The 72089-nt window shown below is 41.3% G+C and overlaps 2 protein-coding genes across 2 annotated transcripts in view; both read right to left on the bottom strand.

Annotated features, from left to right (window-relative positions):
* ARHGAP21 (Rho GTPase activating protein 21) overlaps positions 1-10034 on the bottom strand; it is a 137192-nt gene extending 127158 nt beyond the window's left edge. Inside the window, 2 exon segments of the mRNA XM_059404163.1 lie at positions 8081-8540; positions 9912-10034. Of these exon segments, the coding sequence (XP_059260146.1) occupies positions 8081-8158 (78 nt within the window). The 5' untranslated portion in view covers positions 8159-8540; positions 9912-10034.
* Positions 10035-58665: 48631 nt separating this feature from the next.
* LOC132020413 (uncharacterized) lies at positions 58666-71322 on the bottom strand. The gene is made up of 3 exons (XM_059404560.1): positions 71189-71322; positions 70821-70924; positions 58666-59141 (listed from the first exon to the last, which is right to left on the bottom strand). The coding sequence occupies exons 1-3, from the start codon at positions 71320-71322 to the stop codon at positions 58666-58668; spliced, it is 714 nt and encodes a 237-aa protein (XP_059260543.1).
* Positions 71323-72089: the final 767 nt, after the last annotated feature.

Raw genomic sequence — 72089 nt, 5'->3', positions numbered from 1 at the left:
AAAGGTGGGTGAGCATTCAGAAATACCACATTTGGGTTCTCAATCTATTCTCTTATTCACAAATCTACACCATGGGATCCCTTGCATATTAATAGATAACCAGAAAAAAGAGGACTTACAAAAACAATTTCCATCACATTCAGTTTCTTAAACCAAAGTACAGCGTATCCATTTGTCTCAGATTATTTTTGTTTAAAGATTTTATTATTTGACAGAGAGAGACACAGCAAGAGAGGGAACATAGGCAGGGGGAGTGGGAGAGGGAGAAGGAGGCTTTCCACTGAACAGGGAGCTCTATGCGGGGCTCAGTCCCAGGACCCTGGGATCATGACCTGAGGTAAAGACAGACACTTAACGACTGAGCCACCCAGGCGCTCAGTCACAGATTATCTTAGAAAAGGCCAGCTTCCAGATTTTATTGTGAAATAAACTATTTGCACAACACTCTCTCTCTCTCTTTTTTTTTTTTTTTTTTTTAAGAATATGAAGCTTCAGCTAAAAAACTATTCTGGTGGAAGCAATCCCAAATGAAGATTTCACACGAAGATGTCTTCCTACTCCAAACCAACAGAACATATAGAAGGCTCCTAAGATTTAACATATTTAATTATTTATGGTCAATTAAAATTAGATAAATTATAGGACAATCTTTAAATCCAATAACCTTTGGGTTTACTAATCTAATCACATCAACCAGAAAGAAAAACAAGGGCCTCCCATATGGTCTTTCTGTAACAGAAAGTAGCTGCATTCAGGAGGTGCATCTGTGCGTCTCTACTCACAGTCGCGCTGCTCATGCTGAAATCACCATATTGTTAACTATCGTAAGATGACAGGCCCCTTCACAGGGCAAAGAACAAAAGAAATGAAATATCACTTTTGTACTAGAATTATTTAGCCTGGTAGAAACTAAAGAAAGGAAGAAAGGATCAGAGATTTTGGAACCAAGGAATAAGGACTTCGCAAAATGTTTATCTTGGAAGAAATGAATGCTAAGGAACACTGACAACGTATGGAGAAATCTTCTGCAGCTGGGGGTCCTCATTTGTTGATGGCCTCTGTCTCGTGATAGGGTCCCACTCAATTCATTCAAACCCGGACTTCTGCCAAAATGTCCCTTCATGCTTGCTACTGCTACTGCACTATTCTAATTTCTGGCAGGTTCTACCTTTAATCCCAACCTGCAACATAAAGCTTTTGCCATGCAATGGTATTCTGACATACAGACTCAGATATACAAAGGAACACATGTTTAAAGTTAAATAATAGTGCTCTACTATGTGGTGGTACAATGAGCCTAGAATGGATCCTAGGCCTGCCCTGAATAAAAACACATACTTTGAAAAAAAATATTCCAGTATTGTTTTGAGTAGCATGTATCCTTTTCATAAAGTACTTAAGTATTATTTTAAGCAGTGCAGGTTTTCCAGAAACCAGATTTCCACAAGACTAGTGACATATTGTCTATCTTAAAAAATCTACAAATGGTTTCTTTTTATCAGTTTTGGAATTAAGCAAAAAAGAGAAAAATACAACAATAGTATAATCCCCAAATTCTCATCATCTAGAATTAACAACTGCTAACATTTTATCATAATCAATGCCATGATCATTTTAAACTTGTAACAAAATGCTTATGGTATTAAAAAATACTTAATAAAGAACATTAATATACAAACCATTCATTTCAAGAAAAAAATTTTTTACCAACACAGGAATGTTATCTTTTTATAGTTTCCCCACCAGCCTGATTCCCCATCCAGTGGTGTGTTAATTACCACTATCTCACCTCTTACTGCAAATTATTTCATATATGAGTGCTGCACACTGTCTGCGTTACTGTTACTTGGTAACCAGTTTCCCAAAGGGAGGAAAGATGCAAAGAAAAAAGGCATCAAAGATGTGAACAGCACTCCTCATGGAAATGGAGGTCTAGAAGACAAAATATTCATACCCTACACACTTCTGTACAATCTAAGTTAAGTATTGTATGTATACATACATACACAATGATGTATGTAGATGTTTACATATACAAACTCAATAACATTTTGGAATTTTTCTCAGTTTTGATTCACTCATTCATTCACTCACTGGAAAAAATATTTGTTGCCAATAATGGGCTAGGCATTCTTCTAGGCACAGAAAATACCACTGAACAAAACGAACTGCACTTAACACTTATATTTTAGATATATGATCTGCCTGAACAAATAAGCAAGATCAGATAGATAAGCATGTCACATGGAGAATACGTGACAGGGGAGAAAACCATAGCAAGGAAAGAGGGCAGGTTGTGCCCTGGGAGTAGGGGAGACACGTTCAATAAACTCAATGGTCAGCAAAGGCCTCACTCAGGTGACCTTGAGGCAAAACCTAGAGGAGACGAGTAAGTGAGGCCGGTGGACCCCTGAGGGAGGAGAGTGCTCCAGGTGAAGGGGACAGCTAGTGGCAGGAAGGTTCTGGGGAATGCCATGCCCAGTGTGTGCACAAGAGTCCAGAATGGCCCATACAGAGCAAGGGCAGTGAGAGCCGCAGGAGGGGAGATCAGGGAGGTGGTGGGAGCGCGAATAGTCCAGGGCTTTGCAGGCCAGTAAGAACTTTGGCTTTGAAGCCCGGGGGAAATGAGAAGCCATCAGAGGAATGTGAGCAAAGGAGTGACGTGCTCTGATTTACAGAAGGTCCGCTCTGGTCACTGTGTAGAGAACAGGCTCCAGGCTGGCAAGCACTTGAAAGACTGTCAACCAGACAGTCGGCCAGATTTGCATGGTATGCGGGAGAGAGAGCAAAGATCACTCCACCTGGAAGGTGGAAGGGAGTGCTAGTGCTTGGGAGGAGGAGGAAACAGCGAAAATGGGCAGCAGTAGTTGGAGAGAATCAGGAGTTCGGTTTTCCATATGCCTCATCACTATTCCAGTGCAGACTGGACAGGTGGATATAGGAATCTGAATTCAAGGGATATGAAGACCACACAGGTGGAGACAACACAGGCACACACACACAGACACGTACACACACACATACACGCACAAGCACACGCACAAATATATAGGTGTAAATATGAGTTATCAGTATACACTTGATGTTTAAAGTCATGAAACAGCACAGAGAGAAAAGAGGGTCAAACTCTGACATATACGAAGATTTAGCAGGTCAGAAAGTTGAGGAAATCCAGGGACTGGGAAGTGAGAAGGAGCGATCAAGGAGGCAGGGAGATAACCAAGACGGTACAGGGTACTGAATCTAAGTGAACGGGGAATAAAAATTAAAGCCCTTCCTACATATTCATTCATTAACTCAACACTATTTACTGAGCACCTACTATGAGACAGACACAGGAGAAGCAAGCACGGTGCCTGTTCTTCTGAGGGCTGCAGGCCAGGGGGGGAATACAGATTACTAAACACACTTGCAAGCACTATTCCTGATAAGGTACAGGGTGTCTGGGGATAGCACTGTGGGGGGCAATTAATCCAGTCTTGGAGGGTCAGGAAAGGCCTTCCTGAGGAAGTGATGTTGGAGACTAGAATGGTGAGGAAAATCAGGCATGGAGGGGAGGGGCGTGGAGGAGGGGCAGCTGGAAGGAAGAATGGGAGAAAACAGCATCTGCAAGGTGCAGAAGTGGAGAGGCCCGTGGAAGGGACAACCGGGCAGTACAGGACGTGCAGGAGAAGGGCGGGCCTGATTACTGACTGTCTCTGCAGACTTCTTGGAATTTTGAACTTTATTCCAAAGGCAACCGGAAGCCAGAAAGGTGTTTTTACACAGGAGAACATAACAATCAGCCTTTGATTTCAGGAGGAGCACTGTGACTACGGCAGGGGCAGAGCACGGGCAGGTGACAAGGCTCAAGGCTGGGCACCTGGGAAAGTTGTTAGGAAGCCGGGCCAGCGGCTCAGCGCTGAACTCGGCTGGTGGCGGCGGGATGTGGAATGCGGCGGGATGTGGAATGCGGACTCCACAGGACTTTGGATAGGAGGAATGAGGAGAGAGAAGGGTCAAGGATGATAACCTGGTTTCTGACTGGGACAGATAAGGGGACAGCGGTGCTACTCACTCAAAGAAGCAAGAGGGGAAGGCTGCTGGTCAGAGTAGAATTTGTTCAAGTTTGAACTGCCTGCGGGGGATCAAAAAACAAAAAAATAAAACAAACAAACAAACAAACAAAAACACAACAAAAAAAAAACCACCGCGTAAAACAGGCAAAAGGCTACACAGGTCTGGAGATCAACTATAAAACCTGGGATTGAGCTGTGAATTTGGAGCCCCAGCACGCAGAGGAAAGCCATGGGAGTGAGAAAGAGAAGAGCCCAGAGGAATGGCAAAAAGCCTGGCTCTAGGTAAAGCCAACAGGAAAAGGGCAGAGAAGAAGAAGAACCCCAGGGAGACAGAGAAGGAAAGAGAGAGAGCAGGAGAGCGCCTGAGAAGGAACAAAAGCCAAGTGCACAGTATTTCAGAAAGAGGAGCAAAAGTATGAATTCTCATAGTTCATACACTGAAAAATACCTTGCTGTGTTATTTACCCTATTCCAAAATCAACCAACGATTATCTTTCATCAGCTATAATACATTTAACCCCAGGATAATCTTGGTCTAGATGAAGCAGCAAGACATAAAATGAAATAATCAATAAATAATACTGATTGGCATCAGTAAATATGTTTGTTTGAACAACAGACAATGAAAAGTGCTAAAAATTCTGTTACTGGGCAATACTATGGTCTACAGATAAAGAGTAAAATAAATATCAGAAATAGGAAAAATAGGGGTGCCTGGGTGGCTCAGTCGGTTAAGCATCTGCCTTGGCTCGGGTCATGATCCCAGGGTCCTGGGATCAGCCCTGTGTAGGGCTCCTTGCTCAGCGGGGGGTCTGTTTCTCCTGCCCCCTCTGCTGTTCCCCCTGCTCGTGCGCTCTCTCTGTCAAATATATTTTTAAAATCTTAAAACAAACAAACAAAGAAATAGGAAAAATAATGTGGTCTAAAAAGCTGAGGACTAAGTTTTTACCTCTGATAAAAAAAAAAAAAAAAGAGGCAAGTTGAATCCCGGAAGGATGAGCACTATAAGATATGAAAGGGGTGATCACATCAACAAGGATCCAGGGTCTAAATTAAGCGATTCTGTGAGATGTCGGAACACTTCACAGACCAGACTGCACACAGACACACACCAAAACACACTCACTGGCTCAGAGTGAGTGAAAGATTATTTGCAGACATGCAAAGTCTATAACTCTGCATGAAATAGAATTGTGCCATCCTTACTGCATAATCCCAAGATATATTCTACTGAGCTGTCACAATTCATTATTTGAAGAGGACTGTTTGTTAGTTGTTTGGTTTTTAACCTTTCAACATATCCTTGGGGAGGGATGCTTATATTTATTCATATTTATTCACGTACCAACACAATTAGATTCTAATACATAAGATGAACACGAAGTTTCTGAATGTTCTTCAACAGAGCAGTAGCCCTTATTTAGAAAAGGTGGAATTAACTAACTAGGTTAAGTCATGAATCAGAGATTCCTATTAATTTACTATACCAATTTCTTCAGTCATGCACAGTTAAGTCTTTTGGCTGATTAGCAACATGAATATTAAGACATACATGCTCGGGGCACCTGGGTGGCTCAGTGGGTTAAAGCCTCTGCCTTCAGTTCAAGTCATGATCTCAGGTTCCTAGGATCCAGCCCCGCATCTGGCTCTCTGCTCAGCAGGGAGCCTGCTTCCTCCTCTCTCTCTGCCTGCCTCTCTGCCTACTTGTGATGTGTCTGTCAAATAAATAAAATCTTAAAAAAAAAGACATACATGCTCATATCTTCGTTACAAAAAACACATGTAAATTTACTATTCAAAAACATATTAAGGATCACAGCTATTGGTTTCTAAAAGTTTTTAAAGAATGACAGTATACGACTCTAGAATGTAATACTTCTAATAAAATTAAGCACAGAAATCAAGTGCCGTGTTCGAAGACTTAAATATGTATCGACCCAAAGTATTCCAATAGTGACTCTACGTTTATTACTAAAAAATATTCACAAGACTTAAAGTGATCAGAAGTATCAATGAGAGTTAAATACACAACAATGAAACAGGCAACTCCTTAAGCTGAGATTTTAAAATGCTGTCTGAAAGCATTTAAGCTCCTTTATTCCTATTCCCACAAGCAAAAAATACCTACCTATTCTTTAAAAAGTCAAACAATATGATAGGTTAATATCAAGCTCAAGTTCTGTGTATAATCTTTAAATAAGCAAAATACAGGCAATATAATGTTTTCTCGGTTCCCAAACTACAAATAACACATCTATACCAGCAGTAACAGCCAAACGAGAACAAATTTCACAGCCCTTAAAAAAAATACATAACTGTCAGTGTTAACATAAGCCAAGTTTGCAACTGGAAACACTGCTTTCTAGCTAAGGACAAGATGTATCTATTATAAATTCTTGGTTAGAGGACACCTCTTAAATGACCCCCGCCCCAAAAAATCAAATAACATTAGTTTTTGCAAATATAATGCAAATAACATGCTAATTGAAGTATTCACGAGACAATGACAAATGAGGCTTTGGGACCACAGCACATATTATTATGTAACTACCATACACATTAAGCAATCACCAAGTTGCAGGTAGGCCTTCCAAAAGGAGTTATTATGGTTTACCATGATCAGAGGATTGTGGTGTTATACTTAATCACGTTTTTACCTGCAAGCAGGTGTTTACAGGTGTCAAAAAGCAAAACACAGATTCTAACTGTAAACGCATAGTACTAAGGAGTTGTACAGTAATGGCACATTGTACCCACCTCCCTGTATTTTCTGCATAAAACTTCCTAATCCAGTACGAAGTGAGCTACATGAAGCAAGTTTCTCTGCATGCTTTAAAAACAAAATTTCACTTGACTCATTTTTATTAAAACGCCAAAACTCACACACTCAATAACTAGACCTTGTTTCGATGGGCATGAAGTGAAAATTTAACACAAGGTACAAAAACAATAGTGAGAGTAAAGCCTCTTTGGGGGAAGTTACTATAATCTATTCAATCCTTCAATAAAAATATACACGGCTCAATACAGACTTTAAAATTTAAAGAGTAACAATATTCAGTACATTTAGCAAGCAAATTACACAGAAACCACCAATAACCAATTAAATACCATGTAGTCATTATAGAATGAAATATAAAATAAAGAAAAAATATATATATAGAAATAGAGAGAGATGAAAGAATTTAAGAGGTAACAGGGCATATGGGTGTCATAAATCAATGGATTTTCTGATTTCTGTCCTGCCTGCGGAAAAAACTTCAGGAAGCCTGGCATATCATCTTCAGAGCCTTCCCAAAGATGATGGTCCAAAGGCAAAGCCAGGCACCTGACACCCCAAGGGCAGCTCACAGAACTTCTAAGCAGTGAAAGGAAGGGCATAAATAAAAGAACAGGAATGTCAGGAGATTTTTCAGGGACTTGGAATTACAACTCTACAGACTCTATAAATCTGTTTTTCAAGGCTGTGCTTCAACTGTCCACGGGAAAAGACCTGTTTTTCTACCCAGAGCAGAGATCCGCACCAACAGCAAGCCAGAATACCGACCAGAGCCAAAGTGAGACTGAAGTCCCGTTACAACGAGCATACCAGGAGCCCTCTCCCCACCTCGGAGAGCCAGTCTTGGCTACATACCCACAAAACGCACAAAGGCATCTCCTAACCGGCCCAACTGGGGAACCACTGGTGGATGGGAACTGAAGGAAAACAGAGACACTTGCAGGATTCCCAGTCACCTGAAATGGGAGAATTCCCTACTCGGAGGTGGTGGGGCAAGATGGGGCATTTCGAAGTGAAGAAACCCTTCTTGCAGAAGAAATCACTGGAAGTTCCTGGAAGCAAAAATGTGCAAGACTACACCGCCCTAGGGTTAAGCTGGGACACTCCCACAAATCAGCCCAAAGGCCCCAAAGCCTCTCCTGAGGCCCGTGGCGGCTGACCCCCGCTGTCCCCCCACTCTCTTCCCGCAGGACACCTTGTAGACAGTGTAGACAGTGGCCCAAGGTGCTGCCCCTGCGCTTACCTCACAGGTGGGGGACCCGCAGGCTTTGAGCTTGTCACCATCTCCCTCCGGTAGACCAGTCCGACGTGTGGCCATCATTTCATTTCAAATTACATAGAAGGGACCAACCCTTTGGAGTCCACATTGGGGGGCGGAATGCCACCACACACCAAAAAGGGAAGAAATCCACACCAGGCTCCGAGGAGGTGCAGGGCTGGTGAAACAGGTAATGTGCCTGGGAATGGAATGTGTTTATGAAGCCCCTTCAGAACGCCCTGATGATTTCTTCGGACTTCAACTGACTTCACCGTCTTCGTCCATTTCTCGAGACTCCAAAAACAAAGACGACGGGTCCTCTTGGCAGCTAACGAGGCCAACTGCAGAAAGCGGTCCCCCTCCTCCTCCTAGCGCTCCTCGGAGACCAAGAGGAATCTGAGCGGGTCGCGAAGGCTCGAGCGTCAGCTCCCCAAAGAGATCTCTCCTAGAACAGGGAATAGTTAAAGGGCATGAACTTTCTCCAGACGCTGACCTTAGCCTTGCCACAAGTCTACACCAAGTTCGCGGTTCCAACACGCGGATAGATTATTCGATCCCTGCGGATAAACCTCCCGCAGGAAAAAGGAAATAATCCTCCCAGATAAAACATTAAGAAAAAAGGGGAAAACTATAAATCAGGGGGAGAGAATGAGAAACATCAGAACTGCACGGTGGCTGCGACAAACACGCCTGGTTGGTGTGCAGCCTTCAGGGAAAAAAAAAAAAAATCCGTCTTCAAGTGTATTTTAATTAATGTATTTTCTGGGCAGAAGAGACAGTGTCCAGGCTCTTGGGCATCACCCAGATCCGTACACTTAACGGAAGTTTTCTCCCCACGAGATTAAAATGGAGAGGTTTTACTTTTCAAAAACCCTGCTCGCTCCCCGACACCCCGGCCCCCAAATAAAAACAAAAAGCCAGTCCCGGAGGCGGGCAGCCCAGCTCGCCGGCGTTCGCTGGCCGGCCGGGTGAGTCTGGGCGCCCGCACCCCTGCCCCTGCGCCCCGAGGCTGCCCCCGAGGAGGCGGCTGTTTTGCTTGGCCGGCGGCAGGGCTGGGCGGGGAGGCGTGCGCGGCCGCGGGTGGGACCCGGGCGCAGCTCCCTCTCCGGGGCATTATTCTGGAGCGACAGAAATGAAGCCGCAGCCCAGGCAACTTTTATTTACTTGCTGCTCCCCAAACTACCAGTCGACACACCATCTTTCCCTTTCCCTGGGGCCACCTAGGAAAGAGAGAGAGGGAAAAAAAAAAAAAAAAACAACGGGAAAAAAAAAAAAAAACCCACCACCCACCTACCACTATTTCCTCCGCCCCTTCCAGAGGCGGGTCGGTGATCTCGATCTCCCGGGAAGGGCGGCCCAAATATGCACTTTTGAAAAAGGTGTCGGGAGACCCGGGGTGGGGGACAAAAAACGAGGGGCTTACCCTTCCCAGCCCGCCGGGCCCAGCTTCCGAGGCGCGGCGGCGAGCAGGAGCGGGGACGCGGGCCGGGACGCGCTAGGCCGCAGGCTCGGTTAATATTCATGAGCGGACGGGAGGCGCCCCTCCTCCACGGCCGGCCGGCCGGACCCCGGCGCCCGCCGCCGGCCTTTGTGCCCTTCCCTCCTTCCTCCGGCCCTCCCTCGCTCCGCACACGCGGGCGCGGCCCCTCCGCCCCCGCCGGGCGCCCGCCGCAGGCTCCCTCCGACCCCGAGCCAGCGCCGGGCGGGGTGGCCCGAGGTGGCGGGAAGGGAGGGAGCCCGCGGCGAGCCGGGCTCTCCACCCGCCCGCGGGCGCTGCGCCCTCTCGGCTAAGGCGGAAAGTAAAACAGACACGCACCGGAGAAAGCGGGGCGAGTGGATCCGCTCGGGGCTGCCCGGCCCCAGGCAGCGCGCCTCGCACGCCCGGCGCGAGCCGCACCGAGCGGCAGGACGATCCGGCGCTGCCCGCCGCCGCGCTCCGAGGCCGCCGCCCCCGGCCGGCCGCTCCCAGGCACCGCCGCGACCTGCCCCGGCCGGCCCCGGGCTCTCGGCCGCCGCGGGAGGGCGTGGGGCGGGGCGGCGGCCGCCGGACTCTCCCCTCGCCTCGCCGGGCCGGGCCGGGGCCGCGCTCGGGCGCCCGCGATCGCCAAGTGACAGAAGTGCCTCGCTCCGCTGCCGCGCCGAGCTGTTTCCCGGGGGCGGATTTCTCGCTTCTTCCTCCCTGGATCCACCTCCTCCCACTCCACCTCCTTCCCCTCCCCTCCCCAGGGGAGGCTCTGAGGCTGAATATTTTCTGTCTTGAATAATACGGTCCCGGGAACCGACGCTGGAGAAGGGGGATTAGCCGGGGCAGGGGGTCCTCGCCAACCCCCTCCCAAGGCGTCTCCGACCTACGAGCCCTCGCTGCCCCCCCCCCCAAATCCGGCACACACGAAACCTCCCCTGCCTTCCCCAGTCTGCGGAGCGCAGAGCGGGAGCGGCCAGGAACCGGGGTTCCACCGGGGAGGAAGACTAGGTGCCTGGTGTCAGGGCCGGAGAGGGGGACGGCGCTATGGCAGGATTCGCGACTTGGAGGGGTCCCCAGTCCCAGGCTGCGGGGAACATTATCTTGGCGAGTTTTCGCCCCTTTCTTTTGGCTGCGGGAGAGGAAAGAAGCTGCGATGCGACGTGCGACTTCAAGATAATAAGGGAGTGTCCCTTCACGCCCCACAGCCAAATAGCTTCTCGTGTTGGGGGAAGGGGGTCGCCGCGAGGCGTTCATTCAATTATTTTTCCTTTTGAAAATGTGCAGACGGTTGGATGAAGTCGGCGCGACTAGCGCAACCGAGGGAAGGTGGTTGCGCCGCTCCACTCTACAGGTCCCAGCGGCTCGGGGACCGGAGCACCGCCGCAGCAGCCCCTCCCCACCCATTCCGAGGCCTGCCTCAGCCCCCGGGCCGCTCGCTCCGCCCCGCCGCGCCTCACAACATCTCCCGCTGCAAATGGCCCAATCCGGAGACGCGACGGGAGAACGCGAGCCAATCAGAGGCTGCTGACTCACGCTTCCCTCCACCCTTTGCCCCTCCCCTAATAGGAAAAGCCACCGCCCCTCTGTCTCCCCTCCCCAACCACCCCCACTTGTCTCCCCCCCGCCCAACCCGCGGGGAGGTGGCTCACCCGCTCGCATCCTCGCCGGGTTGCCTGCAGTGGGGTAGCCCGCTGCGGCGGCGGCGTTTGTCACCTTGTCACCCTCATCCTCACCCCCTCCCAGACACACCCCTACTCTCTTTCCCAGTCCTCCTGCTGGTGCTGTTGAGGGTCATTTGTATCCTCACTCCGGCGGGGGACTGCCAGCTATTGTGTCTGATCAGCTGCCACCACCGTCCTGAGGGAAAAAAAAGGAACAAAACCAAGAAGCTACGGGGTCTGCTTACCTTTTCCTTCTTTCTTACGACATCATCCCCCGAAAATTTTAAGACACCTCCCCATCCCCTGTTCCCCGCCCGCTGCCTGGGGTCCTGTTTCTCCACGAGGAAAAAAAACCACCAACCAACCAAACACTTTAAAAACACACTCCCTGGAGCCTGAATACCTGTGCCTTAGTTTTCAACATTCCCCAGAGTGGAAGGTGCCCAGAATTTAGAACATACAACTAAATCCTCAGCTTCAATTAGAGGAAAGACTTAGCCTGGATCATCTTTATATGGCCATGAAATTTGCATGTTCGTGACAGCCCCTGACAAAACTAGTCAGCCAATAACAAAGAACAACAACAACAAAAAAGAATAAAATAGAGGGAATGCCTGCCAGTCACTTGGTAATTTACTGAATAGCCCACTGGGCTATAGCAGTATCCTGTTCTAGATACTGTTGAGTAAATTAAAAAGAAGTGAATAGAAATGCAGGGTTCAAATAGCGTACCTCTAGTGGGCTTATAGAATGTGTCCAGAAAGAAAAAACAATTTCCAGCACAAAACAGCTCCTTACAAATGCAAATGGGCATGCATGGCTAAACGGAGGACTTCTAGGGTTAAGCTTTTTGCCATGGAAATTTCTATAAATGTTGATTTTGAAAAAGATTTTCAGTTTGCTAAAGGGGAGTCAATGGTGGCCATGGAAGGAGGCGCGAAAGGAGGTAAAATACATTTCAGAAATTGTGGGGAAATGACATAACCCAGAAAGACATTTCTATAAAGGATAAAAGGAAGCATCCTGACTGTAGGCTAGCTTCATCACCTACCTTGTGACTTAAGGTAAATTATTACCTACGTGTTTAAGTATTAGAGCTATCAAGTAATAGTACTGACTGTCATCTATATAGCACCGCCTCTGTGCTAGGTATTCCAAGAGCTTTACACACAACTTAGTGAGATAACTGCCAGGATTAAGTCCAGAGTCAGCCCCAGAGTCCATGCTTTTCTCCGCAACATTGTACTACCTCAAACACGGTTTTTGAACAATAATAACAACATTAACTAACCTTTAGTTAGCTTGTTATGTGCTAATTATTGTGCTTTGTGGGTAACTAATTGAATCTTAACTCTGGGTTAGGCATGATTATGATGTGCTATGTTGGGGAATGTTTTTAAGAGCCGTGAAGACAAGTTAGTATTAAATGTGTCTTACTTCTGTTAGGATGGGAATGATCATTATATTCTAAAATTTGGGAATATTTTTAAGAATCATTATGATAGATTGCTATCATATGTATCTAAGTGAATTAGGCTATCTGGATGGACTGTACCAGTACACAGAACTAAGATTGGGGATATCTGGGCCCTAGTCCTCTCTTGGGACCTCTGTGACAGAACCTTCTGGAGCTAACTGGACTGTTGAGAGCATCAAATGAGATAATACAGGTGAAGGGGTTTTCAAAATGTAAAAACCTAATTCTGATTACAGTCTGGTTACAAAGCCAAGTGTTTATCCTCTTCCCCCAACTAGGAACTCTTTATACTCTTTATTTTATTTTTATTTATTAGGCACATGTTTGACCCAGCTAAAAATGAGGTCAATTCCTTTCTGAAGGCATGAGCTGTAATAATACTTTATTAACGGCTTGAGCTCTCATTTAGATGTGACACTATCTGGGCATCTACAAAGTGGCAGTCATCAGCAAGTCATTCGCCATTCCAAAGGCTGATGGTGTCATTAGTGGAGAATGTAAACCCTTGGAGCTCCCCTTTTAGCTGCCCATCTTCGGCATTTCACTCATTAACACCTCCACCAGAGGGAGGGCAAGAGAAAGGAAAAGGAGCCAAACTTAAATCATGTGGCTATTTGTTAACTGCTCCAGTGAGAGATTTGGTATAACAATGGGTTTGGGGACCACTGTAACTGAAAGGAGCTTTGGAATTAACTGTGGGCTTCACAGTTCATATCTTGATAGTTTTCTTTATCCTAAATATCATGGATAAGCAAGAGCTAACAGTAATTCTACCTTTGTTTTACTTTGAAAGGCTAATATTTTCCTCTTTTGAGCAAAGCTGATTAATAATTTAGCTTCTTGGGATGGCTGGGTAGCTCAGTCTGTTAAGTGTCTGCCTTCAGCTCAGGTCACGATCTCAGGATCCTGGGATGGAGTCCCATATCTGGCTCCCTGCTCAGTGGAGAGCCTACTTCTCCCTCTGCCCTCCTCTCCCCCTGCTGTGCTCTTTCTCTCTCTGGCAAATAAATAAAATCTTTAAAAAAATAAAAAATCTAGCTTCTTAGAGTTTCCATTGAGTCTCAGAGATTAATACAGCTATATTAATAGCATCTACAAGACAATCTTGTTCACCATAATTCTGACAATGTAGGCAAGACATTTTTAAAGATGCGGATTATATTATATTATGTTTTAAGGAAAACATAACTTTTGACTATGTTAATGACATAATAATACTGTTTTGGTGAACCACAATCAAGGAAAAATGTCAAAGCCAGAAATAGGACCAAGTGTCTTAACCCCTGGTCTAATGTCATTCTGTTATAAACTATGGATGATTTCTACTCTGAATATAGAAGTTGGCAATTCTTAGAGGCACAAGTGTTTGCCAGTGAATTCCACAGATGAAATGTGTAATTTGGGATGAAGCATTTGCAAAACTATGTGTCTGAGGCAGTTAAGACCAATGGCCCTCAGAAGAGTAAGCATTTCTTTTGGTTTTAGGACTATACTTAGACTTTACTTCTTTTTCATACAATAGTAAAAAGACACTGCTAATATATCTTCTGCTTCTGCTTTCTGCTAATAGTAAAGATATTACCTCCTAATATTTCTTGGAAAATAGTAAAAATATTACCTGCTAATATTTCTTGGAAAAAGACTTTCATGCTGAACTGAATAGTTCCAGAAAACCCACCTCTCTAGCCAGGAATTCACAGCTATAATCAAGAGAATGGAGTAATGGTCCATAATAAATAAATTTTCTAAGATTCTTCTTTCTTCATCATCTCTTTTATGATAATAATGTAAATAATTTATTCATTTAATGTTCTGCCTTGGCTAGATACATGACATTATTTCTGTCCCCAGGATGACTATCATCAGTTATTCATTTCTAATCTAAAGAGGAGTGACACTACTTAATCCAGTGTATACAGGGCCTAGAAAACTACCATACACAATAGATAATTTTTAATAATTTCCCTGCCCTCAGCTTATTGTGGTTTTTTCCTCCTCTGGATTACTATTCTGCTTGGGGTTTTTTGGATATTTTTTTGTTTGTTTATTTGATTGTTGCTATGAATTACTTACTTGATCATAAACAATCTTATGTTCTCATTTAACTGTAACTGAATATTGTCTCCCTTTCTATCTAGATTGTAAACTTCTGGGGGGAGAATTCGTAGGGCTTTTACTTCTTTTCAGTCCCCATAATACCTACTACAACTTTCACATACAGAAATCACTATAAAATGAGGGTGCCTGGTGGCTCAGTGGGTGGCTCAGTGGGTTAAGCCTCTGCCTTTGGCTCAAGTCATGATCTCAGGGTCCTGGGATTTAGCCCTGCATGGGGCTCTCTGCTCAGCAGGGAGCCTGCTTCCTCTCTCTCTCTGCCTGCCTCTCTGCCTACTTGTGATCTCTGTCTGTCAAATAAATTAAAAATATTTTTTAAAAAAAGAAATCACTATAAAATGATTCAAGAATGGAATGGTGGTTGCATTACTATTATTGATAAAGATTGATACCTCAAGAAATTCCTGGCTGGCCAGCAACTCTCCAGAGTCCAGGAAGATTGTGTACATCCTGTATGCATATACTTAAAATGGAGAGTATAAATTATGAGTTGTCCAAAAGAGAGCTCTTCCTTCACCTTCCAGAAATGCTACATCCTATCTCTACTTGACTTCACTTCTGGTGAATGAGCTATTTTTTGGCCACAACACCATGCCAAAAATTAAGGTCACTTGCATTTTGTCAGTTATTCTAAAATATCAGCCCATAGTTTATCCAAAGTCATGTATCAATTGTTTTCCTCTAGATTCAAATTATTTTTCAGCAGCAGCATCTCCATAATTAAACTTGAATGGTACAGTAGTCTTATTCATCAGCATTATTAAGATTATATTTCTATATTTTAAGAAAAACTAGCATAAAAATATACAAGTTTCTATTTTATCCTAAGAATCGTGATTTTCACTTATAAGCATTCCAGTTTTCCTTAAAATATGAGACACATTTTTTTAAATGTTTCCACCCACCCAACTACATATGAGCTAGAACATCCTGTGAAAATACCATGCAATCTGGGTAGAAAGCCATATTACTGGAAAATGAAAATATGCTTTTATTATCTTGGAATTTAGCTAAGTCTTAACCATTCTAACTAAGAAAGTGTGCTAGCAATTGACTTTGATATTATAGCCCTAATCCAGAGCAACCGAATCTTTTTTAAAAGAATGGAAAAAAAAAAATGAGCTAGCTTTCCCTTCCATTTTCATAGAGCAAAAGTAGGAGAGACATTGAAAAACCTCTGAATTACTTAATTCAGTAAAAGTCTGGGTGTCTTTTAATATTCTCTGGCACTGTAGATTCCATTCCTCTATTCCTGTAATTGCCTGCATTCCCTACTAATCCAAAAGTCAACTAACCAAGACTTCTTTCTTCAGATAGGAAAAGATTGCAGGAGTATGTGGCAATTCACATCTGGCCTTAAGTATGAAAGATGCAGGCTTGCATAACGTTTCCCCGAAAAGATTTTTTCAATTAAATTTCAATTTTTAAAAATTGTGACATAAAAGAAAAAAAGAGTCTTTGCAACTATAAGAAAGCCCAGTCTTGTATTACATTTCATGAATCCACCTCTTGCTTTCTTCCAGGCTCTTCATTGGCTGGATCGAACAGGAAGTCCAAGGTACTCAAAAATAATTCCTCCACTCTCTCTCTCTCTCTCTTTTTTTTTTTTTTTTTTTAGATTTTATTTATTTATTTGACACAGAGAGAAAGATTACAAATTACAAGTAGGCAGGTAGAGAGAGGTGGAGAAGCAGCCTCCCCGCTGAGCAGAGGGCCCATGCGGGGCTTGATCCCACAACCCTGAGATCTTGACCTGAGCCAAAGGCAGAGGCTTAACACACTGAGCTACCCAGGCACCCCCTCCTCCACTCTCTTTTATATAAACAGAAAATATAGATATGAAATCCTGATCAAAGATGGATGGGAAGAAAATTAAAAGACTGATATAAACATTTTTAAATGAGAGGAGGTTGTAGTGAAGATGAAATAAAGGAGTATATTAATCAAACGAGAAAGAAAGAATATATTATAGAAAACACTCACCCTAATAAGCAGGAATAAAATGGTGACAAATGTTTTACACCCTGAAGGAAATAAAATATATTAAAAGTGAAATAACAAGAGAATAAATGAGACATAAAAGGATTTGGAAGAGCTAAGGAAAGACATTGAGAAGGAAAAAAATCAGACCATTGTAGAAGTAATAAATGAATTAGAAATAAGAATGAAAAAGAAGGGATATCTGGCAGAAAAATAGTGGAATGGGTAATAGCCTTTTTGTTTTTATTTTTTAAATTTTTAAAAGATTTTTATTTATTTATTTTTTAAAAGGATTTTATTTATTTATTTGACAGATAGAGATCACAAGTAGACAGACAGACCGGCAGAGAGAGAGAGAGAGGGAGGAGGAAGCAGGCTCCCCACTGAACAGAGAGCCCGATGTGGGGCTCGATCCCAGGACCCTGGGATCATGACCTGAGCCGAAGGCAGAGGCTTTAAGCTACTGAGCCACTCAGGCACCCCAAGATTTTTATTTATTTATCTGACAGAGAGAGAGAGCACCAGGAGGGGGAGCAGCAGGCAGAGGGAAAGGTAGGAGCAGATTCACGACTGAGCAGGGACCCTGATGCAGGACTTAATCCCAGGACCCTGGGGTCATGAACTGAGCCAAAGGCAGTTGCTTAACCAACTGAGCCACCCAGGTGCCCCAGTGATGACAGCCTTTTTAAAAGCACGTCAAACACAAAGGAAAAAGACAATAAAATTAAAGAAATCAGTTAAGAGATGAGAAACATGGAGGATAAATAATAAAAATTGAATTTAGAGAAATGGATGTCTCTACCAAAGAGTTTACACCTAATGAAACTAAAAAAGTATTTGAAAATATAACTTGGCAGACTACTAAATGTCCTCTAAGAGCTGTTCTCGCCTTCTTAAGAATACCGTTTTTACCGAGCGCATGATCAAAAAGCTAGACTATATCTCCCAGCCTTTCTTCTAAGTAGGCGTGGCCACGTGTCTAAATTCTAGGCAATGAAATGTTGGCAGGAAGGAGTGTCTGCTACTCTGGAGGTCTCTTAGAAGAACTGGGCCTGTGCCTTCCTAGTCCTTCTCCCCCTTCCTATTGGTTGGTTGTAGATGAGGATTGCTTCAATGTAGCAAATAAAAATAGAGTACCCAGTTGGACTGGAATTTCAGATCAACAATGAATAAATGTTTAGTGTAAGCATATCTCATATATTGCATGAGACATACTTATACTAAAAAAGTGTTCATCGTTTATCTGAAATTCCAGTTGAACTGGGTGTCCTATTTTTTATCTGGGAACACTCCCAGAGAGAGTGAGAAATGGAGCGTATGCCTTTGACCCAGAGAGGAAAGTCACCTGTGGAAGACAGCCGAGACACTGCAGCAGGCCTCAAGTGCCTACTGCATTGTTATCTAAAACAGACATAATTTTGTACGTTGCCATTCCTTTGCATAAGGACCATGCTATTTTTAAGATCTTTTTGGTATAGGCACTTACCCTTTGTTCCAACTGATATGTGAAACTTTCTTGCAATTCCCAGGATGAAGAGGACAAACCATGTTTCCAGATTTATTAACAGAGAATAATTACCTGGGGGAAGTTATTAAACTTTGAGTATTAAAAAAGGAACTTACAAGCAAACTGAAGTGACTCATCTAAAAATAAACTAGGGCACACAGACTGAATCAGGTCTGCTACCTATTTTTGTAAATAAAGTTTTATGGAGTACGTTCACACTCTTGTTTTCATGTCTGTTGCCACTTTAACACTGCAATAGGAGAGCTCAGTAATCGCAACCCACACCACGTGGCCTGCAAAGACTACAGTAATTTCTGTCTGGCCCTTTACAGAAAAAGGTTTGCTGACCTCTGACCCAAAGGAAAAACACTACTGATATCACAGAACTCTTGTCAGCATTAACTGACTTGAGAAAAGTTTCAAAGTGAGAAAAGAATGTGGACTTAAAGATTACGACCATATAGACCATATACGTAGAGAATTGGGGACTGTATCACCTGTCCTCAAAGCAATTAAATGGTATGATAGTGTAAACAACTAAAGGGTGATTTAGCGTAACTATGGGAGGGACGAGCTCCAGCTCAAAGAATGGGATTATTATTGTGATGGTACAAAATTTATGTGTCGCAAATCTTGAAAGGGAAGGACTATAGTGAGAAGTAATATATACTAAGACAAAAATGAGCATGCGGGACACCTGGGTGGCTCAGTCCGTCTAGCATCTGCCTTCAGCTCAGGTCATGATCCCAGGGTCCTGGGATCAAGTCCCACATCAGGCTCCCTGCTCAGCTGGGAGCCTCGTTTCTCCCTCTGCCTGCTGCACCCCCTGCATTTGCTAGTTCAGTCTCTCATTCTCGTTCTCCCTCTGACAAATAAATAAATAAGATCTTAAAAAAGAAAAATGAGCATAGAGAAACATTGGAGAGGCAGAACAGGGAGAAATGGAAGAGAGCATTAACTGATCTAATTCCTTCACTGGTTATGGGGGCTTATAGAAATGATATTCCTATGTTATTTAAGACAGGATGGTTGAGTAACTAATTTGAAATAAAATAAAAAGACAAGCCACAGGGCACCTGGGTGGCTCAGTGGGTTAAGCCACTGTCTTCGGCTCAGGTCATGATCTCAGGGTCCTGGGATCGAGTCCCGCATCGGGCTCTCCACTCAGCGGGGAGCCTGCTTCCCTCTCTCTCTCTCTCTCTGCCTACTTGTGATCTTTCTCTGTCAAATAAATAAAATAAAATCTTAAAAAAAAAAAAAAGTAAGACCCCAACCTTACTTAAAAAAAAAAGACAAGCCACAGACTCACAGAAGAGATCCACGATTGATAAAACCCACCAACAATTTATACTGAAAATTTATGAAGAGCCCCCTATAAACCAATAAATAAAAAGAAAAGATAAACAGATAATTCACAAAAGAGGAAATACATGTGGCCGCTAACCATAATAAAAGATGCTCTATCCCTGGAATCAGGATAATGCAAATTGAAATGATAATGAGACCATTTCAAACCCATCAGACTGGCAAAAATAAGTCTGACAACATCAAGTGTTGAAGTGTTGATGAAAACAGAAGCTCTTACACATTGCAGGTGGGAAATATAAATTCATAAAACTTGTCGATGGCAACACTACTTGCTCAGGTCCCAAACTCTGGATTGTCTGCAAAACCCAGAAATAGCTGTTCTCTCCACCTTAGGATTCAGTAGGGGTCTCAGATTTAAAAGCCTAATGCACTCCTCCCACATTAAGTGGTAATTCTGTTCTTTCTACAGATAGAGACTAAAACATCCAGGGAAGCCCTGAGTCCTTTTTCTCTCACTCCCCGCATCCTGTTATCAGTAAAACCGGCAGCTCTCATGCCCAGTGATATCCAGAATCTGATGACCTCCACAGCCCTCACTCATACAGGTCTGTCACCTGGATTATAACGACAGTCTTTATTTAACCAGTCTTCTGGCTGCTGTTCAACACCAGAGCCAAGGGTCACCCTTTTAGGACCTAAGTCAGATCAAGTCACTTTTTCCTTTTTTTTTTTTTTTTGGCCTCAAACCTTTCACTGGCTTCCTATTCCACTCAGATACAAAGCCTAAGTCCTTACCATAGTTTACACTGGCCCTGCTTGTCTACCCCCTGGCTATTTGTTCCGATGGGACAGCAATTTCCTTGCTTTTCCTCAAACGCACCAGGCTGGGTCCCACAGTTCCCACATCTGACCTACTGTTTACACCAGCTATTCTCCCAGTGCTTTCTCCAAAAAGACGCCCAGATCTCTCTCCCTCATTTCATTCAGGCTTTTGCTTAAACGTCACTTTTTGGGCAGGTCTTCCTGACCACCTGTTAAAAACAGTGCCGTATTTCCTCACCCACCCCAGCTCAACTGCTCTCTGTCCACCCCTTGCATTTTATATAATTTTTCAAAGCCCCAATTACCATCTGGTGTTTTATATTTTTACTTATTATCTATCTTCTTGGTTTAGAATGTAAACTTAAGAAGGACAGGAAATAAGTCTTCTGTTTATTGATTAGAACAGACGTGGCATATGCTAAACACCCAATGAAATACATCCTGAAGAGTAACTGAATAACCACTTTGGAAAGCACATTTCTTAGGATGCTGGCTAAGAAAGTTGAGGATGCCCATATTCTACTATACAAAAAAAAATCTACTTCTGGATGCCCAGCCAGAGAAGCTCTTGCATAGATGCAGACATGCATAAAGTATACCTTTCTAGAAAAGTAGAAATAACCTGTTCTTTAGTAGGTGAATGGATAAAATCGGTTTTCTGCAGGCAGTATGCATCTATTTGGCAGTTAAAATAAATGACTACATCAACGTATAACAATTTATAGCAAAAGAATGATGGGTGAAAAAGCAAATTGTCAAAGGAGGAACAATCTGATGGTATATATATAGTATACATATGTATCCATATCTGTAACATATATTGTTTATAAATATATAGATATGAATTAGAAGTACAAAAATTGGGCCACCTAGGTGGCTCAGTGGGTTAAGTGTCTGACTTTTGATTTCAGCTCAGGTTATGATCTTGGGGTCCTGGGATCGAGCCCCACATTGGGCTCTGTGCTCAGCAAGGAGTCCACTTGTCCCTCTTCTTCTGCTCCCCCTCCCTGTCCCCAATCTATTTCTTTCTAAAATAAATAAATGATAAATAAATAAATAAATAAAGTCTTTAAAAAACGAAAGTATAAAAATCATGTAGTGATATACATCAACTTCCGATGAGGGAAGAAGGGAAGGAAAGAGTGATGGAATGAGGGTTTGGCTGCAAAATTTCAGTTATTTAAAATGAAAAGGTAGGGGTGCCTGGGTGTCTCAGTCGGTTAAGCCGCTGCCTTCGGCTCAGGTCATGATCCCGGGGTCCTGGGATCGAGTCCCGCATCGGGCTCCTTGCTCAACAGCAACCTGCTTCTCTCTCCGCCTCTGCCTGCCCCTCTACCTGCTTGTGTGCTGTCTCTCTCTCACAAATAAATAAATAAAATCTTTAAAAAAAATAAAATAAAATGAAAAGGTAACTCTGAAGACATATAATTATAACATATATATTTTATACATGATGCAGCATACAGTTTACTTATCTATTTTTACAACACATACTAAAACCAGAAACTGTTAACAACATTTGTCTTTGGTATGGAACTGAGAATGGCAGAAGAAAGGACAGAAGTACCATGGTTTACCATTCAGAGTTAAAAAAATTATTTATGAGAATGCATTACTTTTATTTTTGAAATGACAAGTTTAAAATGCCTTTCTTCAGTGCTTGTCAAATCGAGCAGACAGAAAAGTAAAAACACTGATGGCCTGAATGATAGAATTAACAAGTTTGAAATAATAAACATATGTTAAACTCTCCTTCTGGAAATATAAGACTACATTCTGCCCAGGCTCCCATGAAATAGTAATAAAAACTGACCATACATTAAACCATACAAAAGATCTCAATACATTCTACAAGGTATGAGGAGCATAAAATATTTTTATCATGTACAACTAGAAGCAGTTGTTTGTTTTTGTTCTTGTTTTGTTTTGTTTTTCTCAAATGGAAGCAAAGCCTTCAACCCTTTGGGGATGTTCATACGCTCCCCTGAACAACTCTTATATCAAAGGTGATCGAAGCCAAAATGTCAGAATATCAACAAAACAAATATAATAAGAACAGAGGAATGTGATCAAAATTGTACTTTTAAGAAAATTCATAACCTTATATCACCTTATTACTGAAAAAGAAAAAATGAAAATAATTATTTTTTAAAAATTGAGAAATTAGAAGAAAGTTAAACCTAAAGAAGGCAGAATGAAGGAATTAACAGAAGTAAAATATGGAATCAAATAATTAGGAAGCAAAAAGCAGTGGAAATTACAAGTAAACCTTTGTAACACAAGCAATAATATAAATTATTTTATTATTTAATAAGAAAAAAGGGAGGAAATATGAATACATGGAAATAAGAATTGATAAAGAAAATAACCACAGATCTGGAGGAAAAATAAGAGAAGTAAAGTAAGAACTTGATAATATATCTGAAAACCAGGAAAATAAAAATGTTAAAAGTTGACTTTAGACAAATCATGCTAAAAGAGACCAACAATAATGGAAGAAATCAGGAAAATTCTCAAAGAATTACCTTTTAAGCAAGTGCCATAACCAAGTGGCTTCTGGGAAACAGAAATTTTTCTATAGATCTTTAAGGAATAGATAACTCTTATCCCATGTAATGGTTCTAGGACACAAATAAAGCAGAAAAATTTCAACAAATGATATTCTAAAAACTAAAAGATAAATATATGATAGGCAAAGAAAACTGAGCCAATTTTGCAAGTGAATATTGATATTTAAATATTGATATTTAAACTTTTAAATATCAATATTTCTATTCAATATAGAAAGCCTAGTATGTATGAACCACACTAATAAGATATTAGTATTAGCTTTAAGCAAAATACCACATGATATTTCATGATTAGGGGAAGGGTTCATCACATAAATAGAACTATTGTTCAGAATCAGGAGATCTCTTCATTTTAGTACATCAAGGTAGATGCAGCTGAACCATTCAGTACTCACTTCTAATAAAATTCCTGGACTTCTGTTTTGGGGATGATGGACTAAATGTACTTTCCCTTATTCCTTTCACTAAGTACAGTTAAAAAAAAAAAAAAAAAGACCCTAGAAAAAAAGGCATATGTGACACACACACACACATAGATAAACCATAAGGAATATCAGGAAAGTAGAGACAAGGAAGAAGTCTGGCTAGGAATTACATAATGATGAACCTCCTGGATTTCTTTTTTGCTTCATATTTCCCAAAAGTGGAGCTGAAGAAGCTGGCAACCTGGAAAGGGCAACAGATGCAGACACACACACACACACACACACACACAAAATCCCATGAGAGGCTCTCTCTATCCAGAGGACCAGGAAAGGGGTAGCCTAGCAACTAAGAAAGTTTCTAAACAAACACTCCAGTGAAACACCGCAGAAAACATTGTGGCCTCATGACATCTCCACCCAAAATGGCAAAGGTAGTGTAGAGAGCCTAGAAGACCACACTCACCAGGCTGTAATGAGTACTCTCCCCAGCGCTGCCCACAAGGTCAGTGGGGATTGACTGGGGGGGATGGAATTCCATCCGCATCGTGCAGTAAAGAGGTGGCATATTCCCTCCTCCCTAAGGTGTTGTCTAAGGAGGTTTCAGAGAGCATCGGGACTTTGAGTACTTCAATAGTAATGAAGCCATTACAATATGGTGCCAATGGAGGCCATGCAGGGAGTAGTAACAAGACACTCTTTTACCATTTCCCGCCAGGAGTTATCAGTGAAAGCCTAGTATGTATGAACCAAAATATATGAAGCAAAAATGAATAGAAATGAAAGGAGAAAGAAGCAAATATCCAATTTTTGTTGGTGACATCAACACACACTCAACATTTGCTTAGAACAACTACACTAATCAGTAAGGATATAGAGAACTTAACAACACCATCAACTAACAGGATCTAATCAATATTTAGAGAATACTTCACGAAAACACAGCAAATAAGCATTCTTTGCAAGTGCCCACAGACTATACGCCAAAACCTCTCCTGGGCCATAAAGCAAACCTCAACAAATTACAAAAAATTGAAATTATACAGAGCATGTTAATTATAGTAGAATCCAACTAGAAATCAATAATAGAAAGATCACAAGAAAACCCAAACACTCGGAAAGCAAACAACACATTTATACATGATGCATGATTCAAAAAAAAAGTCTTAAAGGAAGTCTAAAAATACATTTAAGCAGATTAAAATAGAAATACAGTCAATCCTCAAACGACACAGATAAGAACTGGATGGGTCCACTTATATGCAAACTTTTTAATATAAATACAGCATAATTGTATTTTTCTCCCTTATGATTTTCTTAATATTTTTTTCTCTTCTCTAGCTTATTTTATTGTAAAATATGGTATATAATACATGTAACATGCATAACGTGTGTTAACAAATTGTTTATGTTATTCCAGTCAACAGTAGGCTATTGACTACTGTATTTGGAGAAGTCAAATACACAGATTTCTAACTGTGTGGCAGGTGGGCACCTCATCCCCAGGTGTACAAGAAACAACTGTACAACAAGTCAAAATTTGTAAAACATAGCTCCAACTGGGGTGAGAGGGAAGAAGCATAGCACTAAAAACACACATATTACAAAAGAGGAAAATTCTCAAATCAATAAGCTCCCACCTCAAAAACCTAGGGAAAGAAGATCAAAACAAACACAAATGAGCAGAAGGGAGGAATTAATAAAGGTAGGAGTAGAAATCAATAAAATTAAAGCTAGAAAAACCAAAGAGAAAAATCAATGAAACAATTGGCTATTTCTTTGAAAGATCAACAAAATTAACAAATCTCCAGCAACACTGACAAAGACAAAAGAGAGACACAGATTACAAATATCAGGAGTGAAACAGAAGGTATCATCACTACAGACCCTGCAGACATCAAAAAGAAAAGCAGACGTGGCTACAAGAGCAGGAGAACAACTGTATCAATGTGTATAGCCTTTATATGACCTTGTGCTGGAGAGTTGCAAAATGTTATTAGTGGGGAATCCAGGGAAATGGTACAGTGGATCTCCCTCTGTAACTTCTTACAATTGCGTGTGAATCCCTAGTTATCTTAAAGTCGAAGTTTAATTTAATGAACTCTAAAAACAATCCCTTAGCAAAGTATAGTTAGAAGCTTACTTTTTTTTTTTTTTTTAAGATTTTATTTATTTATTTGACAGAGAGAGAGATCACAAATAGGCAGAGAGGCAGGCAGAGGGGGGTGGGGAGCAGGTTTCCTGCTGAGCAGAGAGCTTGATGTGGGGCTTGATCTCAGGACCCTGAGATCATGACCTGAGCCGAAGGCAGAGGTTTAACCTACTGAGCCACCTGGGCACCCCTAGAAGCTTACTTCTTCAACATAACTATTGTCATGATACAACGAGACACTAGTGGTATCTTCATTAAAGACAGGAACACAGTAAGGTAGGTGACCTACTTCCTCAACTATATCTTATATTGTTCTAGAAATTCTAGACTAAGCATTTGGACAAGGGAATGAAATAAAAGGCACAAATGAACAAAAGAAGGTAAAAATTCCAAAGTTAGAACTGGTAAGTTATGCAACTAGGATATCCAATAGAAACAAATGACAAATTATTCATAACCAAGGACTTCAGATAGAAGGCCAGTCATAAAATAAAAATATAAAAATGTTCTCATTTGAGATTGTCAAAATAGAATAGTTTGAATGTGTATAAGTAGGGATTGATTAAAGACAATATGGCTGATCCAAAGAATGCAATCCCCTGCACCTGCTTAAAAAAATGTGTAGAGCCTTATGTGTTTATATGTAAATGTGTTTGTATCAGTCTGAGTAGGCCTGGTTGAAGCTATGGTAACAAATGACTCCCAAATCTCAAAGGACTTTTTTCTTGCTCAATTCACATATCCACTGTAAATCAGCTCTACATCATTTTCTCTATATCATCTTAACTCTAGAACTCAGCATAATAGGACAACCTCTATATAAAATTCTCTGATCTCATGGAAGAGGGTAACGAGAGATATGATGAAAGTATAAGCTAGCTTTTAAAGCTTTTCCTGGAAGATGATATGTATCTGCTCACATTTCCTTGGCCATAGTCAAGGGCCATGCCTGAGATCAACAAAAACCAAACTTTTTTATCTTCACACAGAAAACAACCCCTTAGAAAAGGAGCACCAGGTATAGATGGACCTAATATCATCTCCCATAATATTCATGAAATATTATCAAGTAAAACTCCCTCCAAAAAAAGGTTAGAGTTGGGAAGAATATTCACTGTAAATTTTGGCTATTTTTGATGGGGTCGGTAGGATTAAAGGACAACAATACTACTATTTCTTGCTTTTTATACTTTTGTAATGTTAGAGGATTTTGTAGTAGATATGTGTTAATTGTACATTAAAATAGTATTTGATTTCAAAGTGAAAAAGAAGAAAAATCTGATCTTTGTCTCTCCTGCTTTCATTTAAAATGCATGGCTTTTCCCTTTGTCATTCGTGGACGTGGAGAACATGTGTGATCATTCACAGAATAATGCTTGGAGGCATTTATTAAATGAGTTGGTAGTTTAAAAAAATTAATTTCGTTTGAACCGAACACGTAATTGATTAAGTAAGAGTGTCTATGCACTGCATCAGGCTATAAGAAAATTCAAATCCGGTCAGACAGGAAAATAACCCTTCCATCCTATGTTCAACTACAGAGGGTTACCACGTCTGCAATACATGGCAGAATGTTATTCACCGGAACCAAAAACAAAGGAAGAAAACCAATATTTCCTAGGGAGTTTTGTGGACTTTCCCTTACGCAGAGAACGAAAAGAGAGGAATGGTGTCACACAGATTTTCCAACTGTTCTGGCCAATGAGTGGCTTGCTTCGGCCATCAGGCAAGAGTGAAAGTCTCAGTGACCATTTTCAGCTGGCAGGCTGTGTGACGCGGAGGGACAGGAGATGAAAAAGAAGTTAATAGAAAGCCAGAGTGATGATGAGGTTGTGTATGGCTGAGAGAAGAGTTATTTTTAGCAAATTTCTGTGAGAGTGAAGGAGGAGGGGCGCCTGGGTGACTCAGTTAGTTCAGCATCTGCCTTCGGTTCAGGTCGTGATCCTGGAGTCCTGGGATAGAGCACTGGCATTCCCGCCAGGCTCCCTGCTCAGTGGGGAGTCTGTTTCTGCCTCTTCTTCTGCCCCTCCCCCTGCTCCATCTCTCTCTCAAATAAATAAATAAAATCTTAAAAAAAAAAAAAAAAGGGAAGAAGGACAGGCAGAAGGTAGGGTGTTCTTTCTGTGTGATGTACTATGTAAGACCCCATGAAGAAAGCCTTCTAGAAAGTGTTACAGGCACTTGTTGCAGAAGTAGGGGTCCTCCCTATTCTTCTGTGACATCAACACGGCAAACCCTTGGCATTCATCAAAAATATCTATTAAGAGCTCAACCAATCCCCAGGGTCTCAGGTGTAACTGTAAGTGCCACATGCACTTGCTGCTATGACCTCTGGGGGCTCACGGTGGATGGAGATGAGGGGAGCAAAATGAATTCTTCTGCAGTTTCTCTCCTTCAGAGACAATTAGCAGGGAGTGCAGCCTTGAACACGGTAAAGAAAAACCCATAATTTAAAAACCCAGGCAGTTGTCCAATTAGCCAAGGGCTTGAGGACTGTATTGTTTGGAAAGGCATCATAAGGGACTGCATTTTCTATGCCCAGCGAGGCCCCTTGGCATGGCCCAGAGGAGGAAAAGAGAAGAAAAGGTTTGAAATTGCTCTGGGGTATAATTTAGAACGTGCTCTCTGCCGTGAGCAGGGACAGCTGTGCGGATTTTCTTGCTTCTAGGAAACTGTTTCTTTCCCTTAATGTGGATGTCTGTCTGTGAGAACTGTTTGTCCTTGAGAGGGTGTGCGAATGTGTGTGTGAGGGGACGTAAGCCATTGTATCTGTGGAGGAGTATGTTTGAGCATGTTTTTGCCGTTACTCACAAAGACTGCTAGCCTCGGGGAGAAGGAGGCCTTTCACCTCACTTTGGCACAAAGATTGCAAAGACAGCAAGCCTTAGAACGCCAAAACCAACCCTAGAATATTCTGCCCGTCAGAGCTCACCTTTTATGTGAGGCTATTGTCTAAAGCAGGAGTTGGCAAGCTAGCCCCCCAAGAACAAAGTCTGGCCCGCGACCTATTTTTGTAAATAAAGTTTTATTGGAACACAGCCATACACATTTATCTACATTTTGTCTTTAGGAGCTTTCATATTATAACAGCAGACTTGAGTTCAGAGTGACAAAGACCTCATCGCCTGTTAAGCCTAAAATAGTTACTATTTGGCTTTTTGCGTAAAAAGTCTACTGACCTCTGGCCTAAAGCCAGCACTTCAAAGAGAAATGTGCATATAAACATTATCCTTGAAAATCCATTAGGAAGTGAGGATGGATATTTGGTCACCCAGTAAGCCCCTATTAGAGTTTTCTCCAGAAATAGAGGAATAGTGTTTCTTCAACTGAGCCCCAGGTAAATGATTGACTTATGTTTAGGAACCGTGATGTATGGAAAACGCACACATCTAATGGCAGAATTACCCTTAGCACAGTGAAATGAGAAGCCTGGAGAAATGCTACCCATAAAAGGTATAAGATTCATGTTTCCCAGCTCATTTACACTTTTGGTCAAAAGCTTTTTAAGAAGAAAGTAGGCAGCACTACCTCCACTGTACAAATTGTCACTACTTGCTATTTTTAAAAGAGGAAGGGAGGGTTGAATTTGAGTAAATGAAGAGGATCTGTGCTGCAAATCCATTTTGGGAAACGTAGTCTGAGGGTTTTGGGTGCTATAGCCTTGGCTGGGGGGAAAGAGTTATTTCAGAGGGAGGGAAAGGTCTTTCTGGTACTGTAAAGAATCAGAGAAAGGCTTTTCTGCACAGAGAGATGGGTAGGTAGATCTTGAGACAAGGAAGATAGGTGAAGGACTAGAATGGGCCAGAAGAAGGCTGTAGGGGAACTGGTGCATTTCATTTCCTTTTGCCGCAGCCTGAGAACAGCTCTAGCTCGCCTCCTATTTGAAGTTCCTTTGCCTAAATTGTAATTCTGTCCAGTTGGTTGCAGACCTTGAGGAAATCTTCTTGTGGGCTCGGGTTGGGATAGTGTGGAAAACCAAAGGCTAGAGTGGTACATGGACATTTGCCCTTCGCCCAAATCATCCCTCTGACCAGCATGACGGTAGGAGGGTTGATGAAGAATGTGGGGTCCTCTCAAACTCTTCAGCAACAACCAGCTGCAAATGAACGGAGGCTTGGTGCAAAAGCTAGAAGCCTTGGGAGGGAAGAGGGCCTCGGGAAGCCACAGCTATGCTATTCCATGATTTGGGGACAAACATGAGATTAACTATCTTTTTCTTTACCCCCAAATAGACTACAGAAACATGACCGGCTCTCGAAAATGGAGAAGAATATAAGTGCGAGCCTGTGTGTCTGGGTGTGTGTGTGTTGGGGGGTAAATACATGAGTTACGTAAACATAGGACGATTTTACAATTGAATGTTTTGATGTGTGTCTGTCTTCCCACCAGAAGTCAATTGCTCTCTTCACAGTCACCAACTGTGACTTTCTTTCCCACTTGGAGGCCATTTCTACCGGGGAGACCAAGGTATCATGCACGAGACCCCCCACAACCAGCAGAAAACTAGGAAACTGAATTGAGCCATGGATACACCTGCCCTCCAACCTAGAGGCCCATCTCCTTCCAACTTGTGCTTCAGCCAAATTGCAACCTGCTGTTATGTCAGAGACCTCCAGTTCGTCTGGGAAGATCCAAGCTACAATACTGAATTATTATTTTTTTTAACTAGTAAAACTTAGAAGCATTTTATTTTTTTAACTTTATTGAGGAATACCTGACAAGTATTGTCCTATTGAAAGTGAATAATGTGATGATTTGATAGACATATCCAGTGCGGAATGATTACCAAGACCAAGTCAACTATCTTTATTAATTTAAAATTGATCTGTCTGATCACTGAAGAGAGAACCTGGAACTTGGAACCAGAATGTCAAGTATGACTTAGAATTCCAATGACATTTTTGAACAACGCGGTTTCATTGGGTTAAGAAGTGAGTTGATAAAAATGGCAGATTAAGTTGACCTTACGTTTGATCAAAAGCATGAAACTTTGTGCTTCTCAACCTAGGCCACATTTGAAACTTCTGGGAGCTTTCTTTTTTTTTTCCTCTTAAGGTTTTATTTATTCATTTGTCAGAGAGAGAGAGAGAGTATCTATGTGTGTACACAAGCAGGGGGAGTAACAGGCTCCCCTCTGAGCAAGGAGCCTGATGTGGGACTCGATCCCAGGATCCCAGGATCCCAGGATGCTGGGATCATGACCCGAGCCAAAGGCAGATGCTTAACTGACTGAGCCACCCAGGAATCCCAGACTTCTGGAAGCTTTAAAAACTTCTGAGACTCAGGGGGCACCAGAGGTAGTCGTTCACCTCCCTGGGGGCTGGGGTGGGGGGTTAGCCATCAGTAGTTTTGAAAGCTCTTTCGGGATGGCGGCGGGGGTGGGGGGGGGCGGTCCCATCCTGCAGGTAGTGCTGGGTCAGTGCTGGTGGTAATCACGGCTCCAGATGCAAGGAAACGCTAAAGGGTATAGCTACATCCCAGAAGCCTCCAGAAACTTGACACATTGAAATGTGTGGAAAGCTTTCTTGTATTCTAGAGCAGAAGGCATTTCAGGAGTGCTTATTTAGTCCAGAAATGGGAACGGTTCTGTTTAGACTTCATTAAAGCACATGTGGGCGATGTCGCCATGAAATCGCTTCAGCCATCTGGCAACACAACAGGGAGTTATTCTGGTTTTGAATAAAGTGCAACAAGGCGGGTGAGGCAGCAATTAAAACTTATCAAAATAGCTTTGATTTTCTGAGCGGTACAGAAGGGTATGCAACCTTTCCGAAGGGATTTTTTTTTTCTTTCTCTCTTATTTCCATAGAAAATATTTCTAAAGTAAAGATTCAATTCAATTTAACTGGACTGGTTACATTAAAAAAAAAAAAATCAAATAAACCCTAGTACTTCAAAGGCTTTACTGAAACCATAAAGCTTGATTTCTTCTCCTGGAGAAGAATGTGTAAATCCCATTAATGGGCATTTGAGGTGAATATTGAAGCATTGTTAAAACTAAAACAACTTTAAAATGCAAGAAGGACTTGACCAGTCCAGGACGAAGCGGGGAGCAATGAACATTAATCTGGGTTTAAGGTGAAGGGGGAAATGTTCTTGGTAATATGCTTTTACTGTCCCTTAGATGTGGTTTTTTGAAGTAATCGTCATATCATCCACTGTCTAGTCTTAACACAGCTTTATTATATTGTTTTTCATTTTAATAGGTTTTTCATTTGCTTTTATGAGTCCTATCTTTTTAGACTCTAATTTGAAGAATGTCTTTAAGCTCCGCCATCACCCCTCCCCATCTTGCCCCCTCTGCTGTAAAAGATATTATGGTGGTGAATATGAGCCTGTCTTTTTATTGCCCTTGAACACAAATATGGTTTTCTAGATTTCTTTTTTTTAATTTTTTTTAAAGATTTTATTTATTTATTTGACAGACAGAGATCACAAGCAGGCTGAGAGACAGGCAGAGAGAGAGGGGGAAGCAGGCTCCCTGCCAAGCAGAGAGCCCGATGCGGGGCTCGATCCTAGGACCCTGGGATCATGACCTGAGCCGAAGCAGAGGCTTTAACCCACTGAGCCACCCAGGTGTTCCCCCTTTAAAAAAATTTTTTTTTAAGATTCTATTTATTTATTTGACAGACAGGGATCACAAGTAGGCAGAGAGGCAGGTTGGGGGGGCGGTTTCTAGATTTCAACACATTACTTATTTGCTTTTTAAATTAATATTATTGAAGTGTAGTCAACAAGATGTTTCTTTAGTTTCAGGTGTACAGCACAGTGACTGGACAAGTCTACAGCTTATGCTCTGCTCACCACAGGTGTGAGTACCATCTGTCACCGTACTATGCTGTTAAAAGCCCAGACCGTATTCCCTGTGGTGCATCTTTCATCCCACGGTTTACTCATCTTATCACTGGAACACATTACCTGTTTCTTATTTAAACTTTTTATTTTGGGAAAACTGGAGATTCACATGCAGGCATAAGAAATGATGCAGAGATCCTGCGCTCCCTTTACCCGGGTCCCCCTTAAAGGAAACATCCTACAAAACTATGATACAACCAGGATGCTGGTATTATTGCAGCCAAGATCAAGGACAGTTCTTTTACTGCAAGAATCTCAGGTTGCCTTTTTTTGAGGGACCCCTCACCCCATTTCTCTTCCACTCCCAATCCCTCTGCAACTTTTGAGAATATTATGTAAATGAAATTATGTGGTCTGTGACCTTTTGGGATCCCCTTTTTCTCACTCAGTGTGATTCTCTGGAGAGTCAGCCATGGGAACACATGTGTCAACAGTTTGTTCCTTTTCATTGGTGAGTAGTATTTCACGATATGTATATATCATGATGAAAGACATCTGGATTCGCCTGATGGAAGACATCTGGGTTATTTCTGGGTTTGGGTTGTCACTAATAAAAACACTTGTGTACATGTTTTTGCATGAATGCAAATTTTTATTTCCCTGGGATAAATATCCAGCAATTGGGTTGCTGGGTTATATGATAGTTACATGTTTTTCAAGAAACTACCACTGTACTTTCCAGAGTGACTCTACCATTTTACTACTACCATTTCCCTCCAGCAAAGTATGAAATCAAGTTTCTCACATCCCTGCCAGCATTTGGTGTTATCATTTTTTTTTTTTTTTTTTTTTTTTTTTTTTACTATATACGGCCACTCTGATAAGCATAGAGTAATATAGCTCATTGTGGTTTTAATCTGCATTTCCTTAATGGCTTTTGATACAGAAATCTCTTCATGTGCTCTTCTTCTGCTTGCTTTATGTATAATGTTACAGGGTTGTATTTAGCATCAGCAAGAGGAAAGTTCCACATTATCTTTTATGATGGGTCAAAATACAGTAGTAGTGAAGAGAACAAGTTCTGTTGCTTCATGGCCAAGATCTGAATCCTGACTTAACCACATTCTGGCTTTGCAACCTTGGGCAACTTCTCTTTCCTCAGTTTCCCAATCTGTCAGACAAGGTTAACACCTACCTTGTTTAGAGGATTTAATGAGCGAATGCGAAACACTTCAAACAACATGTTTAATAATTTTTATTTAAGTAAAAGTCATAATGCTTTTCATAAAATTATTAATGTAGTAAAAAATAACAGTTTCACACAATTGTAAGATTTGTTTAACTGTCCTCTGGTATTTCATATGACCGAAAACTATTTCGATGCCCACCCCATTTTTCCTTTTTAAAGTAACCTTTGCTGGACATGCCAGCCCCGGCTGGAGGATTTTCTTTTCCTTACAATTCCCAGCTGTCATCAGTCTATGTAGAGGAGAGCGTCTCTTCATGCTTGATAAATGCTTGATAAGCTCTTCCAATCTGAAAATGCAAGTGTTTCAGCAATTTACAGAGTCATGGGTAAATCTGGTCCCGATTCTCTGAATTTCTAAGCATGTGCAAGACATGCTTTCTTTACTTTATATTAAATTTCTACAGTCATTCCCAAGATTAAGAAAGGGGAGAATCTTTTGAAACCTCATTATTCTATTCTAAATCCAAGATATAAACCAGTTTTACTAGTATTTACTCTTATTCTAAGGTTTTTAGTAATACTCTACTATTCCAAAAACTTGTATACAGTATTTTTTAAAAAGATTTTATATGTATTTATTTGAGAGAGAGTGAGCATGCTAGCTGGGAAAGGGACAGAGGGAGAGGGATAAGCAGATTCCATACTGAGTGCAGAGCCTGATATGGGGCAAGACCCTGAGATTATGACCTGAGCCAAAACTGAGTCAGTTGCTTAACTGATTGAGCCCCTACAGTACTTTTTAAAGTGTAAAATACATCCTAAAAGTGTAAAGATGGAAAATGTTCTCTTGTGAATGACAAAGAAGGGACCATCAAATCATTAGCAGCATAATAATAATTTTATAGCACTTCCCAGTCATTCACTAATCCTTAAAGGATATCTACAAATAATGTAAGAAGTATTTTGATATTTTTTCATATTTATTGTACAACAAATAAAACACAAGATTCTAAAGCGAGTTTGATGACATGTACAAAGCTCTCGTCTATGAAGGGACATTTGGCTAAATGGCTATAATATGGGGTTGGTTAAATAAATTGAGGTATATTTCTAAAATAGAATATTATGCGGTTGTTAAGATGAGTTAGACAAACATATGTGCACCGATGTGCAAGGCAATAATAGACATAGAATTATCTCATAGGAGGAAAATAAATTATATACATATATATGGGTGTGTGTGATTTACACATCAAAATGTTTACAAAAAACATTTGTTGTCAGAAGACTATAAACAAACAGCAGAGTGGAACTAGTAGGGAGACAAAGATTTATTTTATATCTTTCTATATTATTTGAAAAATTTTAACATTGCACATTACAAAAACAATTTTTTTTTTCAAAAATTGATGCATCGGGGCACCTGGGTGGCTCAGTGGGTTAAGCCTCTGCTTTCAGCTCAGGTCATGATCTCAGGGTCCTAGGATCGAGCCCTGCATCGGGCTCTCTGCTCAGCAGGGAGCCTGCTTCCTCCTCTCTCTCTGGCTGCCTCTGACTACTTGTGATCTCTCTCTCTGTCAAATAAATAAAATCTTTTAAAAAAAAATTGATGCATCACCACAAAGAATATTGGATGTTTGGATGTCCATGGACCAAACACACCATTCCTGTTAAATAAGGGGAAAAAAAAAATAGAGATAGGGATGTCAGGATCTATCTGAACATAAAAATAAGCTATGGTATCATATTTTGTATTTATTTCAGATGCTACTTTTCTTTGTATCCTTAACAACAAGCTCCGTCCAGGAGAATAATGAGGAAAACAGTGAACAATCTTGGCTCTCACTGTAACCGAACACTGAACCCACAAGATGTTTCATGTATTTACATAGCTATGCTTGAAATCCTTATTTGCTGACTGATTTTAAAAGAATTGTAGGATCCTTTGATGAGAAAGAGGAAGTGCTGAAGAATAAATTAATGAAGGAGAAAGGATCAAGCAATAGGAAAGCCACAACAGTGACATACTTAGTGACAACAATATTCCAGCGAGGAATCAGGGTTATTTCACGCTGCTGGACAGCAACCATACCGACCATGACAAGAGCTATCAGGACAGCCGATAAGGTCTTTCCTGAAGTGGCCGTGCATTTTGTATTTTAATCTTTGGGCTAACATGTCCTTGAGGCTTTTAACATTTATATTCACAAGTACCGGCCTGTCGATCAAAAATATACGAATGTTAACTTTCATTTAATATTCAACATGAGATGTCATGTAATATCATAGCTCTGGGGCACAACTCTAATTATGTATTCAATGAACTGAAAACACAATTTAATAAGTTACAGTCTTCTGGGAAAGAACACAGGTGACCCTAAATTTTAGCAAGTCTTTCTTTTTGTAAGCTATTTAGAGCAGCAGATGACATTCAGAAGGTATAGAATAATATTCATCAGTCCTCACAGATATACATAGGTCATATTTACTTTTAAAAAAATATTTTATTTATTTGTTTGACAGAGATCGCAAGTAGGCAGAGAGACAGGCAGAGAGAGGAGAGGAGGAAGCAGACTCCCCGCAGAGCAGAGAGCCCAATGTGGAGCTCGATTCCAGGACCCTGAGATCATGACCTGAGCCAAAGGCAGAGGCTTAACCCACTGAGCTACCCAGGCACCCGGATCATATTTACTTTTAAGCATAAACTGAAATACTCTGTGAAAGTATAACACTATGGGGCGCCTGGGTGGCTCAGTGGGTTAAAGCCTCTGCCTTTGGCCCAGATCACAATCCCAGGGTGTAGGAATCGAGCCCCGCATCGGGCTCTCTGCTCAGCGGGGAGCCTACTTCCCCCTCTCTCTCTGTCTGCCTTTCTGCCCACTTGTGATTTCTCTCTGTCAAATAAATAAATAAGACTAAAGAAAAAAAGAAAGTATAACATTATTTTTGTGTATATAAAATCTTTGTAGGGGAGCCTCGGTGGCTCAGTTGGTTAAGCATCCAACTCTTGATTTCGGCTCAGGCCAGGATCTCAGGGTGGTGAGATCAAGCCCTGGGTCAGACTCTGTGCTAAGCGGGGAGTCTGCTTCTAGCCCTCTTCCTCTCCCTGTGCTCTTCCAACCCCCAATCACATTCTGTCTCTAAAATAAATAAAAATAAATCTTAAAAAAAAAACTTTTTTTAAAAATTGTAATTCATTAAGGTTGACATTTTACAATGAAAGTATTACAGCCTTTATAAAACAAATCATATCTTAAACTAGACATGCATTAATATAAATGCTATCATAATGCATACAAATAAACTAGAAATGATGGCAGATCAAAGGCAGCTGATTCTAGGGAATAAAACCATTCGAAAATTCTTCCTAAATAAAATCTCCTAAATAAACAATTGTGTTGGAAGATACAAATATAAAAGTGCTTCAAATATGGTTCCTCGGCTTCTATAAAAGAGATCAATAGGGCCCTTGAGAATAACTAGAGGGATATATTTTTTTCTTTCCTTTTAAAAAAAAATTAATTTATTTATTTGAGACAGAGAGAGAGCAAGCATGAGTTGGGGGAGAAGGGGCAGAGGGAGAGGGAGAAGCAGACACCCTGATGAGCAGAGAACCTAATGAGGGACTCGATCCCAGGACCCCAAGATCATGACCTGAGCTGAAGTCAGATGCTTAACTGACTGAGCCAATCAGGCACCCCTAGATGGATATATTTCATAAAGGATGATCTTAATCTTCACAAGATCATGGACAATAGGAAGAAACTTATGTTTTGTTGTTGTTGTTTCGGTTTTTGGTTTTTTTTTTTTTTAAGATTTTATTTACTCATTTGACAGAGAGAGATCACAAGTGGGCAGAGAGGCAGGCAGAGAGAGATCGGAAAGTAGGCTCCCCACTCCCCCTAGCAGAGAGCTCGATGTAGGGCTCGATCCCAGGAGCCTGAGATCATGACCTGAGCCGAAGGCAGAGGCTTAACCTACTGAACCACCCAGGTGCCCTGAAACTTGTGTTTTGGAGCAAACTTATTTTAAAAAATTATGAAGTTATAGAATTGTCATGATAGGACATTGAACCATTTCTTGAAATGTGAAAGTTCATAGGGGGTTTGAATCTTGGCTCTTAGAAGGTGAGGCCTCCACGACACCCCTCTCAAATGCGACCATTGAGATCAGTTGACAATGGAGATCCTTGCACATCACAGAACAGGAGCAGACTGGCTAACCAAGAAACCCCCTCTTACTGCAGGGTAAGTCCCTGCCTTTTCTGGGGGATATGATATAGGGTGTGAATTGGTGATTCACTACGAAAGTGGTGCAATTCTCTCCCTTTCCCTCTATTCATGTCCTTTGCAATGTGACTTTGCAACTCTCACCATCAAGAGACGGTGCACCAACACCGTCTTCATCCACTGACTCTGACCTGACCCTGTGACTTGTTCTGCCGATAGATGCAGGTAAAGTGACGCAGTGCCGGTTCTGAGTCTTGGCCTCAAGAAGCTTTGTGGGCTCCTACTCTCTTCCTGGGAACCCTGCCATGACCATATGAACGGGTCCAGCTCGCCTACTGCAGGACGACAGACACATGGAGCAGAGATGAGTCATCTCAGCTGAAATCGTCCTAGACCAGCCAGTCCCCAACCTACCTACAAGCCAAGAGATGATGCATGAGCTAGCACAGCCAAGATTTGCTGAGTGTGAGTTAGCTCAGAAAAACCACCCAGCAGCCCTGCAGCCTGGTGAACTTCTGGTATTGTCCCTAGGTTTTGATGTAGTTTTTTTTTATTCAGCGATACGTAACTGATGTGCAAAGTAAATGCCTTCAAGTCTTTTATTTCAAAACAAAATTAAATGAATCTTCCAACTATTTATTTACTGTCTTCTTCTCTTCGAGTTTCTTAAATGAATAGTCTATGTATATTTGAACCTCTTTTCTTTTCGGTCTTTCCTTGACCATTCTAAAACTATTCTTGCGGGGCCCCTGGTGGCTCAGTGGGTTAAGCCTCTGTCTTCGGCTCAGGTCATGATCTCAGGGTCCTGGGATCAAGCCCCGCATCGGGCTCTCTGCTTGGTGGGAAGCCTGCTTCCCCCCTCTCTCTGCCTACCTCTCTGCCTACTTGTGATCTCTCTGTCAAATAAATAAAATCTTAAAAAATAAATAAATAAAACTGTTCTTGCTAACGAGTCCAGACTTTCCAATTGTTAAGCCCAGTAGGCACTTTCTTTCTTTTTTGAATTATATAGCTTTTTAGGTCACAGTATCTAGTTTCACTGAAAACCGTAATTGATTTTGCTATCACACATCTATTAAAATTACTATTTTAATACTTAAGTAATTCACTTTCTTATAATTTTTTGGATCCAGATGGGTGATTATTTGCTTTTTAAATTGAGATGGAACTGACATATAATGTTACATTGTTAGGTGAACAGCGATTTGATACTCATGTATGTTGTGAAATGATCACCACAATAAGTCTAGTTAATATCCACCACCACATGTAGTTACATATTTTTTGTGTGATAAGAACCTTTAGATTTTCTATCTTAGCAACTTTCCACTATGTAATACAGTATTATTAGCTATAGTTGTGATGTTGGGCATTACATTCCTTGGACTTACTTATCCTTGAAATTTGTACCTTTTGACTACCTCCTGTGGGCATTCTCTTTCTTGTCTTAAGTTTCTACACCATTTGACACAGTTGATGACTCCTTTCTTGAAACAGCTCTGCTGGTGTTTATGGCTCTACTGTCATACGATTTTCCTCCTGCTTCTATGACGATTGCTCTTAATTCACTAACATAGGTCGATCTTCTTTTGTTTCCCCGTGAATGTACATGATCCTAACTGACCTGTCCTCAGCCCTTATCTTTTCTCAGTATATATATGTCCTTTGGTTGACTTCATCTGGGTTCACAGCGTCTATCATCAAATCTAGATTCATTTCTAAGACGTAGGTTTTCCTACTCAATTAACATAGATGCATATGAAAGATGGGTCAGTTTGGTGATATTGTGGAGGTTATATTTGAGGGAAGACGGGAACATGGAGCTCAAAGGAGAGAGAAGAAATACTTTATCTTGGCCAAAAAACAGGGAAGGGATGTTGAGAAATACTTAAAAGGCAAAATGTACCAGATATGAAGAGTAAGGGATAGTGAAAAGTATTAGATGAAACATTTCTTGAATTTTTCTCCTCTTGTCTGTACTACTTGAGATAAGAAATGCGAGTGCATAGGTTTCTTTCTGTTAATTCCGAAAAGTAAACAACATCTGTAGATGAAAAATTGGAGAGTTAAGGTTGAAAATACAAAAAAAAAGGTTTAGCACACTGTACAAATAAAAACATTTTTGAAAAGCCACAAAGCAAAGTTTATTCAAGCGCTATTATTGTTTGCCAGTTCTATTTCTAGTCTTTGACCTTATAGCTCAGTAATATGTCACTCACTTTCTTTGGACTAAATTTTTGTTAAGCTTTCAGTTGAGTGAGTTGTATTATGTTTATTAATTAATTTGTTCAATGTAGAAGGCAGTTATCTACTTTTTGTCAGGTACTTTGACGGAAGCTATGAAACACACTAAGTGGATAAGCGATGTCGTACAAGAATTTATATTCTAGTAAAATAGACTAAAATTTGTCTCTAAATGTTCATGCTTTGAGGCAGAACATGAGGAACCAAAGGATCGACAGAGGGGAAGAAAACCTGTAGATATAAGAAATCAGGTGAGATTAAAAGATGGAGTAGATTTGGATATGCAGAGGTGGGAGCAAAGAGCTTTCTAGAATTAGTAAAATCACAAATGTAGCAAAGTGGAATGCATCCTCAGTGCCCAAGGAGTAGCCCAGATTGGACCACAGGTTGAGAGAGGAGGTTAGTGAGAGATCAAACCAAGAAGACAGGAAAGGGCTCAAAGCATGGGACCTTTGACTAATATGGTCTGAACAGTTTAGATTATATTTAGGAGACAGCCAGGGGGTGGCTAGAAGTTCAGAGGCATGTGACCAGGGCTCCCTTTACAGGGATTAATCAGGTAACAGCAGCATGGTTGGAAGCTGAACCGCTGGTCTGGAGAAGGCGACGAAGTCAGAGTGATCGCGGTGAACGCCAGGCAACAGCTTAGGGATGGGGTAGTAATCCTCACCCTGACTCAGGTAGTAAGCAGTGGAAACGGAGGAAAAGTGTTGGACTGTTTAAATCCATTTGATTTGTGATTTAATTGGCTATATGAGAGCAATCTGGGGAAGGACATCTTTGAACATGTTGATTCCAAATTTCTGGCGGGATTTCAAAGCCCACCAGGCATTTGGAAGGCTGAGAACTAACTCAGAGCTGAATGTGTGTGTGTGTGTGTGTGTGTGTGTGTGTGTGTATCTATGTGTGTCCATGTTTATGTCTATGTCTATATGTATACATATACATGTATGAGTATATATATATATACACATATATGTATGAGTTTACATACATGTATATATAAATATATATTTATTAATATAAATACATTATATGTTTATAATGCATTTATACATAAATATATTATAATAAATATATAAAAATAAATATATTTTATATTTAACATATAATATAATATAGAAACCAAAATATAATAATATAAATAAATATAGATATAAAATAGATTAAATATAAACACAATATACTTATATATATTACATATATAAATGTCAGTGCATATGTATATGTGTGTGTATATATATATATACACACACACACACTTCTTTTTGAGACAGAGAGCACATGTGTGAGACAGGGAGTGGGGGAGGGACAGAGGGAGAGAGAGAATCCCAAGCAGGGTCCATGCTCAGCACAGAACCTTTTGCAAGGCTCCATCTCACGACCCTGAGATCATGACCTGAGCCAAAATCAAGAGTCAGACGCTTAACTGACTGAGCCACCCAGGTGCCCCTGAAAATTTATTTTTTACTTGTATTCTTTATTAGTGATAATCTGTAAAAGTAAGCCTCTTCCTTGAGTAATATTTTTCTAATCTGTTCTTTAGCTGTTTGTATTTGATTGGTCATTGCAAAAAAAAAATTATGATTTTAATTGAAATAGTATTAAATGGATAATTTAATTTGGGGAAAAGTCACACTTCGTGTATGTGTAAGAATAGAATATTATGCTTTCTTATCCAGAAACACAGATTCTTCTTTTCAGTGATTTGTCTTCTTTTATCTCCCTCAGTGAAGTTTTATCATTTTTTTCATCTAACTCCTGCCTATTTCTTCTTCATTTTATTCTTTGGTGTTTAGAATTTATAGTGATTTGTGATTAGGATGTTTGTCTGCTATGTTTTAAAACTCTTTATTGGTATAAGGGAAAATGATCCATTTTGCATGTTGATTTTATAACTGGACAACTTATGCAGCCATCTCATTAGCTCTAATAACTTCTGCTTCCCTCCGTTTCTTATATTATATCTGTTTATTTTTCTTGTCTTATGTCATGACTAGAATGCCTGGAGAAATCCTAAATAAGAGCAATGACTAAAGGCAGAATCACTAGATGTTGTCTTAACCCTTGCAATTTCAGGGAAGTTGTTATTTTAGCTTCGCAAAAGAAACACAATTTTATCTGTGCTGTTTATTTTTACTTTTTCTTATTTTACCCATTATGTTTCCTTTGCCTTTTTATCCCATCCTGTCACCTTTTCGTCCTTTTCTTTCCTCTTTGGTCTTTCTGCTCCCATTCATTGAAACCGTCTCTTTCTGCACTCTATTGAAGAAGTCAAAGAGATTCCTGAAATTCTTCAAAACTTTGTGGAGATCACTCTTTTCCCCTAGTTTTACACTATATTTTATAGAATATAGTTTTCCTTCTGTTGTTCATTCTTGAATAAGGTGAAATTTAGTCATACTTTTTTGTTAACAGATAGCAGTAGGGACTGCCGCAGCCTCTCTCTCTCTCCACATATATGGGAAGATCGTGTTCTCTTCTTAGATCTATTGTTTGAGAGTGGGTGAAAGTGCTACTCGTTCGGTTGCCAGCTTTTAGAGTATTTTTGCTTATTGTGATTCTACTCATCTTATCTCGTTCCTTGCACTTTGAAACTATGGAGTGTTTGAAAAAATGAATATCCCCATAAGGTACCAGTAATAGTCAATTTTATGTGTCAACTTGACTGGGCCATGGAGTGCCCAGACATTTGGTCAAACACTGTTATAGATATTTACATAGATAAAATTAATACTGAATGTAGACATTGAGTGAAGTAGATTACTCTCTTGTATGTGGGTGGGCCTTGTCCAATCAGTTGAAGGGACAAATAGCCCAAAAGACCTGAGTAGGAGGGAATTGCTTCTGCCTGCTTGCCTTCAAGTGAGGGCATTGCTTTTTTCCTGCCTTTGGACTCTGAAATGCTGGCTCTTCAAGCCTGCCAGCTTTTGGACTGGAAACTCACCATCAGCTCTCGTGAGTCCCCAGCTTGCCAACTGCAAATCTTGGGATTTCTCAGCTTCCAAAACTGGGTGAGTCAATTTCTTATAATAAATCTCATTCTATATACATCCTACTGGTTCTATTTCTTCGTAGAAGCTGGCTAACATAGACTCTTACTGGGATTTTCCAATCTTGGCCCTCCACCTTTGGAACTTTACACACGGCGTCTATACCTGCAATATACTACCACCAGCTCTCCTGAGCCCTACCTTCTGTCTAACCACTCTCTAGAATTATGATCAGCTCTGAATTATAAAAATGAAAACAATAATGAAAATAGCTAACATTGATAGAAACTTATTCTGACTCAAGTACAGTGGCTTTATGCCTAGCATCCCAGTCAATCCAAAAATATAGAAAGAGGTGGGGGGCAAGAGAGTGAGCAAGAAAGAAGAATGAGCAGTCCAACTGCTGCATAGGGCAGGATCCACCTACCCAATGTTCCCAGTGGTACAGAATAACAGGGATGATAAAAATCGTGTTTTCCCTCTTTCCTGGTGGTTTAGGTGTACTACGAAGCAATGTCTGGGAGATTATAGTCAGTTGAGCTAGACTATAAGCTCTGGCTGTCATTGTGTTTGTTTATGATGCATTTCTAGTACTTTCTAGTACTTAGCACTGTGTCTAGCACACGGGGAGTACTCAGTATTTCTCATTAATGTTTGTCAAATCTACTTTTCGTTTAGTCAAGATTTCCCCCAGTTTCTGGTAAGTCGGACATCTGTCTTAATTTTCCTCGTGATAATTTTTGATTCCTCTTTCTGTGGTTTCTTAGCTATTTTAGGGAACAATTGAGAGAAATTTTTAAACCAGAAGTCCCTTCAGTGAATTTTAAATGGTAGTGTATTGAAGCTGAGGAGTGGCTCTACTAGCGGGCAATAATGCTACACATTTCATTAACTGAAGTAGGTGATTAATGTGCAGGAGTCCGAAATATCAAGGAGGGACAGGATTTGGTGACGAAGTAAATACCTTCATGGCTCATTTCCTTATCTGTACACGAAGACAATTATAGCCAGCCCTTTGGTTTGGGATGTGTGTGTGTGTGTGTGTGTGTGTTTGTGGAAGAGGGGCTCTACTATATGTAAAACCGCGGATCCTACAATATATTTAATTGCAATTGTAGCAACAGTTTTCTGTGTCCTATGCTAATCTGTGTATGGTGTCTTTTCTGTACTAAGATTCTAACCACATGTTTTATTTCTGTCATTCCCAGAAGCAACAGTGCATACAGTGTCATACTCCATTTCTCTACCCCATTCGAGGGTCATGCTCTCTTTGGCAGGGAGAGAGTTACTGCCGGGGACTCTTGCTGTTGGACCCAGGACAAACCATTACAAAGTTGCGTAAGACTGTCAGCACAGAGCTGTGGGTCTGCAGGTGTTTTGTGTGTTGACACAGCTCGTGTTTGCCCCGTTTTATTTATTGCTCTTTCTGTTGGAGGAAATCAGAGAGAAAATAGGACTCATACCACAAATGGAAACAGTGTATCTATTTAGCTGGTGAACTCCTCGGGAAAGAGGGAAGAAAGAGCTAAGAGATGCACGAATGAATAAAAAATATTCACGTGTTCACCGTCAAAACACTCTGAAAAGAATAATGAAGGATCCAGATTAGAGACCCAGGAGTTCCGGGAAATGTGGAGGGGAATGTGAAAGACAATTCCATTCATTTTGATAGAGTAAAGGTTAATCTGCAGTCACGTTCAAGGCTCTGAAAGCTATTCCCAGGTGAGTGAAACCAACAATCCCCATCCTCGAGTTGCTCATAGCCGAGCAGAAAATAGAGCTAACAAATAACTCTGATATAAAACTGTAATAAAATGGCTCTACCCAGCATCGGATCCCCCATTCTAGAAGATCTCAGGAATTCTTAATTATATTAACACTTGTTTCTCAAATTATATATTTTATGATAAACTCACGTAAGTATTTTATTCTCAAATACAGCACGTAATGAGTCCAATGGATAAATCCTCAGAGAATGATGTAAAGTTTGTCTGGGAAGAAATAAAGGTTTTAGAGAATATAAGTAGCTTCTGTCCAAATGTCTGTCTCTGCGTTTGTTGATGGCCACTGGAAAGGCTGAGCATATAGGAAATAGTCTTCTTTCTAATATGAAAGGCATATTTGTGTCCCGTGGAATGAGAGGTATGCGTGGTATGAGAACAGGACCCAAGGTCATTGCAGGGCTCACAGTTGTAACGCATATTTCCCGAGTTACGATGATTGCTTGCTGGTTATTCATATCCATTCCTTCTATCGGAGCAGTCCGAGGGTGTTTCATTCTTGTACTAATTTTTAATCATTTTCCCCTGTCTTCATTGTTCTCTATCTTTGTTATCGTGCAGTTTCACTTCTGTCTGGAAGCTGGTCTGATCTCACATCCCGTGTTTCAATAGCATTTGTTGTACAATTTCTCAGATTCTTTACACATGGTTCAGCAATTTTCCACTTCTTCAAACTTTTAACTCTTCAGGGAAGTAAAGGCTTGGGATATGCGTGTGCTTCCAAACACGTGTATGTCTGTACAAGCACATGCATCTTAAGTTTGAATAGATGACATGGGTTTAATGAGTAGAAATTGGAAGCTACTTTAAAAAATTAAAGAAATATTGAGGAACACAAATGAGCTTTGTAAACTGTTACTCCTCATTCATATGTTACATGACAAAGTTCGTATTTGTTTAATTTTCAAAGCAAGATTCAGGTAGAATAAAATACAGAAATCTGAAGCATACATTTTGATACACCACCACCCTAATCAAGAAAGCCAACATTTCCATCACCCCAGAAAGTTCTTTTTTTTCAAGATTTTATTTATTTATATGACAGACAGAGATCACAAGTAGGCAGAGAGGCAGGCAGAGAGAGGGGGGAAGCAGGCTCCCTGCTTGATCAGAGAGCCCGACTCCGGGCTCGATCCCAGGCCTGGGATCATGACCAAAGCCGAAGGCAGAGGCCTTAACCCACTGAGCCACCCAGGCACCCAGAAAGTTCTTTTATAAACCACCACCCCAGTCAAGACAACCAACATTTCCATCATCCCAGAAAGTTCTTCCATATCTTTTTCCAGGTTAATCTTCAACATCCGGGGGCAACCACTGTTCTGACTCTTGTCACCATGGGTTAGTTTTGCTTCTTCTTTAACTTCACCTGTGGAAAGACACAGATTTTACACCTTTGTGACTGTCCTCTTTCACTCAACATACTGTGTCTGAGGTTAACCAGTACTGTTGTATATATTAGTACTTTCTTTCTTTCTGAGTATACACTCCATTCTATGAATATACCACAATTTGTCCATTCAAATCTTGATGGATATTTGGGTTATGTCTTGTTTTCAATTATTATAAATATACATTCATAACTGATCCAAGTGCCGTTTCATTTTTTTATTTTTTAAGACTTTATTTATTTATTTAACACAGAGAGAGAGAGATCACAAATAGGCAGAGAGGCAGCCAGAGCAGAGAGCCCAACGTGGGGCCTGATCCCAGGGGCCTGATCCTTCAACCCACTGAGCCACCAGGCGCCTCTGATCCAAGTGCCCTTTCAAATAACACTACACTACTTCATGGGTAATGTGAGCACCTTATAAGAAAAAACGTTATCCTAATTCTTCCTCCTGTCTTTTGTATCATTGCTGTCATTCATTTCACTCATCTATAAACACACATAAGCACGTGTGTGTGTGTGTGTGTGTGTGTGTATGACATACACATAAGCATATATCATTGAATGCATTGTTACTATTATTATTCTCAGTAATCTATTATTGGATCAATTAAAAATAAGAAAAAAAGAAGAAAATAAGAAAAAATTTTTTTAAAAATCACTTATTTATTCTTTGATGTTCTTCTTTTCTTTATGTAAATCCAAATTTCTTACCGGTAGTATTTCCTTCTCTTCAAGAAACTTCTTTTAATGTTTCTTGCAAGGCAGGTGTACAGGCCACAAATCCCCACAATTTTTGTTTTGTTTTTCTCCTTCACTTTTGAAAGATAATTTTGCATGAGGTTCCTGGGTGGCTCAGACGTGAAGCACCTGCCTTCAGCTCAGATCATGATCCCAGGGTCCTGGAATCAAGCCCTGCATCAGGCTGCCTATTCCTGTGGACAGCCTGCTTCTCCCTCTCCCTGTCCGCACCCCCCCACTATCCCCCCACTACCCCCTGCTACCTCCCCGCTTGTGCGCGTGCACACACACACACACACACTCTCTCAAATAAATAAAATCTTTAGAAAAAAAAGAAAAGTAGTTTTGCAGAGTACAGCATTCTAAATTGGTGTTTCTCTCAACATTTTTGATATTTCACTCTACTCTCTTCTTGCTTGTATGGTTTTTGAGCATAAGTCAAATATAATTCTTATCTTTGTTCTTCTATAGATCAAGTACTTTTTCCCTCTGGCGTCTTTCAGGATTTTGTCTTTCATTTTGAATAGTTTCTATCACTTTATCTTCAAGTTCTCTAATTTTTTCTTCTGCAATGTCTAATTTGCTGTTAACCCCATCCAGAGTGTTTTCAGCTCATGCATTGTATGTTTAACTCCACAAGTTCAATTGGATCCTTTAAAAATATCTTCCATGTAAAAAGAATACATCTTTCATGTCTTTGTGTAACTTTTTGGACAAATGGAGTATAATAGTAGTTATTGTTTTAGTGTCAATGTCTGTCAACCCTCACATCTATGTTCTGTCAGTTTGAATCGGGGGATATTTCTTTTCATTACAAGTTCTATTTTTTTCTGTTTATTTTATGCCTAGTAATATTTGATCAGTTGCCACACATAGTACATTATACTTTGTTGGGTGCTGGATATTTTATATTACTATAGATACTTCTCGAAATTTGTTCCAGGGTGCAGTCTAACCCATTTGGGTCTTACTTTTAAATTTTTAGGAAGAACCAGAGTTCTGCTCAATTATTCCTTCCTATGGAAGCCAGAGCCTTCTCTCTATATATACTCTACGGAATACCTACTGAATTACGGTGTTTTTCCACTCTGTCTAGTGGGAACAGTCACTGCTCCTGGTCATGTGTATGCAAGAGGTTCTGTTCCATCAACCCTTTGGATGTATCTTTTCCCAACATCAAGTACTTTCTTTACATAGATCCATTGATCGGTACTCTGCTGCATACTGGAGGGGCACTTTCTTTAGATAACTAGATTTCTCTTTTCACGAAAAACTCTCCTCTGTTGCCCTGTCCTGAACACTCTCGGTCTCACAATCTCTCAGGACTCTCACTTCCATCTCTGCAATTCAAGGAGTCTACTGAGCTTTGACTGGTTTTTCTTTCTGTATATAGAAACCTAGAAGTGCTCAGACTTTCTCAAGGTCATGTGTGTAGGCCATTGTAGCACTCGCCCTGTTCATTTCCTGTTTCTCAGGGATCATTGTCTTCCATTGCCTAATGCTCAGTGGTTTCGAATCATCGTTTCATATTCTTGTCTGTGTTTTTGGTTTGTTTGTATTTTGTTATTGCTGTTGCTTGGTTGTTTCAGGTGAAAGAGTAAATCTGGGCTGGAAGCAGAAGTCTCTATTTTATAATTTTTGATGGACTTTTCATTTATCTTCCAGTTGTTTTTTGCTAGTACTTAGAAATACAACTGATTTTTGTATCCTCCAAGCAAGTATGGCTTTAGCAAGATCACTGGATCACTCTTACACACATTTAAAGAAAGCTAACCATAAAGGGATATGGTGGATTAAGGGAGCAAGAACTCGCAGCTGGTTGGGGAAATTACTAGAAAGGCCAGATAAGGGAGGTGGAATTTGAAAGATATGTGCAATAGATTATAAATAAAACCTATAGCATAAACAAAGCACAGAAGAATGCATAATCAGGGATTCTGATTATGCTTGATTTGAGCGAAATCAATTATGAGTAGAGGACCCGAGGAAATGAAAATCTATCTGTATATGATACATATGCATAAAACTTCTGTAGGAGAGCCTTCTCTGATCCTCCAGGCCAGGTGAAGTCATTTGAAATAAACTTTATTTCCATTTTATAAAGTTTTCACAATTCTAATTAACTTTTTGTTCACCTATTCATGTAACGTTTGTCTTCCATACCAGACAGAAAACTCAGTGAGGGCAAGAATGATGCCTGTTTTGTTCACTGTTTTATTTCCAGTATTTAACAATAAATAGTCATTGAATGAGTTAGTAAATTGAATCAAGATCAAAAGTCTGAATTTAATGTCATGTGCAACTGGGAATCTTTCAAAGTGTTTGCTTTGGAAGAATGATATGTCCAGAGTTGTGCTTTAGGAAGATTTTTCTGGCAGCACGTAGTCAATGAACTTGAGAGAGAGGAGTTAGGCATGAGGAAAGATCTGAGGAGGCTACTGCAATAATTCAGACATAAGGTAAGGCGAGTGTTAGCCATGGCAGTGGCATAGAAATAGGAAGGAAATAAATACAAAAGGATCTGTAAAAGGAAAATCAGTAAAGCATAAAAATTGAGGATGAGAAAGAATAAAGGAGAAAAATGGTGTCATTCCATAGAAACAGGAAATCTAATAGCAAGAGCTATGTTGTGGCAGTAGCTGTCCATCCTGAGTGTCAATTACCTGTGAACTTTCTAGGTAGGTCTATTAATTGATCATGCAATTGGAAATTGTGGATCCTGGAACAGAATTGTGTATTAGGGACGTGAAATTGAGAATCATTCACCTAGAGGGGATACTTAGCCCTAAGGAACAATGAGATCAGGGAGAGAGACAGAGAGATAGAGAGATGAACACAGAGTAGAGAAGAAGCCTCAAGAGCCCAAGGAAACAATTTCAAAGGACATTAATTTTAGGAGGCAGGAGGAAGTTAACAAAGAATATGGATAAGAAAAATTTTCTAAAGTTGGAAGTAGAATCAATAGAGTATTATGTTATAAAAAGAAAGAGTTTGAGTTACTTAACCGAGTATATAGACAGTTTAAGTAGCACAAAGACAGAGAAGGCCATTGACTTTGATCACTAGCTCACTAAAAACTTCAAGATCATTTGAATAACTTCATTTGATTCTTAGGATAACTATAAAAGAGAAGAAGGGTATTTTTACCCTCATTTTATTTTTTATTTTTTAAAGATTTATTTATTTATCTGGCAGAGTGAGAGAGAGAGCACAAGCAGGGGATCTGCAAGCAGAGGGAGAGGGAGAAACAGGCTCCCCTTGCTTTTGAGCGAGGAGCCCAGTGTGGGACTCGATCCTAGGACCCTGAGATCATGACCTGAGCTGAAGGAAGATATCCAACGAACTGAGCCACACAGGCACTCCTCACTTTTTTTTTTTTTTTTAAAGATTTGTTTATCTGAGAGAGAGAGAGAGAGAGAGAGAGCATGCACACCCACGTGTGCAGGGTGAGGGGCAGAGGGGAAAATATTTAAGCAGACTCCCCTCTGAGCACAGCCCAGTGCGGGGCTTGACTTCTTGACCCATGAGATCATGATCTGAGCCGAAATCAAGTTGACGCCCAACTGACTGAGCCACCCAGGTACCCCATCCTCAATTTGTAGATGAAGGAACCAGGTCTCAGAGAGTTCAGTGGCTTTTTCAAGGCTGCACAAACACCGAACTTGAGAACTGGATCTTTACCCTGATCTCATCCCCAATGACTGTGTTGTCGGGGTGATGGGTGGTGTCACCCCCCAACACCACTGTGCATATTATTCTTTCTACCATTCTTCAGAAAATTCTATTTGTTCTCAGAACTATACTGTTGTTATGCATCTCATTATTGTCTATTTCCCTAAGAAACTTATAAAAACATTTATCTTGGATCCTGATAGTATAATGATTGATATTAGTAGATATAATAATAGATGTTAGTCAATAATGTAGGAAGAGTAAGGGCTCAGACTGTTTACCATCATAAGGCATTGTGTGTTGAAATGAAATATATAAGTAAATATTATTAAGGGGTTTCCCTTTCTATCAGAGCAATGACACTAATTAAGGAATATGTCAAGTTTCCCTCATCAATTCTATAAGTAAATTAAATATGCTCATATTTATTTGGGTTTAAACATGACTAAAGGCTCATATATGTATTCATCTACTTCATCTAATCAGTGACTTACTGTTACTATCTGAAAGTTATATAAGAATATTTAAATACTGATAATGTTTTATCAGTATACTATAATACTCTAAAACCCAGAACAGGCTCTTGTCCCAATGTTGTTAAACATTCATCCCAAAAGGCACAGGTATGTGATGAGGGGTACAGAAAAGGCTCAGAGGATTTCAACTTACTAATTTACTTTTTCTTACTAATTACTTTTTCTCAAGAAAATAAAAAGACATTGGAGATAGTTAAGCTATGGTCTCAATTGATGTCTTAAATAAGGAGTTAATATGGGACAACAATATGAGCTACTGTCATCTTCAAGAACTTCTAAGACCAAAAAACCAGGCAAACAAGAAAATAACTGTTCTACCTGTAGAAGCTGTTGTTGGAATCTGTGAGTAGAATATTGGGTTTGCTGATTGCTAAGATGGGTATCTGTACATAGGGAGAGCCGACCCCATCATAATCAATGGTCATTAGAATGTTTTCTTTTAAACCAAAGAGGCTGGTTCATTTAGTTCAGAGAAGAATTGCAATTATTGTCCTGAAAAGCCCGATGTCTGGGCCTCACAGATGCAGAACAGTGACTTTGAAGGAGCGAGAGCTCTTTCTAATGCAGCTAATAGAGGTGAGAGACTGTTCTGGGTAGGGAATGGGGTAGGTTGATTCTTCTTTGAGAGTCTCTATTCAGTGGGTATGCTGACCCCTCACACTAAGCTTTAGATTTACTGTATAAATTGATACCATTTTTCAGAAGAAAATAAGGACAATTTTAAGAGCATTTCCATGGATATTCACTTTTCCCTTGCCAAAAAGTAATGAGACAAGCCTACAGGCTTGGTTCCACTTTGGTCAAATTGCAAATATGTGACATTTTAGAAATCTTGGGCTGTTTTACTCTTCACACCCATTTAATCACAGTTTAGTGACTGGGGCTTGATGGAATAAGGGAGCTCTGTAGATTCAGTGCAGTTGTGTTTCTGGGATTTTGTAGCAACTATGGTTTCAGAAGAGAATGGAAAAAATAAACATACTTAGCAACCCAAGGGCCAGCTGCCTGAAAACTGGCTTGGACATTCTGGACTCATCACCGTGACTTTTTCAATCTTTGTTGTTGTTGTTGTTCTAAATTGTAAACAGACCTGTATGGATATTCCCCTTATATATTTATATTTGAGGAAGGAGCAGGTTAAGTCAGTTTTCTTTTCCACATTTATATAATCTTTAGAAATTTAAAACAATAAGACCCAGCTTTCATATTTATTAAAAACGGAGAGAAAAGACTCAAAAGAAATGTAACTAATGACTATTGGCACCACTTGCTTCCCCTTTAAGTGAAACTGGATAATAATATTCTTCACCTAAATAACACCTTCTTGTCTAGTCTGGCAAAGAGCTTTAGAAAACATTCATCTGGACTCAGAGACCTCTACTGTGTGTGATGGCTATTGTATAGACTTATGTTGTAGGGAATGCAAGAGAAATGTGGTTAAAAGTTTAACCAGTAGAAGTTAACTAAACTGTCCATTTACAGAGTAGCATAGTTGGGAGGTTACCCATTCACTAGAGTCTCTCTTCCTCAGGTCTAGGCAAAACTCTTGAAATTGAATTCCCACTACTATCATACATCTGGTAATTTTATACCTTCTATGATACTTACTCAAAGGTATACATCTTTTATATATATATCACGATGGGATGCCAGCATAGTATAGTGGAAGGGGTCCTGCTCAGGAATATAAAAACCAAATCCAGGCTATACTGTTGCCCAAGTTCTATGAACTCTAGCATGGCATTTTAACACATCCTTAGACATCATTTGGGGGATAGAGTAAAAATGAAGGTCACAGTGTTTATTTTGGGGGTGACTTACAATAATCTATTCTTCTCTTCTTTTGCTTAAAGTACTGTGAGTTTTTTGAGGGGAAACCCTTTGCAAATCCATTGTCCGTTAGTCATGAAATTTCAGTGAATGCAGTGGGGTTGACCCAGACGTGGGCCTGACTGATTTAGGCCTATCTTAAATATTCTCTCTCGCCATAAGAATTACTCAGAAATAAACATCATCAAATTTGGGTCAGTGACACAAAACTATGTGTATGCTGAGGCTTCAGAGAAGTTATTTCCCCTCAATTCTTCTAGCTACCCCAAAAAAGAATTCTTCCTCTGGGTCGGTTGAGAAGGTCTAGAACTCTGTCACCGTGAACACCAAGAACATTGTCACCATGAATGGAAATGGTCTTAAGACAAAGCTGAAGCATTAGGGGGTGGGGAGGAAGTGTGGAGAGATTAGACATGAAAGATGAGCAAATAATAGGAGGAGGAACACGAACGTCCCAAGAACCCCTAGGTCAAGGCCTGGACTATCCCATTATGTGGACCAATAAATTCCCCACTCTTTAATTCTTCGGTTAAGTCAATCTGGGCCAGGTTTTCTCCTACTTGTGACCAAAGACAACCTAATTGCTCCACAAGGGTTGAATTAGAAAGTAGTCACTAAAGTTACACTGTCCAATAGAAATTTCTGTGATGATAGAAATAGTTTTATAATTGTACTGTCTAATATGGTAGCCACATGTGTCTGAGGAAGTAAGTTTTCAATCTAACTAATTAAAATTAAAATTTAAATAGTCATATATAGCTAGTGGCTAATATATTAGCACATTGCTAGATGGTCTTTTAGACCCCTAATTGTTCTAACACTGTATGATTTTATGCATAATTTTGTACACATAACACCCCTGAATGGATCCAAATTTTACCTAAACTAAAATCTTTGTATATTGCCAATACACACAAGACAACCGATTTCCAGTAAGAATGAGTATATTAGATTTATGTTTTCATTCAAAGTTGCTATGGCAGTTAATTTTATAGCAGATGATGAAAAAATCAATATTCACTACTTCTTCCCGCATTAAGCATTTTATAGCTAGGAGGACTCAGGCAAATTACATAAAGTCTCTAATGATATTTTGAGGATTAAGTAAGAAAACGCATGTAAGCTTAGACTCTTGTCCATAGTCAATTTCCAATGAATGACAGTTGTGCCTCTTGCTGCAACTGCTACTTAAGACTAGATGCTGCCACTCCTTAGCATCTAGAAGGGCCAATGTCTGACGGAGCCAACTGGCAATCGTCACTGAAATATGGATATATTGAAGTTGGAAAAGACTTAGAGAGCAAGTAATATAGAGTTGCAGAAGGTTAAACTAAGTTTTGACCATCAAAATGACCAGGTCATTAATATAGGAGAGGAATGAAAACCAAGATCTCCTGATTCAAAAGTCAAGGTCCTGATGACTCTCCTCCATGACACTTCATTTTGTTGCACTGGCATTGTCCATTCATTTAGCAAACAGGTTAATCCTGGTAACTTTTAGAAAATTCCATTTGTCTCCTAGGCAATTTTACAATGGGATGATCTTCTTGAGACCATTTAACCTTGTGGGTGATTCTCGATTCCCTCTTCAAGAAGTAATGGGAAGACTCTTGTCAGTGTTACTGGATGTGTGGAACTGGATGCTTAAAAGATTTCAAAAATTCAAACACTGTTTTGATCTCTTTATTTCCTTTTTTTTCATAGCAGGGAAAAATCTTTTTCTTGAATTTATGGTACTATATTAATATAGTCAAAGGCAGAATCATTACTTATTGAGTCAGAGGTTTTCCTCTTTATTTCACTTTCTTGTTCATGGGCTGACATTTTATTGTCTTCAAAATGGAGCAAACAATGCCTAAAAACAAAATCCCTACTGATCCAATATTGAGTTAGTTCATCTTTGGTTCAAAGTGGTAATACAGAGCCCAACTACAACTTATCACTAAATAAACAGATAATATTTGTCTCATATCTCCAACCTTAGGAATTTCAAAGTCATTCCAATTCTTTCTGTGGCATTGTAGGGATAGATTGGTTGGAGCATGAATTTTGTAACTGCATTATTTCACTAAAAATTATTAGGTCATTATTCCTATTAGCTTGTAATTAGTATTTTATGGTTGAGAAATCAGAATGAGAGGTTAAGACTCTGAAAGAGTTAATTTTGCATTACATTGCTTCTACATGGGTCTATATCTTTCAAGCTACCGCATGAAATTAAGTATGAGTATTTTGAAAGAAATATCTGATTTACAAAACCTTTTTTGTTTTACCATCCATCTCAGGCCATACCTGATGTTTTAAGAGGCTCACCTAAGCTATCTGAAGAGGAAAAAAAAAAGATTCCCATGCTTCTATACTTTAAAAAAAAAAAAAAAAAAAAAAGTCAGCAGACTGTTGTTTCCATAGCTTTAAGAAAAAGTAGAATGTATTCCTAGGGCGGCCACATTTCTTCCCTTCTCATAAGAAAGTTCAAGGGAACAAGTATTTTCTCCAAATAAATATGTGCCTTTTTTTTTTATGCCAAAGAGTTGGTTTTCCCAGACATTGTTATATATGATGGTTAGATATCTAGGATGACCACACATAAACACTCAAAAATATATTTCTACCACTTTAGGGATTAAGTTGGCTTTGGGTGGCTAGGGTGGGAATTAATAATGGATTTCAGAATTATTTCTGGGAAATATCACCTAAGCTCCCAAAATTAGACTCTAAGTTTTTAGAACATAAGCCTTGTGGAAGTTGGGGACTTTCTATATTTCTATCAGATTTAAAGTCTGGATGATAAGAACATAAACATTTTAACAATATAGTTCAATTTCTGGGCAACAATGCAAAATAAAATAACAGATTGTGAAAATACAATAATGAATATGTTAAACATAAAATTTCAAAATGTAAGGTATCAGTGCAAATGAAAGACTATCAGACATATCCAGGAAGGCATTCTAATGTTGGTAGTAAAATAAAAATGCCTTATTTGAAATACAAATGTTATGGTTGAGATACAGATATATATATTTATATATATGAAAGATGCACTAGGTCAATGATAATCATATCATCCATTACATTTTTTCACTTTGAAAGCACTGAGAAATCCAGTAGTGACTCATAACCATTCTTCCAAACTAGATCAATTTTGAAGGAGACCTAGCCCTGAGACTAGCTGATAAATGTCATTTGTAATGGGAAACATTTGCTTTCTGGCTAGTTTAGTGCATTTAGGTAGACAGTAATGAGTTGCAGCTGAAGGGTGGAGTGCCTCTAAAAAGAAGTATATTTTTTCTTTGCCAAATATAATGAAGAAAGTATGATTTCCAACTGCCCCACTATTGATATTCATTCAAGAAGGATTCTTGCGATGTGACTCTTCCACAGAAAAAAACCCCAAAACACTGGAAAATCAGAAGAGAGAATTATTACAGCTCAATAGACTGTACAGAGACATAAAAATCAAGATTTATCACTATAGAAACAAAGACACAAATTAAAACAAAGACTAAGATGACTTAAAGTACAGGAAAATATGTGTATGATAAACCACATATTAGGGTGGGCTAGTTTATGTTTTAGTTACAAATAAATCCCAAATCTTGGGTGCTCAAGACAATAAAGGTTTATTTTTCTCCAGGCTCCACGTCTGACAGGGCTCTGCAAGGAGGTTTGCTCGTCCTTGCCACTAGACTTTTCCTAATCAGCATGAGAAGGGGATTGCAACACCAAACTACCAGCCATGGCCATTAAACGCCTTCTCCTAGAAGGGGCACACAACACTTTCAGTTCCATTTTATTGGTCAAAGCAAGTCACATGGCCACAGCTAGCTTCAAGAGGGTCAATTGCAATTCTATCATGTGTCTCCCTGGGAATATGAAGTGTGTGTGTGTGTGTGTGTGTGTGTGTGTGTGTGTGTGGCTGAGACAAAAGTTTCACAAAATACAACTTACCTTTACTACATGCAATAAACTCTGTTTCTGTTCGTTCTGTTTGACGTTTTTTTTTTTTAGTGCTGATTTCAACTCCGTAAATTATTTCATCATCCTCTAAAGGATCACCACCATAGTTTGAAAACATTGACCTGGGGAAGTTTCTAGTTGGAATGCTACAGGGATCCAGCCTGTTAGACACTTCCCCTGGTGGTTTGAATTAGGGTATTGATTGAACACCGATCATGTTTGCAGATGATATCAGACTGGAAGATGTAGCTGATATGGGTTTAATAGGCTGCAACCATGGGTCCAAGAAAACAAGTTGAAGTTTCAAAGAGTTAATGTATCATCTCACACTTGAGTCTAAATGAAATAAACCGTATATACCAAATAGGAGAAATATTTTAGAATTTATTTTTGTCTTGCAGGAGATTTGCCTTAAAAATAGAACATATGGAAAATATTTCAAGATTTTAATTTACTCGAAGCACAATATGAGTCATCAGTGTTAGGTGATTGCCAAAACAACCCGGTGAAACTGAGTTGGAGAGCAATCAGGTAGGTGAAGAGGCCTGGAGAACCTTTCCTGAGGCCAGAGCTTACCTGGAATTTTATGTTTCATTTTCAAGAGCACATTTTAATCAGACGGCCAATGGCAAATTCCATAAGAACAGTGGTAGAAGAATCCTGTTGCGTGAGAGATAGTTGATGGATCTGAGGCCGTGGAGCCTGAAATAGAAGACTAAAAGAATAGTGGTATTCCAGTATCAGCAAGTCTCATAGGAAATCCCGTGAAGAAAGGTGATACTTGCTCCCTCCAATCCAAGAGGAAAGAACCATTCATGTGGTCATTCATTCATTTGTTCATTCATTCAACAAATATCTGCTGAGCACTTACCACGATTTACCAAGGTAGGTTTCAGAGGTACAGAAAGGAGTAAGAGCAATTCTGCTTGCCCTCCAGGAACACACAGTCTAGTGGGGGAAGAAGGACAAGTCCCAGCTTTCTGGGACTTTCTTTTTCCATGGGCAGGCATGGCCCCCTGGCAAGGCGCTCCTTTCTAGGTAGGATTGTTTTATTGGCAGGCTCACTGTACCTGACCATGTCACCATCCAGCAAAAATTTTTCAAAGTCCCCTACCTACCTTTAGAATAAAATCTAAAATCCAAACAGCACCCATGGCTTGTTTCCAAAATCTCTCTATATTTTGTTCAACATTGCCCACCACTCCCCCAAGTATACCTACCTCCGACACTCCAACCTTCCTGAATGGAATGCCAGTCTTCTGAATGTGCTACACTTTCTCACAACCATCACAATATTGCATGCCTTTCATCACTGTCAGCCCCTGGCTGACTCGTTTTGACCTCCATGACAACTCAGTCACTGCCTTCCTCGTGAAACCACCATGACTCCCAGGGACCCTTCCTCTGGACTTCCTCGGCACATGATGCCCCTTTGTTACTTATCCTCATGAACTTCCACTTATCTGTGAACTCCATGAAGACAGGAGTGGCTCCCATCAGTACCTCGGTAGCAGGTATATGTAGTGTGTGTGTGTGGGGGGGGGGGGAGTAGTGTACAAAACTGGTCCTCAACCAATGCCTGTTAAATTTATCGGTGAATGAACAGTGCAGAATCGCTCTTTACAAAGAAAAAACTGTTTATTGGCTTTCAACTTTTGAAAATGAACTTAACTAAAAGAAATATGGCAGAGATCCCTAGAAACTCCCTTCTAGTTGCAAGGCCACCATTGACTGCTAAGCAATGGGAGTCACTAGTCGGTCAGGGGACAGGAAGGACTTCCCCAAACTTGCTTCCTTGGGACAGCAGAAGAGCCACCCATCAGAAGGTGCTCTCCATTGGCTGCTTTGCAAATCACCCTCACATGGTGGGGGAACCCAGCCTTTCTTGCTTGCGGGCTGGCACCGGGCCGTCCGCGCGTCGGGGCGGCTAACCAACCTTGCGTGAAGGGCAGCACGTTGTCCGTGGGCCATGCCAGCCGAAGGAAACAGTGCCGCCTTTGAGAGACACAAAGAGCCACTGTCCTCGCCTCTTTTTTTCTTCTTCAAATGCTGTAAGAGTCCAAAACTGTCTGTGGAGATAACAAAGGCTCCTCGCAGACGGAGCAGAAGGCTGCAGTTACTCACCTGCAGGATGCCCGCCAACACCAGCCCGCGGGACGCAGCCCACAAGATTAGGGCCGGCAAGCCTCCTTGTTCACCTGGGCTGTAATCTGAAAGAGAAATAAGCTCTGGAGAAAACAGACAATATCTTTTTTTTTCTCAGCGTCTCTCTGTTCTGGGCTGCCCTACCCTCAACCACAGAGCCAGTCCGCTCCTGTGTGCCGGGAGCTCTTCTCGGTAACGTCGACCTCACATGCTAGAGTCTTCCGTGATGTTTCCGTCATGTCCACTTCCTATGAAAGCCTTGGGAATTTATTTCAGCAGAGACTGAGGGACCATCCCTAAGGGTGAGTCCTGCCCTAAATGGATCAGCTGGCCACTGAGATCCCTTCCTGGCTGCATAATTGTGGAATACGGGATTCATTCAAGTCCACGGTCATGTGGTGGTCACGTGGTGGTCACGTTAATACCCAAATGGCTCAACTATGGGCAGCGCTGCCATGGATTCAAATGAAGAGGGCAAGGGTTATAAGGAGAGAAGAGAGGGAGAAAGAAGGCTAAAGATAGGGCTGCTGTGCAGAAGAAAATTGATTTAACAAATCTACACCGGGCACTGTCACTGTTTCAGATAGGGGCTGGAGCTGCAGGGCTGAAGCTCAGATTTCCTTCAGATGAGCAGTGCAAACAGACCTGCACCCAGGCCATTATTGTACTGTGGAATGGGGGCCGTGGTACTTGTGTGCTATGCAGTGAGGAGAAGTGTCTGCAGGTAGCACAAAAGAAGACTTTTTCTACCAGGTAACAAGTAAGCTGAAGCTTAAGAATAAATATTGGCTGATTTAGGTTGGGAGGAGGGCACGGGAAGCTGTTCCAGGGTTAGGGGACAATGAATGGGAAGCAATAAGGGGAGAAAACATGGCGGACATGGTTCAATGCCGGTGGTTGCTTAGCAAGGCTGGCCTAGAAGGTGTCTGTGGAAAGATGACAGGAGACATGTTGGAGAACTAGTTAGAAGCTAAATGGTGAAAAACTTTCTCACCATCCATAGTGGTAGGGAATTTATTGCAGCAACAGGAAGCAATGGGTTCTAGACCCATGGGGAAGGAGAGCTACTTCCTGGTAGTGATCCAGGGAGGGGGCAAGACTTCGGATGGGAAAAGAGACCACAGATGCTGCCTCATCACACATCCCCTCATCCCAGGCATGGCAAGAGAGTTGACTGAAAGGCCCACATGGGGGAGGGCATCAGACATCTCCAAGACTGACTAGAATTTCTTACCCCTCACTCCTGACTACATCCTGGTACTGTGTAAGGCTCGGGAACTCTGTCTGGGATTATGCGTAAGGTTAAATTTCTAGCACCCAGGTGGTTAGGGCTCAGAGCATATGTGATTTATTTATTTATTTTTCAAGATTTTATTTATTTATTTAACAGACAGAGATTACAAGTAGGCAGAGAGGCAGGCAGAGAGAGAGGAGGAAGCAGGCTCCCTGCTGAGCAGAGAGCTCAGGGGTTCGATCCCAAGACCTTGAGATCATGACCTGGGCCGAAGGCAGAGGCTTTAAGCCACTGAGCCACCCAGGCGCCCCAGAGCATATGTGATTAAAAAAAAAAAATCAGAATTTGTGGATTAAAATTTATTCCTATTCCATATAACATCGCATTTAAGATTCATAATAGGGGTGCCTGGGTGGCTCAATCGGTAAAGTGCCTTTGGCTCAGGTCATGATCCCAGGGTTCTGGGATCAAGTCCTGTGTTCAGCTTCTTGCTCAAGCAGGGACCCTGCTTCTCCCCTTCCCTCTGGGCTCCCCATGCTTGTGCTCTACCTCTCTGTCAAATAAATATAATCTTAAAAAAATAAAAAGGCTCAATAACCTTAATGTGTGAGGTATTATTGTTCCCATTTTCCAGTAATTAAAATGGAGGTTACATAAAGAATGAGAAAATAAAAAGACATAATCTCATTCGGACACTACCTTTTGCAACTGAGGTCATGGAGGCTTTGGATAAGCAAAGTGGGTCTTCAAGTTCACAGACTGAGCTTGGAGGAAAGATGGGTTATACCAACTTGCATTTTATTTAACATGAACCCTTTATTTTTTTTTTTTAAGATTTTATTTATTTATTTGACAGAGAGAAATCACAAGTAGATGGAGAGGCAGGCAGAGAGAGAGAGAGGGAAGCAGGCTCCCTGCTGAGCAGAGAGCCCGATGCGGGACTCGATCCCAGGACCCTGAGATCACGACCTGAGCTGAAGGCAGCAGCTTAACCCACTGAGCCACCCAGGCGCCCCTAACATGAACCCTTTATGAGGCAGACACATTTCTTGGAGATTTCCTACTTCTGAAATATTAACTATAGCCTCGCACGATAGGCATATGTTTTGGAATATAAAAGCCCTTGGGTCTAACAGGGATAACCTCTTCCTGGAACTCCTCCTGTTGCAAGTTTTTCCAAGACGGAGGCAGCAAATACAGGGAAAAGGGCAAGGGAAACTTCTGGAAGAGATGCTGCGGCTGTGGCTGCCGGGCCAGGAGGGCACACACCGGCATCCAGAGGATCGGACCACACCAGCACCGCCAGTCAGCTGTCAGAACAAACAGCTAGCCCAGTGGTCCAGAGGGTCCTGGTTAGAGGCGAAAGTTCCAACTCTGCTGTCAGCCTTCACTCGGGGGCAAGAGAAAACTACTCTTTAAGAGCCTACTGTGGTCCAGGAACTTTCACCTGTGTTATCTGATTTCATTGTAGGGAAATATTATTTGAGAATGATATTTCCCTTTTAACAGGAGACAGAACCGAAGATCAAAAAGGTTAGGGCGCTTGACAAAGTCAGAGAGCCAGGGCTCAGAGGGCGGAGATGCAAAGCCAGGTCTTCCTACCCCCAAACCCATCTGTTTTTTTTTTTTTTACCCCCCGCAATCCCTCATTCCGTACCACCCTCACGGTTTCTCCATTTGTAAAAGGGGTTTACAAAAGAGCCTGTAAAACCTTCCTCGCTTTCCTGAAAATTGAGCGAACAAAATGTGAAAATATTTTGAAAGCGAAAGATGTAACATACACGTAAATATACATATGTATATATGTAATATGTACATACCTTTGTATAGATATTTATAGGTAATGATGGGTGTATATCTGGTAGTAAAAAGACATGGATTAGGTTTTGCATTACCTTGAGTTGGCGTTAAGTCCCCATGAGTAGCCTTAACAGTCAAAACCCTTTTGATTCCATTACTAGTACGGGAGAGCCAGGGAGAAGGGCAGACGCACTGTGTTTCCCAAGGATTGTTTTTGCAAAGGGAAAAAAAAAAAATCCTTGGTGCTCTAATCTTGAACTTGAGGAACTGTGCCTTTGTTGTCCAGCTGCAGCCTGCCTCAGGATCCTGTGTTTGTGTTAGGGGCAATCACCACGGAAGTGTTTCATTTCATTTATTTATTATTCATATCCCTCCAACTTCCAACGATAAATGCAAGGCATGGAAAGAAAGTTTTGCTTTTTGTTTTGTTTTGGGTTTTTTGGTTTTTTTGTTCATTTTCATACTCTAGTTCATACAACAAGTCCTCTGTTTTGCTGAGGCGTCCATTTAAAAAGCACAGAGCTAAATACAAGCCCCAGTCGAGAGGGTTAGGGGTAGCAATTACTCCAAAATTTAAATATTTGGATCTGACGCAGAGGTCTAATGGCTAGGACATGCTGATCCGCGACTGAAGAGCTAAAGCAGGAAAGTGCCAACCTTATTCTCTCTCCTGACTGTGTCGCAGGGATGCACTGTTGATTTAACCTCTTTAATCTGCCTTGCTGCTTCCAAAGCCACAATTATTCGGAAGCCACGCAAGGGCCGCTGCAGCCAGGAGCCGGCTCCTGAGCGCAGTGCGCCGCTGGGACCACAGAGCCCTGCCGACCCTTTGTTCCGTCCGCACAGGATTCTCTCGGTGGCCAGCTGAAGGCCTTTCTTTGTGTTGTGATTGACAGACATGAATTAAATATCACCCTACTGCGCTCTCTGATTGGAGAATGACTATAGATTACAAGAATGTCTTGGGAACATGGCGTTTCATGATAGGGGGACGGTACCCGAAAGGCAGGGTTTTTCCAGCTAATCCTGAACTTGACAACAGCAGAGACCTTGATTCTGTGCTCTGTTTTTTCAGCTTGATCGGCCTTGTTCAGGCCCCGGTGAGAACAATCCTAGAATGGCCTAAGAGGATGAAGCCAAAGGAAGTAAAAATTGCGGGGGGGGGGGGGGGGAAGGATACTTTTCTCAAAATGACTGTTTCTGGAGATGCACTTTAAGGATCTCTATTCTAAAATGGGTCTGGCATTGTCCCAGAGGCATTTCAGAGGCATTTTTCTGTCTCAATCTATCAGAATGGCAATTAGCGTTCCTTATGCCAATGATACACTCTGCAGAGTCCGCGCCATGGGCAGTACGGGAGGCACAGCCTTGGGTGTAAACATCTCTGCACACATGATCCTCTGGTTTTGAACCAGCGAAGACAGTGCAATAAGAGAGTAGGGCAAAATGGAAGAACCAAGAAAGGAATCCCAGAATTCTAGGTGACACGGCATGTATATGGTTAACTAGAGGGGGAAGGAGTGAATGGGGGAGGGGGCAGTATGACAGAATGGCGGAAACAAACCTGCCTGCCGTCTAGTCCAAGAGCTGGTGAAGGTCCGCATGAGTGTGGATTTCAAAGCAGGTGGTGAAGCGGATGAGCTCCCAAAACAGAGAAGGGCACTTGTGATGAGAGCTCTCACAGAGGTTGGGAGTGGCATCATTTGCCTTAGTTTGGATTTCGTGAATGATATTTCTTGAGCCATCTACCATACAGGCCAAAGCGGAAAGTAGCCCGGTTCTTAGGTCAGCCACACAAATTTGCTATCAGTGAGACTGTAGGAAGAAAGCTTTAGGGAGGAATCTTTTGCCTGGTTGGCCATAAATACCAAATTTGCTTGGCCATTGAGTTGGAGGCAAAATTCCTTGTCCAAGAGGAGAGGAAGGGAGAAGTAGTTAAGTCTGGGCCAGACTTCAGGCAGTAAAAGACAAAAGAGTAAAGGTGTGACAAGCACTAAGATCATGTTCTTGGCCTGGAGTTCTCACAAGGTATGGAAAGGTAGGGTTCGTATTGGATTGATATCAGGGACAGACTTATAACCTCAACCGGGAAAACGCACAGGCCCCGCCCCTCCAGGTGAGCGGGTGAGAATTGGATGGTCATAGCCAATGGCTGGGGCTGCTACTGAGTCCACAAGCCAGGGAGCTGAGGCATGGACTAGCCTGGAACAAAGGGGAGGGGGAAACAGACCAAGAAGTACACTGCGTACAGGGCCCAGGAAATTAGGGGGAAAAGCTGGGAAAACCGTTCAAATCTTGGCACGAAAATTTGGGCAACAGGTTGAGTCCATGGCATCGGAAAGATGTTTGAACCAGAGCTGTCTCTGCCTGGAGTCTGTCATGTTCCCTTAAAGAAGCAAAAGCCAATGTTGGCATGGCCAGGCTGAGTAGGCGGTGTGACCATATGGCTCCTGTGGGGGGTGTCGGAGGTGGCAGGGAGGGAGAAACACAAGGCAGACACTTTAGGAGTACAAAGCCAATGAGCTAACCACCTACATTCTCTGACTGCTGGAAATGGCATCCTTCTTTTGGGATTAGAGTTGGGGGATTTTCAGATTCATGGAAATCACGACCAAAGGGAGGTCTTTATTTAGAGATGGCACAGTTGGTGTGAACTGTTTGTGACTCTGGTACAAAGATGCCTGGGTGCTGAGCTATTAAGGCAGCAATATCAGCCCCTGGGGAGCCTTACTAAACTGGAGGAGTCCTCCTCTGGGTAAAAATGGGAGTAATACCAGATATGCTTTCTCAGTAGACCAGCGGCTTGCTGGGTAGTAGCATGGTGCATCCCCACCCCCTCCTGCCATGTTTTTTTTTTTTTCCTTCCTAAAGTACACCGTGTTGCCAGGAAGATTGATGAGCTGTGGGTTATTTTGGCTCCTTCATGAATCCAAACTGCTCAGTCCTGACGTCTTGCCTATGATGTCACTGAGGTCATGGGATTAAATGGGCAGAGAGGTGGACTAGCAATGGTAGAGTATATTAGTTTGGTCTGGAGCCAAAAACAACGTACCCCAGACTGGGCAGCACAAGCAACAGCAATTTATTCTTTGGCAATTCTAGAGGCTTGAGGCTTAAGATCAAGGTGTTGGCAGGGTCTCTCTCTTTGGCTCGTAGACGGCTGACTTCTCCCTGTTTTCATGTGATCTTTCCTCTGTGCGTATCTATGTCTTTATTTCCTATTCTTATAAGGACACTGGAAATACTGGGTGAGGGCCCATCTGAAGGACTTCGTTTGCCCTTAACTACGTCTTTAAAGACCTTATCTCCAGATCTGTTCTGAGGAACTGGAGTTGGGACTTCAATACATGGATTTGAGCGGGGCTGGGATAGGGACACAGTTTGGCCCATAACATGTCCCTGGTGGCCTCCCTGAATACTCAGGAGAGAAACATAAACCTGGGCTTTGTAAGATTGTGGTGAGGTGGGTTTCAATGAAAACAGACGTTTATGGACCTAGAACCAGTGGATTTCCATTTAACCAATCACAGACCCATTTATTGTCATAACCCTGTTATTATCACACACCGTAAAATGATCATATCAATATTAGTAAGTATTTATTGAATAAATGAATAACTCTTCTTTCTTGAAAAGACCTGCCTCTCCTTGTTGGAGGATCTGACAGTCGAGAGGTAGGCCAAAGTCTCAGGTTACACTGCCAATTGCCTCTTATTGAATGGGCTGTGGGCAGTCTCCAGTGGGCTATAAAGCATCATAAATAATTCAAATGAAACAACCTTTGTCAACAAAATTAATAAAGTACTCTTTATGACACAGTCACTTCAGTTTTTTCAAATCTGTCAGCTTGTTCCCTAACTTTTAAATGCCAACACCAGGTGCTGTGGCCGCCTACTGTGGGAATGAGCTCCTCTCCTGGGCATGGAGGAGAAATGGTGGGCAAAACCTCCTTCAGAATGAGTTTCTGTGGAAAATGCCAGATTGGCCCAGACATGGATAGGGATCCTTCATGTCAGGCTTGGTCCAGACTAGAGCCAAACCAGCCCTTGGTTAGTTCCTGAGCCTGCGCCCATGCAGGTTTAATGGCGGATGAGCCTCTGAGTGGCATGTGACTCTTGCCTAGAAGATTCTAGAATCTGTCTGTCAGCTGCAGTCCCTGAAGACAAGCCCCTACTTTGGGAGCAGAGTTTTCCCTTGGCTAGCATTTTGTCACAGGCACAGCAGCTGTGAGGCAGCTCTATGTTGGGAATGTCTCTAAGTCAACACAATACACCAGCGAGGGCAAAATTGTGGATCAGATCCAGGAAAAGGGGTGAAGAATTGAATTTTGTAATATGTAAGGGCCAAGGATAGACTGATTCTTTTTACTTATGGTGATAAAATATATGTATATATATCTAAAACATAAGTGTATACGTTTTATCATTTTAACCATTTTTACCATCTTTAAGTGTACAGTTCAGTCTCATTGAGTACACACCATTGTACAATCATCACCCCATCCATCTCCAGAGCTCTGTTGATCTTGCAAAACAAGTTCTGTGTCCATTAAACACAAACTCTAGTTCCCTCCTTCCTCAATCACTTGGCAAGCACCATTCTACTTTCCGTTTCAATGAATTTGACTACTCTAGATACCTCGTATAAGTGGAACCGTACAACATCTGTCTTTTTGTCGCTGGCTTATTTCAAGTAGCATGTCTGCCAGGTTCCCTCCTGCTGTAGCCTGTGTCAGAATATCCTGTCTTTTTAAGGCTGAAAAACATTCCACTGTAGGTTTACACCACACTTGTTTTATCCATTCATCCAACCATGGACACAAGCTTCTACCTTTTAGCTATCGTGACAAGTCCTGCTGTGAACATGGGAATACATATATCTGTCCGAATTACTGCTTTCTATATTTCTGAGCACTTACCCAACCGTGGGATCCCTGGAAGGTTTGGTTCTTAAAGCCAGGCCTCTCAAATCCAAAGGGACACACACCAAGCACCAGGATGCGGGAGGGATTGGGAAGAGACTATTTGGCAAACAGGGTCCGAGTCCAGTCAAAGAACCTGGGATACTGCTCATGAGGAAGGCTTTCTGCTTTTGGATGATGCATTTCCATCAGATCCAAAGCCCTGTGTCTGTACTAGTCAAATAACCGCCACTATGTAGTTACTTATGTGTGTACTTTAAGTTCCCTAGTAAACGGGATACTTCCTGAAGGTGTCTATGCTTTGCTCATCTTGGGAGACCTACTAGTACTACCTAGCACAGTCTCTGGAACATAGTTTGTGGTTAATAAATATTTACTAGCTAGATGAACCTAATATTGAACATTACAGAAACAGACCTACTTACTCATTTCCTGGAATTCTTCAAGGAAAGCACCGCACTCATGTCAGTTTAGATGTTATTAATAGCAACTGAGTAACCAGAGGAAGTAATAATACCACTGTGGGAAAATTAAGCCACTTCTGAAATACCATGTGCAGGTTCAAGCTTGCTTTAAAGAGCCTCTCTCCTAAGTATTGGGGATAATCTAGAAAGAAGCTGTCAGGTGGGGAACAGTTAAATAACTGACTATTTACCTTAGAGACAAGAAGAGACGTAATAAATATCTGTAAATATTGGAAAGGTGTGCTTGCAGAAGAAAAAGCTAAATTTTGCTCCAGAGAAAGATCCAGAACAAATGGATTTGAGAGCAAGGAGACCAGACTCAGTATAAGACAGAACTGTTGACTTTTTTTTTTTTTAATATTTCTATTTAAAGAGATCACAAGTAGGCAGAGAGGCAGGCAGAGAGAGAGGAGGAAGCAGGATCCCCGAGGAACAGAAAGCCTGATGTGGGGCTCGATCCCAGGACCCCGGGATCATGACCTGAGCCGAAGGCAGAGGCTTTAACCCACTGAGCCACCCAGGTGCCCCAGAACTCTTGAACTTTGAAATTTGAGCTCTGCAACAAGGGCATGGACTGGTTGATAAGATGGTGAGTTCCCTGCTAACACAGAGACAGTCCAAAATGCGGTAGAAAGGGACATACAGGTTAGATCTTGTAGATTCTTCTTTTGACCATCATAGTTTTTATTTCTAAGCCTCAAATAGTTTCCTTTTTTTCTTTTTTTAAAGGCCTGTTTGGTTTCAGAAATGCAATATCCCCTCGTATCTGTCTGAGAGTATTATCCCTGTGTCCTCAGGAAAAAAAAAAAAGCTTCCATTTACTGAATTTGGTACAACTCATGGGATATTGGTGTTTCTCAAAGGATCGACCATTCTTAGCTGTGAGCTCGAGGTTGAGGTGGAGTCTCCTTGCTGCGTGTCTGCGAATGTTTTCTCTGCTTCCTAGCATTCTCATGCGCAAGTGAGACAGACTGGCAGCAAGGTGAGCCAGTGGTTAGTCTTCTGGGTATTGGGATTCCCCTTTATTTCTGGATGTTTCCAAAACATTCTTCCAAAGCTCATATTCATTGCCCCTGCCTGAGGGCACAATCTCTGTTTGGCAATAAAGAGTCAGACCTTGTCCCATCTGACTGCTTCTACCAGTTATCCCTAGCTTTGCCTCTGGGCTCCCCTCTTGCTGCTACTTCCAAGCATGGGGTTGGTGTCTTGGAGAATTCCAGAATGTTTCCTTCCTTCTAAAACAGGCTTTTATTTATTTATTTATTTTGGAAAAACACCTTCCTCTATAATCTCGATGCTTTCCGCCTTCTCTTATTTAGGACTTCTTTCTTATTTCTGGTCCACCAAGAATGTCTCTGTTTTCCTGTTATGTTGCAGGTTTATTATTTTAAACATGTAACCGCTTTCTGTCATTTTTAGGCATCTGTGTTCAGTTAACCAACTTAATTCAATCTCCTGTCTCTTCCAATTCTAAATGTTATAATTTTATAAATTCAAAAGGAAAAGTAAACAGAAAACACTCAGTAATTATAAAAAGAACTCATTTTAAAATGTTTTTTTCTAATTATAACAGTAACAGCAGAGATGAAATCCATGATCATTCACAATACCAAATTCAGCTACCATAATACATTTCTCTGTTCATATTTTGAAATATATATAGAATATACATAGATATGACTTGCAATAGCTATGTATAGAATATGCTACTTTCATTACATGGATATATAAAATGAAAATAAACTCTTCAAATTACCCTGTCTCTTGAATTCCCTCATAAACTCGTATGTGATTATTTTCATAATCAAGCCACATATAAATTTCTGGTCACCTTTTCTCATTGAACTCTTTTTGGTTTTTCTCTTTTTTGTGCCTTTCCTCTTGTAATTAAGTGTTCCTCTTTCACTGGCTAACCACAAAGATTGGTTTCTTAGACATTTTTGTTTCCTTCTCTATGAATAGCAACCCCTGCGAGGTTTAACAAATGCAAAAACATGGCATCTGCCATTCTAGATGTCCGGAATCATGCGTCCCTACTGTCTTTTAAGGTTAATTAATTTTAATTTTAATGACTGTAACACATGAACATAATTTTAGAAATCCAATAGTAATTCTCATTCTTCCTAATTTATACCATAATTTTTCAAGATTTATTTATTTGAGAGACAGAGGGAGAGAGAAAGAGAGCAGAGGGAGGAGCAGAGGGAGAGAGAGAATCCAAATGCACACGCCCCTGCTGAGCCCAGAGTCCCACATGGGGCTCTACCCCAGGACCCTAACTGAGACCTTGACCGGAGCCAAAACCAAAAGTCAGTCACTGAACGGACTGAGCCGTCCAGGCACCTCTATATCATAATTTCTGAGTGAATCGACATTCAGTTTGCGTTTATTATGAGTATAGATTTTTGTTTGTTTATGTCTGAGCTAAGTAGAACATCAGGATTACATTCCTTTTTTTATGCAAATTAAAAAATGTTTCTGGAATTATAGGTATACTGAGTCCTGGCTTGGGAAGCAGGGAGGGCCGAGGGACAGAGAGATGTGCCCATCCTCACACTTCAGACCCAGTCTAGACCCCACACCAACCCCATACAAAGTACTGGCTGGTCCCCCCCCCCCCCGAGCTCTGGAGGCTCCAGCCTCTTTGGTGGTCTCCTGTTGCTGCCTCTGCCTTTACTGTGGTGAAGGAAGGCTCCAGCCTAGAATATCCTTCCAGGTTCCCGCACCTGTCCTAACCCCATCGGAGGCCCTGGCTTTTTCAAGAGAGTCAGGTGCCTCTGACCCCCTGGGTCTTTGCAGTTGTCTGGACCTTGTTCCTTTTCCCCCTCGTGGTGGCGGGGGGGGGGGGGGGGGGGGGGGTAGTTGGGGATGCTGGGAGGAAGGAGAGAGGCCCCACGGGGACCGGCCACCCTCCAGCTTTCACCTGTCAGTTCAGTAACTGTCTAACCCTGGTGCCCTAACACGTGGGACCAGTGCTGTGGGGCCGTGGCTAACCTCTTATCGCATGAGTCTGCGAAAGCTTGTGGTCTCCGGGTCCCTGCCCCATGGGCAACCATCCACAGTCCAAACCCTGGAGGGGTGTGGGATGTGCTGCTGCCTCTCCCCTGCCTGCCGGGGCCTGGCCGGCCCCTCCCTCCCCCAACCAGGGATGTGTTCCTGGCTCCTGGCTCCAGGGCCTTGGGGAAGACCCAACTGCCAACACTGAAGTGGCCTCCACTCCCATCTGGGCGGCCGAGTATCCTCACGCCTCTGCCTTCCCAGTCCCGGCGGGCAGCTCCTCCGGAGTCCGGGGCCCCAGCAGACAAGGCCGGAAGCAGGGCTTTACCTGTCCCACCCGGGCCTGTAGGCTGTTGGTCTTTCTTGCGTCCTCTGGGCCCGCTGCTCTGCCGTCTCTGCCCCGGGCTCTTGCCACCATCCCTGGCAGGCTCCCTGGAGGAGGCAAGGATGCCGTCCGGCAGATTAGAGTGGGGGGGGCGGGGCCCAGTGTGCCTCCCCCACCTACAGAGCCGGCTTCTGCTTCTCTTTTTCTGACCTGGAAATAAACTTCCTTGAAGGGGAAAGTACTATTATGAAAACTAAAATATTATTATTATTAATTGACTATTTTTTTCAATTTGTATAATCATTTAATTCTAAATATTCCAGTAGCTTGATAATATGCCTCTTGATTCTATTTTCTTCTCGGTCCACTACATTAGTTTTGGTTTTTTATAACCCAGAAGATCTCCCTGGAGCTGTTCCTTCCCATAGTCCAGCCTGGACTGGTTGGTTTCTGGACAGCGGTCATCCTGGGTTAGGTCTTCTGGTTCCTGTACTTTCTGTTTCATGGTTTCTTCCCATATTTTTCTGAAGAACATCATTCAGTATTTTTCTGACGAGGGAGCATATGAAAGGTAAAACATCTGAGGATTTAAATATCTAAAAAGATCTTTTAGTCCATCTTTATGTGTGGTTAATAATTTGGCAGGATATAGAACTCTCATGCCAGAAAAAAAAAAATCCCTCTGATTTTTTGAAGGTAATGATCCTTTGACCTGTAGCTTCTGCTGTCCTGATACTTTTTCTGTGAAATGCTTTACTTTTCCTCTCTAGATATTTTTAGGGTCTCCTCTTTGTTTTTGATGTTCTTAAAATTTCCCAGTGATATATATAGTTTGGGTCCTTTGAGGGAGGTGTTCATCAATGCCCTTTTAAATCAAGAGAATCAGATGGAAAATAATTTTTTCCCATGCATGTTTCCATGTGTGTGTATGCGTGTGTACATGTGGGGGGGGGGTGGGCAGTTTGTCTGGCTGTCAGGGGAAGGGACAGAAGCTGAACCATGTCTGCATTCTTTTATCTGTGTTTTCTTTGTAAGTTTCACACAACCTTCCATGCTGCTTGGTGCCTCCAAGACCAGAGTCTTTTTAGGTCTCTGGGGGTGGGGGCAAACTGACTCTTTTCTCTTCGTTTTCCCTCTGGAAGCCATTTAGGGTGGCTGGGTTCTCTTTTCTGCATAAAAATCTCATCTATCAAATTTTTGGTCTCCTAAGGAGATATGAACATATCATTCATTTGGTCTCTTGGACTTTTTACTTTTTTAATCCTGACATTC

Source organism: Mustela nigripes, chromosome 6 (genome assembly GCF_022355385.1).
Source record: "Mustela nigripes isolate SB6536 chromosome 6, MUSNIG.SB6536, whole genome shotgun sequence".
Classification (NCBI taxonomy): Eukaryota; Metazoa; Chordata; class Mammalia; order Carnivora; family Mustelidae; genus Mustela; species Mustela nigripes.
This window is presented reverse-complemented; position numbering and strand designations above follow the sequence as displayed.

Coding starts and splice junctions, on each gene's coding strand:
- LOC132020413 (XM_059404560.1), bottom strand. CDS start 71,322: ATGAAACAGAAAGTACAGGAACCAGAAGACCTAACCCAGGATGACCGC. Junction 70,925..71,188: donor TATAAAAAACCAAAACTAAT/GTAGTGGACCGA, acceptor TGCCTCCTCCAG/GGAGCCTGCCAGGGATGGTG. Junction 59,142..70,820: donor TACAGGCCCGGGTGGGACAG/GTAAAGCCCTGC, acceptor TTTCTCTTTCAG/ATTACAGCCCAGGTGAACAA.